Below are 64440 nucleotides of genomic sequence, written 5' to 3'. Positions count from 1 at the left end.
CCCCCAGAGACCCCCTGACCCCGACGGACCCTGACCCCGACCCCACAGCACCCACACCTGAAACTGGGGGGTCAGGTGAGTGGTGCTGGGGGGGGCCACGGTGACACGGACCTGTGGTTTCCTGGTTCCCACGGCAGCTTGGGGACGGCGTGAATCTTCCTTTCCGTGTTTCTTCATCCCTCAGGAATGTGCAGCATTTCACAAACGCTGAGGTGTGGCGCGCTCTGCTGCCACGGCAACCATGGCTGGCGCCGCCCTGCAGACCTGGGCTGCATCTACACCCACAGTCCTCACACCAGGTCCGAGGGCTCCTGAGGTTCTGTTGAAGGAGCGGGTTTGGTGAGCATTCCTCTGATAGCACCGCTCGCAGGAGCCCCTAGGCGGGGCGGACGGACCCGCTCACGTCACCCCGACCCGGTTCTGGCTGCTCGCCACGGCGCTGCATGCGTGGGGCGAGACGTACGGGCCCGTCAGGGACCGCAGCAAATCTCTGAACTGAAGTTATTGCAGAGTTTCTGGCCTGTTTTCCTCCTGGCTCCTTCAAAGAGCTCATTTTAATGTCGTTCATCAAGTAAAAGCAATAATTTTTCCATCAAACACACACACACACACACACACACACACACACATTCTCTGTGATTCAGGAGGGTTCAGGGACCTCCTCTTCTCTCCATCTGTCCTCCACTCCTCCACCACTCGGAGCTTCGCTCTCTCTTTTCCCACCTTCATCTTCCTGCAGCTGCCTGTTGAACCAAGGTACCTCTGTCCTCGTCCCCTCTGTCCTCGTCCCTCTGTCCTCGTCCCTCTGTCCTCGCCCCCTCCGTCCTCGTCCCCTCCGTCCTCGTCCCCTCTGTCCTCGTCCCTCTGTCCTCGCCCCCTCCGTCCTCGCCCCCTCCGTCCTCGTCCCCTCTGTCCTCGTCCCCTCTGTCCTCGTCCCCTCCGTCCTCGTCCCCTCCGTCCTCGCCCCCTCCGTCCTCATCCCCTCCGTCCTCGTCCTCTCCGTCCTCGCCCCCTCCGTCCTCGTCCCCTCCGTCCTCGTCCCCTCTGTCCTCACCCCCTCCGTCCTCGTCCCCTCCGTCCTCGTCCCCTCCATCCTCATCCCCTCCGTCCTCATCCCCTCCGTCCTCGCCCCCTCCGTCCTCGTCCCTCTGTCCTCGTCCCCTCCGTCCTCGCCCCCTCCGTCCTCGCCCCCTCTGTCCTCGTCCCCTCCGTCCTCGCCCCCTCCGTCCTCGTCCCCTCCGTCCTCGCTCCATGTGGCTGCTACACATCTGCTAGCCCCGCCACAGCTGAAGGCTTTGTCCCGCTGCTTCTGTGGACTCTGTTTTACACCTCGGCCTCATAGTGGCGGCAGAAGGGGAGCAAAGCGAAGCTGGAAGCCAGAGCGGGCGGAGCTGCCAAGGCCGGACGCGGAACAACCGGCCTCTGTGTGCTGGGACAACAGAGACAAGATTTAGCATCGCCGCTTCCTTTGGGCCAAACAGGCTCTGAATAGCCACAAATAATCTTTAACGAACTTCTTTTAATTGACTTGGAGGGCCACACGGGAGTGTTGTGGCTGCTTCAGGGGACCCGCGGACACACAATTGAACCGGCAGAACTTTTATGTTCCTCTTAAAAGCCGAAGCGTGCGTCCTTCAGCAGCGGTTCAGATGTAGCATGAGAACTGCTGCAGCAGGATAGACGCAGGGTAAAAGTGTGGCAGTAAGAGTTCCTGCTCACACCTGGAGAAGGCCTTCAACAGTTTATCTATAGGTTCCACGAGTCATTAGCAAGATATGCCGCCAATTTTCCAGCCGCGGTTATTTATTTGGGAGCAAAAGGCTCGTTTGTGCTTCATATTTTAATGTGCATCATTCAGCAGGAAGTGTTTCACATCCATCCAAGCCCTGGGAGCTCCGCGCAGCAAATAAGCAGCAGAAGCTAATGTTCCAAACAACTTCACCAAGCTTCTCAACTTTACTGACAAATGCAGAACTGGCACCGTGCACGGAGGCCCGCGAGGTCCAAACATTACCTCAATCCGTCTTCAGCTTAAATGGGTTCTGTGTGGCTGAGGTTTGCAGGTCACACTAACTGCACACAGTCAGTAGCCTCTTTGCTAACAGTTGTGCCGCGAGCCTGGTGAACACAGTGATCCGGTTCTTCGTGAGTGATTAAGAAGAGCAAACACTCAGGCGCTCCGAGTCGAGCTGTCAAACTTCCAACCCCCCCCCCCCGACCCCCCAGCAGAGAGGTAAACGCCAAGTGTGAAAATGACTCGGTGGTCTTTGAGAGAAGCGCAATGAGCGAGGGAGCCGAAAAGGTCATTTCCCATCCTCTCCTGGGCTCCTGTTACTGGAGCCGTGACTCCCGTTACTGGAGCCGTGACTCCCGTTACTGGAGCCGTGACTCCCGTTACTGGAGCCGTGACTCCCGGGCCACAAACACGACCCAGGCCCAGGAGACCAGAACCAATCGACCCCTTCATCTGTCTTGGAATTCACTTTAGACTCCCGAAAGATGGAATTTCAGGGTCAGAATGAGCAGAAAATGCAAAACTTGTTGTGTTTGTTGACTGGCCGTAAAAACGTCCAAGTCATCAAAGTCACCAACGTAATTAAACGCGCGGGCCTAAAAGTGCAGCCTCTGCCCTCCCCCTCTGACCTGCTGTGAAGTGCCCCCCCCCCCACCGGTGGGAACCACTGACCTACAGTATGTTTGCTTGTTGCAACCTGCGCCGTCACCGTGTGTTTGGGGCAGCGGCGCCCATCCTCCCCCGAGCTGCTCCTTTTTGTCCCCACGTAGATGATTAAACCTGGAGCTTTTGTCCACACACACACACACACACACACACACACACACACACACACACACACTGTACGAGCTGCTCGCCCCCACAGCCCCGCGGGGTTATCAGGGGGAAATATGCGGCGTGATAAGAACATTCCAGCCAAAATGATGACGAGGACACAAATTCAGGAGTTCTCAGACGTTCCTGTTTGGATCAGAGCTGCACAATAAACGTTCCCCAGCTTAATGTTTAACCCTGAAGTGAAAAGGCCGCACCTCTCATCCCTGAGGGTGTGTGTGTGTGTGTGTGTGTGTTCATTAGAAGTTGTGTTGCGGGGGTGCAGGGAGGAGTTTTGTTTTTCCTGCTAGCGTGTGTGTGTGTGTGTGTGTGTGTGTGTGCGTGTGTGTGTGTGTGTGTGTGTGTGTGGGGAGGTCATCTGGTCAGTTTGCCCATCAGTACTGGAGCTGTCTCTCTGAGTATTCTCACCATCTGTATGACCTCTCCTCCTGACCGGCTGGCTTTTGTTCCCGAGCTCGCCGCCCTCCCACCGGCGCTCCTCCCAGGGCGCCGCGGTCTGAGGGGTCACCGAGCCGGAGCCTTCATCATCAGCGCGTCTCTTTGTCTTCCTCGTCAGCAGCGCTGAGGCGGGATTGATGTTTCTCCATTTGGTTTTCCCATGAGGTTCTGTTAGCTTAGCTTAGCACAAGTTTACTCCACGTTAAAGCCACTTCCTGTAGTTTTACAGGTCATTTCCTTTATTCGCTGCTGCTGTGAATCGTTTATTCCGCGCGGAGGCTGAAACCCGTCAGGTTAAAGGAACTTTTCACAACTGTCTGATCGGTTAAAAGCAATTCCAATGAAACAAAACTCATTTTCAGAGTCACAACTAAGACATTGAGCCATAAAAAGCCAGGACAAACAGCGGCACACTCCGTCCGGCTTTATGGGCCCATAAAGCTGCCGTCTGAAAACAGGCGACAGTAATTCAGCTTCACGCAGCCCCGAGTGTTATCACCTCCATCCTGACGCCACCAATTAGCAAACAAGCTGCAGCTTATTGCAGATTAAACGGCTGGTTAACGCTAATTTACAGGCCTGCGACACGCGACCCACCTGATTTTATGAACTCTTTAACATGTTAATGAAGTGAAAAAGAGGTGAAACAACATTTTATTAATTAAGAAATAATTCTATGGTTTAGAGAATGGTAAAATCTGAGGTTATGTGTCTTTCAGTGAAGATTAAATGATCTGTAATCCCAGAGATGTCCCAGGCCGCTCGGGCCCCTCGGGCCCCTTCAGAGGTTTATCAGGTAGTGACGCCCCTGCTGATAACCTCTATGTGGGAATTCTTTCACTTTCTCTGCTTCATTCTCTGGTTCTTCTGACTCCTGAGCTGGTTTAAGAGGAGAACCGGAGGAGTTGCTTGGTGCAGCCATTGCCTCCAGCTGCTGCTGCTCTGCTGCTGCTGCTGCTGCTGCTGCTGCTCTGCTGCTGCTGCTGCTGCTGCTGCTGCTGCTGCTGCTGCTGTAGCTGCTGTAGCTGCTGCTGCTGCTGCTGTAGCTGCTGCTGTAGCTGCTGTAGCTGCTGCTGTAGCTGCTGCTGTAGCTGCTGTAGCTGCTGCTGCTGCTGCTGCTGTAGCTGCTGCTGCTGCTGCTGCTGCTGCTGCTGTAGCTGCTGTAGCTGCTGTAGCTGCTGCTGCTGCTGCTGCTGCTGCTGCTGCTGTAGCTGCTGCTGTAGCTGCTGCTGCTGTAGCTGCTGCTGCTGTAGCTGCTGCTGCTGTAGCTGCTGTAGCTGCTGCTGCTGCTGTAGCTGCTGCTGCTGTAGCTGCTGCTGCTGCTGTAGCTGCTGCTGCTGCTGCTGTAGCTGCTGCTGCTGCTACTACTACTACTATTACTGCTGCTGCTGCTGTAGCTGCTGCTGCTGCTGCTGCTGCTACTACTACTACTACTATTACTGCTGCTGCTGCTGCTGCTGCTGCTGCTGCTGCTGCTGCTGCTACTGCTACTACTACTATTACTGCTGCTGCTGCTGCTGCTGCTCTCAGCCCGGGAGAGTCATCCTGACCTGGACCGCATGGTTCCGGAGCGGGACCGAGGAGGAGAGAGAGTCCCGAATGCAACTGCTCCGCCTTCAGAATAAAAGCACCCGAGGGGAAAAGGATTTTTGATGGCTTAATTATGAGAAGACAAGGGAGGTGTGTAATTAAGATCTTATTTAGATGACATGCTGTACCACATGTATTACACATGTATTACACATGTATTACACATGTATTACACATGTCATTTCAAATGAGTGCTTATAATTCCAGACGTTTAGAGACGTTATTAGTTTTGTTTAAAAGGATTGTTGTCCATAAGAGTTTTTGGCAATAATTTAGTAGTAGTAGCAGCAGTAGTAGCACTAGTAGTAGCAGTAGCAGTACTAGTAGTAGTAGTAGTAGCAGTACTACTACTAGTAGTCGTAGTAGTAGTAGCAATAGCAATAGCAGTACTACTACTAGTAGTCGTAGTAGTAGTAGCAATAGCAGTACTACTAGTAGGAGTAGTAGTAGTAGTAGTAGCAGTACTACTAGTAGTAGTCGTAGTAGTAGTAGCAGTAGCAGTAATACTAGTAGGAGTAGTAGTAGTAGTAGTAGCAGTACTACTAGTAGTAGTCGTAGTAGTAGTAGCAGTAGCAGTACTAGTAGTAGTAGTAGTAAAAGCAGTACTAGCAGTAGTAGTAGCAGCAGCAGCAGTAGTAGTAGTAGCAGTAGTAGCAGTAGCAGTACTACTAGTAGTAGTCGTAGTAGTAGCAGCAGTACTAGTAGTAGTAGTAGTAAAAGCAGTACTAGCAGTTGTAGTAGCAGCAGCAGCAGTAGTAGTAGCAGCAGCAGCAGCAGCAGTAGTAGTAGCAGCAGCAGCAGCAGCAGTAGTAGTAGTACTAGTAGTAGCAGTAGTATTTGTATTTCTTTGCTCGGAATTGTGTGAAATGCCAACATCACTTGTACTCCTTATCTTCTTCTCATCAGTCCAGATAAAAGTATGTACTTCTTTAAAACGCGTGTACTTTTGTGGTTATGTGAGGTATTATCGCGCCAGGCTCGATTAGAGCTCTTGTTTTGAAGGTCCAGTCGGAAGCTCCTCCTGCTCCCTCAGCTCCGCAGCTCCGCTCCAGTACTTCACTGGCAGCCGGTGGATGAGAGCCGCCAGTCCGAGTTGGTCGGTCCAAGGCAGCGAAGCAGGAAAACGCAGCAGTCTGTCCGCAGCTCCGCGGGAGCCCCAACGTGAGGAGCCGCTTCCAGCCCGCCTGCGTCCCACCGCCGCCCCGCACGCACGCACGCCATGAGCGCGCCGCGGATGTTTGGAGACTCCGGAGCGCAGCGCGCCGCGGACGCCGGGATTTGCTGAAGTTTGGCCGCGCGGTGCGCGCAGCGGCGGACTCTGGCTGTCAGGCGCCGAGTCGGTGGGGGAGGATTCCCGACCTTCTCTTTTCACTCCGACGAGGACTTACGGAATTTAAAGAAGTTTTGTGGATGTTTAGGAAGTTTCCTGGAGAATTAAGGCGGTTTACGTGAATGTTTGGTGCCACCGGAACGACCCAGTAGTACCGACAGAAGTGGAACATTTAGGTAAGATAATAATAACAATATTATTAATATGCCAACATTAATAATAATAATGATAATAACGATGATAATAATAATAACGATAATAACGATAATAATAATAATAATAATAATAATCGTAATAATAACAACAATAATAATAATTTAATATTTTTTTATATATTTAATAACGGTGGTGGTCTGTATTGGAGACGTGGACATAATAATTGATGTTAGACAGATGTTAGGCAGGTACACAGCTCTCTGGCTCGCGTGTGTGTGTCCGGCGATCGTGCGTGTGCGTGCGTGCATGGCAGTCCTTGGGCCCTCGGGACCGCAGAGTCCCCGGCTCCTCCGGACTCTGTGCGCCCTCGGCGAGCCTGTGCCGCGCTGCGCGGAGGAGCGTGTGCGCGTGTGACCAGAGCGTGTGCGCGTCACTGAGCTCCTCGTCAGTGTATTAAAACTGGGTGGTGAAACACACCATGGATGAAAGCCTTCACTGTTTCCCGACTGGTCGTGGATCCATACCATGATCGGATCGATCAGATTGGTCCCCCCCGGTCCCCCCCGGTCCCTCCCGGTCCCCCCTGGTCCCCCCCCCCCCCCCCGTGACGGACTCTGCCGTCGCGGTGTCGCCAGGACGCGCAGCCCCGTATCTGCTCGGCAGCAGAATGCTCTGAAGTTCCTCCAGAATCTTCTCCCCCAGCAGCGCATCAGTCGTCGCGGCCTCAAACGCAGCTCTTCTGTCTCTCTCTTTGGACTCTTCCGTCCTTTTAAATCCACCAGCGGAGAAAACAAGAACGTCCCACAAGAGGGAAAAATATCTGCAACGAAGAATGAGCCTTTTTTTTCCCAATTAGCGCGTCGCGTTTCAGGAGTAATTGGTCTAATGGCGCAGACTAATTGCATCTATTGAGCCGAGAAATAACAGCGGTTTGTTTTGCATCTGCCTCCAAAACCCGAATCAGCCCCAGATCGCCTCCCTTCATGTTCCGGAACCGGCCCCAGATCGCCTCCCTTCATGTTCCGGAACCGGCCTCAGACGTCCTGAGAGCGCTCATCGACTCCCAAGTGTCAGAGTTGGAAGGAAAAGCGGATTAAAATCCGGATCAGTTCTGAGAATCCGAAGTTTGTCTGGCTGATTTGGGCCCGTTTCCTTCTAACTCTGCTTCTAAAATAAAGAAGAGTTGAGAATTAATATGTTGAAATATTTATGGGTTAAAAGGTCCAAACACCACAGATGAACCAGCTGTTAAGATCTGACAGGCTGGTTTAGCAGACTGTTCGGAGCAGGTCTGTGATTGACGTGTCGCAGCTGGAGGCCGAACCTCACCTGTTCCTCACCTTCTCCTCACCTTCTCCTCACCTGTTCCTCACCTGCTCCTCATCTGCTCCTCTCCTGCTCCTCACCTGCTCCTCACCTGCTCCTCACCTTCTCCTCACCTGCTCCTCACCTGTTCCTCACCTGCTCCTCATCTGCTCCTCTCCTGTTCCTCACCTTCTCCTCACCTTCTCCTCACCTGCTCCTCACCTGTTCCTCACCTTCTCCTCACCTGCTCCTCACCTGTTCCTCACCTTCTCCTCACCTGTTCCTCACCTGCTCCTCACCTGCTCCTCACCTTCTCCCCACCTTCTCCTCACCTTCTCCTCACCTTCTTCTCACCTGCTCCTCATCTGCTCCTCACCTGCTCCTCACCTGTTCCTCACCTGTTCCGCACCTGCTCCTCACCTGCTCCTCACCTTCTCCTCACCTTCTCCTCACCTGCTCCTCACCTGCTCCTCACCTTCTCCTCACCTGATCCTCACCTTCTCCTCATCTGCTCCTCACCTGCTCCTCACCTTCTCCTCACCTTCTCCTCACCTTCTCCTCATCTGCTCCTCACCTGCTCCTCACCTGTTCCTCACCTGTTCCTCACCTTCTCCTCATCTGCTCCTCACCTGCTCCTCACCTTCTCCTCACCTGCTCCTCACGAGGTGCTTCCAAGGTGCTGGAGCCTTTGAGAGGGTTTGGAACCCTCCTCCTCCTCCTTCACCAGGCGGTACCGGCGCAGTTGTCGTGGTCGTGGGCTCGTGCGAATGACTCATGTGACTGCCTGGCCTCGGAGGGGCTGACGGGGATTTGAACCCGCGGTTGAAGCGTCCGCCTGCCTATGAGCTGCTGCTACAATGAGACGATAGTTCTGCATGATTAATGTTCATGTTTTATTCACCACCCTGCTTGTTTCTCTTTCATGCTTAAAGAAAATATTAACATAAAAACACTTTGGAGGCTTTGAACTCATCAGCGGCTCTTTGGGCTCCGACACCGACACCCTCCTCCTCCTCCTCCTTCTCTGCTTCTTCAGGCTGTGAAGTGAAATCAAAGTGGTTTGAAGAGTTCTTTTCAGCTCTTGTGCGTCCACTCTGGGGTCAAAAGTTCCCCAGTTCCACTGCTCCGCATTTCACTTCTGTGTTTGCGTGAAAGTCGAGCTCACGGGAGGATTTGGAGTCTTCGGAGGGCTCCGATCAACCTGTGGAAGCAGCCAGATGTTCTTAAACTCACCGATTTGACGGTTGAGGAATATTAAAGCGCACTAAACATGGAAGAATTCGACGTGTTTCTGCCTAAACTCTGGGCCGAAGGTCATGGGTTCGCGACCCGTTCCTCTGTTTTTGTTTTTGTTCAGCTGGTTTTGCTTACTTGTGCAAAACGAGACGCTGAACGCATGAGACGGGAGTGAAAACCAGTCGGTAAAGGCTGTGTCGCAACTCTTGGCTGCCACAGTTTACCTGTCATCAGATCAAATCTGAGGACGCCTTGTTTTCGGGTTGCGTCCCGGCTGTCGCGCCGCCTGTCTAAACAGATCTGCACGTCCACGCAAACCAGCTCAGCAGCCTCGCGGACTCCTGTTCTCAGGTGAGAGGCGAGGATTGAAGCCTCAGGTGGGGGAGTGAAGCTCCAACCCTGCTGGGAGGCCGCGGCCGTCTGCGTGTCCCCGCCCCCCCCCGCCGCCACCATCACCGCCGTCCCTGTTGGCGTTTCCCGTGTGCAGTCACAGGTCGCCGCTGCGAGGACCCGAGACAACAGCACCTTTCTCCCAACGCCGTGTGTGTGCAGACAATGTTCCTCTGTGTGAGCACACGAAGCTCACGCCGACGACCGAGGGCCCCCGCCAGACCTGCGGGGGGGTGGACGACTCATAGCCAAGGCTCGACAGGCAGGACAGAGCTGCTAAAGTTTAAGCTAACGGCTGTGTGTGTGTGTGTGTGTGTGTGTGTGTGTGTGTGTGTGTGTGTGTGTGTGAGGGGGGTGGTTGCTTTTCTGGGCACCTCGCGCTGAGCTACATTCCAGTTTCTCCCTTCTTTAGCAAACAGAGAGACCAGACTTTCACCTCCCTCCGGCTCCTCTGAGCCGTCGGGCGCCGCCGTGGTCGTTGCCCACACGGGTCGGTGCCCTCAGAGGATTCTGGAGAGGTTCTTCTTCAGCAGGACCTTTACTGTGAAGAAGCTGGGGAAACAGAGGCCGAACGGAGAGCTGTGGTTCTCCGTCACGCCTGCGCTGTACCTGTGGAGGGGGCGGGGCCTCGCGCCTGCCCTGGAGTACAGCTGTCAATCATTACAGGCGGTGGAGGGAAGGAAGTGGTTCATTAGTGAAGGGAACGTATGTGATGGAGTGGTGAAGCCCTGCTGCCTTCATGGACCGGGTCTGACCCAAGGCGGTTGGGTCTGACCCAACCGCCTTGGGTCAGACCCAACTGCTTGGTCCCCTCTAACGTCTCCAGCTGCAGCCTTCATGGACCGGGCCAGACCCAACCGCCTTGGGTCAGACCCAACAGCTCGGTCCCCTCTAACGTCTCCTCCTTCTGCTCTTCTTCCAGCTCTGCTCTGCAGTCTTGTTGGGGACAGACGCTCCAGGCCTCCCAGGTGACTTCTGATGGACAGCATGCAAACGGAGGATGTTGTCTGAGTCGCGTCTCAGCTCGCCGTCCGGAGGAATGACGGTCCTGTGGTGCTCGCTCTGGTTCTTGGTCCTGCTGCCACCCTGCGTCTCCTCAGCCCGGCTGCCCACTGCTCAGCCCACAGGTACGAACATGTAGCAGACGTTAGCTGGATGTTTCCCGTCTGTCTGAAGGATCTGAGCTTCTGGGATGTCAAACTTTGCTGTTTTTCTTACTAAACTGATGATTTTCTGTCTTTAACTGAAGGTTTTGAGTTTCAAAAACATCTGGACTGTTTAAAGCTAAGTGAGATAGCGGCTCTCTGCTAAGACAGTTGTTCTGTGCTTAATGTTCTGCTCCGTGTGCTGGTCACACTAAACATTTACTGCTCTTATTGTCATTACAAGGAGGATTTAATTGGCCTCCTCTCGGTTCTCCGAGCTCAGCAACGTCTTTTTCCCCCTTTGTTCTGGAGGCAGAGACAAACCCGGAGATCAATCCAAAGTAAACGCTGCCTGTGTTTGCTTTAATCTCTGCATATTGCACAAAGGAAAAAACCAACACAGCAGAGTAATCTTCCTCTGAGGCGTTAGCCAAATGTTTTCTCTGCTCCCCCTTTAATTCGCTTTCATGTGCGAGTTTTTTTAAATGACACAGAAGGATCTTTCCCCTCTTCCACGTGTTGAACAACCAACCGTTTGAGACTAAACTGACGCTGTGGCCCGATCGGAGCCTGAAACGTGTTGATTTACTAAAGAAACAAATGTAAACTGCTGCAGTTTGGGAGATTTAGCTCATTGGAAACGTTCAAAAGCAACCCATGACATCATTTCCTGTTCTTGAAAAAGCATCTCGATCCAAACGTCTGTAGCATAAAGGGGTGGAGCTGAGGAGCTGACCTGCGTGACCTCTGCACCTTGAAGGTGTCTCCGCCCCGCTCCTCGCCCCCCAGCCCCCCAGCAGTGCTCCCCCAAGTCCACAGATGGACGAGCAGTAGGAATAAAACGACGGTGGTTCGCTGGCAGATGGCGCCGCTTCCTGTCTGCCTCTGCGGAGGTTTGTGGCTGGTGGTGGTGGGTGTCAGGGTCAGACGGTGGTGGACATCGAGGACAAAAGTGTCCTTGAAAGTTTGCAGGACGTCCATTAATGGAAGCGAAGGATTAAAATATCTTTCTTATCTGATTAATGTAGAACAGGAGCAGCAGTTATAACAGTGTGTTCTATACCGTAAGAATCACTGATGTGTGTGTGTGTGTGTGTGTGTGTGTGTGTGTGTGCGTGTGTGTGTGGGTGTGTGTGTGTGTGTGTGAGGTCTCTAACCCCCCACCCTCTCGCACTCTCCCCCCTGCAAGGCCTGTAAATGTCAGCAGGGTTTGTTTGGCTCGTTTGGAGGCTCGTTAAAGCCGCACCATTCCCAGATTTACGCCCAGGCTCTACAGTTCACACGTTCAAAACACACACACACACACACGCACACACACACACACACGCCGGGTAATCAGAACACACCTGAAACTGTTCCAGGGTCTGTTGTGGTCCCTCCGTGGCGTTGCCCAGGTACGCTTACAGGTTATTTCTGTCTTGTGGTGATGATGAGGTCATTTATTCACCCCAGTGTGTAGCAGCGATCTTGCTAGTGACGGCGATGCTAAATGCTCGCTATTAGCCTTTTGCTAACAGATCGTATTAGCCAACAAGTTTGAAACCTGTGAACTGTCTCAGTGGTGCATGATAGACAAATTTAAACTTGATAAAAGAAGTTTTGTGTGATGAAAAACTTTGTTTCCGAGACTTTTAAAGATCAATCGGCCTCTGGTCATGTGATCCAGGATCAGCAGATCAGGTGATTTGAACGGCAGAGATCTGCAGATGGTATTAACGTGTCAGTAATGGCCCCCAACGCCCCCTGGATGAGTACGGATGAAAACACACCTGAGTGTGTGTGTGACACGCTTCCTGCAGTAGTTTCAGCACACTCACACACACACGCACACACACAAATATGACAGCTACACTGACACAGCTGGAGTCATAAATCTCTCTGTATCTGGTATCTCCATCGGTTTCAGATTCTTCCCCGTTGGTAGAAGCTTCACACACACACACACACACACACACACACACCTGGACGTGTCCTCAGCTCCACCTCTGGAGCAGGTTCAGGGCCGCCGGCATACATTTGGCTTCTAATTCCAACGCTCCCCTTGAGGAAGTTGCGAGTCGAGATCCTCGCCAGATAAGGCCGACTGGGTCGGAACAAAGAGGCTCATTGTGCTCAGCAGGGGGCCGTTTCCAGGAGGGGGCGGAGTCAACTCCGACACTGTTATTGTGTCACGTCTGACACCTGCATCTGCAGTGGTGGTGACCTTTGGTGTAACCAGATTATCGTTATGATTGTATCCGAATGGAGCCCAAACACACACACACACACACACACACACACACAATCGGCAGATTTTGAGGCATTTTGGTTGCCAGTTTCTTGGCCTGACTAAAAATAAGTTTGTGCATCCGACTGTGCTGACAGAAACTCATCACCTCGAATGTCCCTGCAGTGTTTAACAAGCTCCCGGACTCGTGGATCCATTAGCTGAACCGGACCTCACGGACCTCATTTCATGCATCAACACACTCTTATTCTGGGGAAACTTCGAGCTGCAGCTGGGCTGGAAAACTGCGATTAATATTATCAAATTCCAGCTAATTGCTTATTATTTTTCATCGCCCTCCTCCTTTAACTCCTCCTGCAACGCCCCCCCTGGTCGCCCCCCCCCCCCCCCCCAGTCGCCCCCCCCTTCCCTTCAACCGGTAAGAAGAAGTGGAGCTGCCCGTCTGGCTCTGCTGCAGCACATTTACATTTCTGTGAATGGAAACAGGGAGCCAGCAGACACTTTTCAGGGTGTGTGTGTGTGTGTGTGTGTGTGTGTGTGTGTGTGTGTGTGTGTGTCTTCCTCTCCTTCATGCCCCCACCTCCTCTCTCCTTTCCTGGGCTCACATCTGCTCCATGCCTCCCTTCTCCCTCCTATTTTGCCTATTTCTTGGACTCTGCTGCCGATCTTCCGCGTTAGAACTTCCAAACCTTCTCCCGTATCTGCTGATGAGCTGCATTTTTTCCCCGTGCAGCAACTCCCTCCGCTCCGCTGGCAGGACTGGAAACCATGACGTGGGTCTGTCAGAGTTTATCGTGACATATTCTCCTTAAACGGTGACGTCGTGGCTTTTATCAGCTTCGCAGGGAACAGCAGCTTTATGGGCCAAATGAACTGAAACGGGAGGAATTCTGGCTTTTTCCCGGGGAAAAAGATCCGATTTATGAGGGAAAAAGTCAAATCAGAGTAAATTGGGATCCTCCCTCCCGCGAGCTCCCGTCTGCAGCCCGTTTGGGCTCTGAGTAAAGGCCGATCCTGGAGGAAGACGGGATTAGAGGCCTTCCTCGTCTCCTTCAACAGACCCCGGGAACGCCGTCGGCGCCGCCTTTTTTGTCACCTTCTTTCCTGACTGGCGAGCGCGTTACGGTTTTAGCTCCAGGACGCCGCTGCGGGGGCCAGAAAAGAGCTTCACCAGCAGAGCTGTGATCAGGTTAAAGCCCCACCGGCGCCGCTGTCACATCCAGGTCAGCTTTGACCCCCCAACTGGAGCCGGTACCTGTCGGGGGCGTGGCCTCACACACGCCATCACGAGCACCGTTCCACCTCAGCAGCGTGTCGTTTCTGGGGGCGGCTCATCCCAGCTGGGGAGCATCAAGAGGTGTCAGCGGGGGGATGAGGGTGCGGGTCAGGTCAGGGGTCACGGGCGGCGGAGGCCAAAGGTTAACATTTCAATTGAGCCGAGTCGGCGCGTTCTGGGACTGTTTCCATCAGCTGTTTTGCAAACTGGGTTTCAATTCTTAAAATGAGTTTTTTTCTGGATCCGTGGATCTTTTCTGAGTTTCCTCCCATCTTTTGTCTGGAATTAGAGTCCGCTCTCTCCAGAGCGTCTCTTCTCTCCTGCTCTTCCCAGATTTTACGCCCGTGTCCAGGTTCTGGTCCTGAGTCAGCGGGTTCCGGTCGTGCTGGCCGAGCAACGGTCCGGCTGCTCGTCGCGCCGCACAGATCCCGTCACCTCCCTCGGCGCGCAGCGCTCCGAGGACTTCCGCCTCCGGAGGGTCGGGCGTCCCGCTTGTCTGTTGAATTGAAACTAGGCCAGTTCGTTTCAGGAATGACAATTAAAGCCCGGCCCTGTCCCGGGGCAGGTGGGGGCCACCGCGTGGGTATGAAAGGAGCAAAGACGACGGGCGCTGCCAAGATGCTCAGGATGTACAGTTAGCTTCCGATGCTCATTAGCGAGCAGGAGCGGGGGAGGCTAGCTGGCAGCGGCGGGGCGGGATGCTTGAGGCGGCCTCCGCCCCTAACTCGATTTTAGAGGCTCTTTTGAAACAGCTCGGGGGAGAAAAGAGGCAACAAGCTGAGGGGGAGCCTCCCTCTTTTCACCCTCTTCTCTTCACTCCTCCTTGATCTCCGCGCAGCCATCCCTCCGTTCCCTCCACCTCCCCCTGGCAGGCTCCTCGGCATCGGTGTGAGGTTGTCAGGCCGGCCCAGATTAACCACATTGTCCAGAGGTATTTACATCCGGCCAAACCATATTAAACAGAGATTAGGGGGTTTCATTGCACAGGGTGGAAAAAAAGAGGGATAAAAATGAGGGGGGATTAAAAAAGAAGTGGGAGAATTTCCAGGATGAGCAGGATTTACAGCATAGCTGTGAAATGGAGGAGGAGAAATGTGTTTTTTAGGTGGAGGAGGGGGTGGAGGGGGTGGTCAGGGACCCCACAGATCCTGTTTGAAGGTCATGTGATGCCGTCACGACAGAGGGGGTGTCGGGCGAGCCAAACGGTTGGCACACAGTCCAGTTAGGGGGGGCAGGAGTGGTGGAAAGCTGGACACAATCGGACAGGACGGCCCCAGCCTCCCCCGAGGAGACAGGTCCAGGTTTGGGTCCAGGCTCAGGTTCAGGTCCAGGCTCAGGTTCAGGGCCAGGTTTGGGTCCAGGCTCAGGTTCAGGGCCAGGTTCAGGGTCAGGTTCGGGTCCAGGCTCTGGTTCAGGGCCAGGTTTGAGTCCAGGTTCAGGGCCAGGTTCGGGTCCAGGTTCAGGTCCAGGTTTTGGTTTTCCTTGTGTAACTTTGATGATCCTGTGTTGCATAAATTGAGCCTCTGTTATAATGACATCATTATTCGTCTGTGTTTATATAGAAGCTCTGTCTTTACTACGTAAACACACACGGATGATTCACCCACGTGCACTGTGCGTGCACGCTCTAACGACAGAAATGTGGAACAAATTTACGCTGCCTTTTCAGACTAAAAGCAGGGTTGAGCGGGAGAAGCAAACAGCTAATTACCTGCAATGAAAGCGGCCGTTTACGGCTGAATTGTTTGCTGCTGGTTGGGGCTCTCCGTGGCGAGGAGGCGGGGCCAAGCGGGGCCAAGCGGGGCCCATCCCCGGGCCCATCTGGAATCCATCACTTTCAGAAGTGGCTGAAATGCAGAAGCGTTTGAGGAAAAGCGAGTTCAGGTGTTCGTGGGGGGTTCTTCCTCAGGGCAGCTGTTAGCCGTAGCGGCAGGTATTAGCTTCCTCTGCTATCTGCACCAACGGGCGTTTTTAAACAAACATCGGAATCTTTAAACCGTCCACGTGCGCCGCGAAAAAGTACGAAAACTGGATATGCGACCATAACCATCATGCAAACGTAGCCATGGCAACGGTCCCTAAATCTGGCTGAAACTACTTCCTGTTCCCCGAGGATCCCTCACGCGGTCCCTGTGTGTTAGACCTGAAGGCCTGGAAATAAAGAGGCCTTTTTATCCCCGGGGCCAGAGCCCGTCTGCTGGCCCCTGGAGAAGTTTGTAGAGGATAAATAAACCTCTTCAGACTCACAGAAGAGACGGAGTCTGTTAGCGGCGCGCTAACGGACGCCGTATCTCAAAGGGAGACTTTATATTATTCTGAAGGGCTATTTGTTATGATATCGAGCCGAGAGGGTAGCGAGGGCCAGGAGGGCAGGGGCCTCTTGATTTATGGAGTGACCAATGGGCCTGCACTACAGCGCACACACACACACACACACACACACACACACACACACACACACAGTAATGATACACACACATCACAGCCCACATTTACACACAGTCAAACACTACATATCACACATTGCTTCCAGCTGGCTGGAGGTTATGGCAACAGTAACACACACACACACACACACACACACACACACTGCTCTGGATGAGGAAACAATGCTGGAATGATGCTGAGTTGAGGCACCACAATGGCGAGAACGCCATTTTTGGTCCATGTTGTCAGAGTCCCGTCAGCTCTGATTCGTGGTGGGACCGTCTTCTGCTTGACGTTCTGCAGAACCCGGACGACCCAAAGTCCTTCGAGTGGGGCTTTTAATGGCTGCCAGCAGCGTGAGTGTGAATGTTCAGTGATTCATACTGGCTCTGCTGGGATGAAGATGGGCCCGGGCCCTCCGCTTTGGCCCCACACCCCTCTGAATGTTCTAGTCCTCAACAGCTGGACACACAGCAGCTGGGACCATCCTCAAGAATTTAAAGTGCTCTCTCACTAATTAGGAATTTCCCTCTGTGGATATTCCTCCACGCCGCTCCTACGCCAGCGGATTTCAAAGCGCCGCTGCCGTCGAACCTCCGCCGGACCTTCACATCATCCGCGGCTACTCGATGGGTCCTGGAAGGCCGAGCTGCCTGAGAGAAAACCCGCTTTGACTCAAATTCTGCATTTCAAAGCGGGCGAGCTGAGGCAGCTCTTTCCCATTGGCTGAGGACGAACCCCCGTGTTCGGCGGGTTGCAGTTGTTCCGCCTGAACGGAACCAACATCTGAAATCCCTCTGGATGAATCAGATGTTTTGCTTTTGCGTCCAGTTTTGCTTGAACAGAAACTTCAACGGCTGTGCTGTCAGCCCACAGTGAGGAGGATCATTCTTTACTGGGTGAACTGGTGGGTTTTGGGGAACCCCCCCCCCCCCCCCCCCCCACCCTAAAGAGGCACACGTGTGCAGCACAAAGGGCCGGTTCTAGTCCGCTCCGGTGCTCCAGTGTTCGGCCTTCAGTGAGCTCCGGGTCTCTGGAGATGATTATGCTCCCCCATAAAGCCCGATCCTCCTGCTTTACGACATGAAGACACCTTCAGACCTACTTTTCTGCTCTTTCACGCAGCTCGTAAGTAATGCTTGAAGGCTGCGAGCCATTCACGGCGGGGCCGGGATTTATGCGCCGTCGCCACGGCGTTTTTCTTCCCCTCAATGAGCCTTTTGCTTTTAAAAAAGAAAAATCCCAAAATAAAGGGCAGTAAATAGTGCTGTCGGAGCGAGAGGCCGCGCTGGGAACGCGCGTTATTGACGGAACATCTCCGGCAGATTTATGGGCAGCAATAAAACAGAAAACAATTCACAACTTCAGCGCGTTGAAGGAGCCGTGGGAGAAAAAGCCGCCGCGGGTTCGGCGAGGGTTTGTGTCCGCGGCCCGGTGCCGCTACCCGGACCTTCCTGCACCGTCCCGCCTGCCCTCGCTCCTCGCCCCTGGCCCCGCTTGAAAGGGCCCATTTATAATTTACAGCGTTTATTATGTATTCCCTGTGAATTCTGGTCCGGACCTCTCCGGGCTCCAACCTTCCTCTCAGGTCCCGTTTTCTAATCACGGGTCAGGGCTGTTTCCAGGGCGCCGCCCTCACGTCTGCCCCGCCACAAGGCTGCGGCCCTCTCGACGCCGTCGTAAACCACGCGCGTCTTTCTGCTGTCTCCGCTGTCCTTGTCCTTCCTGAGCGACGCCTGGACCCGATGAGACGCGCCAGGGCGGGTTTGTTTGTCCAGACGTGTCCTGGGTAAACATGTTGATTTTTCCCCGACTCGCCGGGCTGGTGGAGGAGATGAGGTGATGTTTGACATTTGAGGGTTTGCGTCCCTGTCTTCAGGACAGAGGGACGCTCGCTGGGACACGTGACGATGTCTGAAACATTCGCGACCTTGATCTTTGCTAACGGTGAAACCTTGGGTGTGTTTTTCAGACTCTGTGTCCAGTGAGACGGCCTTCCTGGAGGACTATGTCCTGGGCGTGGGGGACACCCTGGAAATGACCTGTGACATGGAGGACCACGCCGAGCCCATCGTCTGGTTCAAAGACGGCGCCGTGTTGGCCTCCAGCAACCGCACGCGGGTGGGCCAGAGGATCCTGCGCATCATCAACGTGTCGTACGAGGACTCGGGCGTCTACTCGTGTCGGCTGGCTCGCAGCAACGTGCTGCTGAGTAACTACACCATCAGGGTGACAGGTGAGCCTGGCGTTGGACAGCGCGTCCTCCGGGGACCTTTCAGCAGATTTAACCACTCAGGTTGTCCTCGTCCTGCTTCTCTGGGGGACAGAAACTGAAAATCTGCCTCTAGAATATGGAAACATGTCAATCACAACTTGACCCGTATCAGAAGATGATGAAGACCAGAGGACACACTCCTGAGCCAGGGGACTGGGGGGTGGGGGTGGGGGTGTGTGAAAGTCTCCCAGCGCTTCCCCGTAAATCTCTCGCTCACCAGCCGAGTCCGTTATTGACAACTAATTAGAAACCAATTAGCTGGAAACATTTGATCATTGGAAACAGCTGGGGTGGCAAAAAACCCTCCTAATTCAGCCACACACACACACACGCGCGTTCCTCCTCCTGGACCTGCAGATCCTCCTATCACCTCCAGACTGGAGGGGTCTGCAGTCCCATCAGCTGGAACCAGCATCCATCCGAGTGCACGGTGCCGTCACCACGTGCACGAGCAGCTCACTTAGCACGTTTAGCTTCCCTGCTACATTTCGCAGCGGGGACGGCAGATTCTGCTCCCGCCGCAGTGCTGAAATATTCGGCGGAGGTGTCAGATATTGAGAAGCAGCATCAGATTCAACATCTGGACGTCATCCAGCCGGCGGAGAGGTCGGTTCACATCCCCCCCCCCCCCCCGTACACATGTCTGAGGCCGTGATGTGAGTGGATAAAAGGGGTTGTTTGCAATATGGAAGGTATAAAAGTTTTGTTTAAAGGATTTAGAAATGCTGGACAAACATCTGGAGGGTGTTCAGAGATTTGGCTGTGGGGGAAAAATGTGAAATATGCTGGACGTACCTGGTTCAAGCCAATGTCGGCTTGCTAAGGTAATTGTTCAGGGGCCGATGAAACTGTCTCATTTTTGGCGCCGGGCTCTTCTTTCTGGCTCTCTGATGACCTTTTCTATTTTACCAAACTCAAAAGGTCTGTTCTTATGAAGTCCAGCAGACGTAACAGTGCTAGCAACAATATAAAACCATCTCCACCAGTATTTGCATTCAAATGACACTATTATCGCCGCGCGTCGATGTTAGCAGAGGTTAGCTGTTAGCCTTTAGCTCAGGAGCGGCGTTTCTGCGTCGTGAGATGTTTAATTTTTACAGCGGCGGCGCTGAAACACGAGTCGGAGCAGCTTCTCTAGACGGTGGCGCTTCACAGAGCCTCAAACTTGGAGGTTTCGGGAGCAGTTTTAGTTCAGCAGGGTTGCCGAGGAAACAGCTGGCGCTCATTAGCCCGACCCACGGCGCCGAACCTGAAAACGCACAAGGTCACATCCAAAATAATTAGATCGTCTGTGCGAAAATGTGTGAGACAGCGAAAACAAAAACAGTGGTATCTGCCGGCGGGGAACAGTTTGACACGCTAAGCTTCAGCAGCGGCCTGCGCGCTGTAACACGAGTGGGTGTTTCCAGCCCGGAGCGTGGCGCACGGGTTCTAATGGACCCGCTCATTTTTAACACGTGTGGAAATGTTTGTTCTGTCTGAGCGAGAACTGTGGACTCATTCATGGCTCCTCGGCCACAGTGTGTGTGTGTGTGTGTGTGTGTGTGTGTGAGTGTGAGTGTGTGAGTGTGTGTGTGTGTGTAATCGCTTGTTTGTGGACACACACCATTTGAACCGCACGGTTCATAAATCCCTGCTTTGTGTCCCTCTCTCCTGCGTTTCCCAGATTAAACTTTTATCTGATGGTCAACACAGTTCGTGTCCCCTGAAGAACAAGGATGTTTGATTAAAGTGGAACTTTAGCGGATGAATGGACGCAGTTAAAGTGGCCGAACAAGACGTCTTTCACCAGATTAAATCCGCTTTGTTTGTCTTTGTCTTTTTTAAGATTCTCTGTCATCGGGTGACGACGAAGATTACGACGAAGATCTGGAAGATGCAGGTAATTGAAACCACGGTTCTCTTCGTGCCGCCCTAATCAAAGCAATATTTTGCCACATCGCTCAACCAATTTATGCAGATTTTTCGGACTCGTGGGCAAAGATTGCAGCTGTGTCGTCACCTAGCAACGGAGCTGGACATGTTAATGTGTTCTGGTGTCAAAAGCTCAACCTGAGCTCCATTAAAAGCGGCGTGAACCGCGGCGTTGAGGTTAACGTGCAGCACCTGCCGCCCCGTCCAGGGGGGGACGTGGGGGCGGGCGGAGCCGCACGTGGGTTGGAGCCCAGTTAGCAATGATGCGGCTCGCTCTTTGAGCCTCGTTCATCAGTTTGTGCTGATCTAATAATCCTGGATGTGATGTAATGAAGCCACAGGAGGACCTTTGAGACACTTCTAAGTCGCGAGGCATCTGAAACGGAGGGGTTCGAATGAAGTTTTAATGAGCCGGTTGTTTCGGATGACAACAGGCAAAAGCTCTGAAGGCTCTGAGGAACGACGTTAATGAGGCGTAAAGATCTAAAATGGCTTCCTAATTCATCCCCATCCTCTTATTGTGCAGCTGAAATGAAAAAGAAGGCCTGTTTTCCTTCGCTCGGCCTCGCCTGTTTTTATCTTGCTGCTATCACTTTCAACCTGAAATCCATTCATTCCGCTCCCTTTGTGAACGTTGGGAGATTAAAAACGTTATCCAGCTCCGTATTCATGCAGTGTTGCCCGTTAATGTTTCGCTGTCGTTATCCTGAGAGATTAACAGGGGAAAAGCAGAGGAATTAGCTGCTGGCTAACAATGCAGAAGCCTTTCTGCTGCTGCTGGATCAGATTAACACCTGCAATCAAAAACCCAAAGTTTTTGAGGCCACTAAAAGCTCCTGGAGTGCTTTCAAAACGGGCCAAAGTGGCAGCTTATTGGTGAATGCCGGTAAATAGCCTCAGACGGCCAACCTTAATCTCTGGATGCAAGTCTACCTCATGACATCTGAGGCTCTGCTTTCCTGGCAGAAAAGAGAGGGATTAGCCCAGAAATGCTAAACCCCTTTCCCTGCTTAATGTCCACTAAGCCACCGCTAATTAGCCGACGGCGGCAGGAAGAAGTCATGTGACCGGCCCCGCAGGTCGGGCCGTGAATACGACAGCAGGAGGGAAGGTGGTGATCAGAAAGTGCTGATATTTGAGAGGTTCTCGCCCAAACGCCGCAGCTGACTGTTCTCAGCGGAGAGAGGAAGAGGAGACAGACGGCTGCTCCGGCCATGAGCTCATTCCTCACCAGCCTCCAGAACTCGCTCAGCTGTCTCCCAAAGCCTTCTGGGAAAGGCAGAGAAGACGAATGTCTGCCCAGAGGCCTCGGTCGTTACCGAGGAGACGCCTCCGCGCGTTCTTACTGGGCAGCTTCACACGTCGCTTTTGAGACCTCTGCAGCTTCCTGCCGGCTCCAAATATGGACCTGAGGAAACGGAGAACGAGGCACAATCAACCAAAATAAGTGTGTTTGCGTGTGTGTGTGTCGGGGAGGAGGAATGTTCACCAGTCTTTGCTCCTGAGCCTCCTTGTTTACCCTGGCAGGAGAGGAGAGGGCCGCCGCTCCGGCTCTGTTTGCCTTGAGTCCCTGCAGGCGCTTCGGGGCAGCCGGCCTTCAAAGAGCCCCAGTGTGATCTGGGATCTGCTCGCAGGCGTCAGAGAGGGGAAATTATACAATTACACAATTACTACCCCCCCTCCCTCTGGCCGGGACGGGTGTCTGAGCGCCTCGGCCCCGCCACCGCCGCCGATCGTCCCGCTACCGCTAATCGCTTTTACGGAGGACTTTCTGCTGATTCAGCCGCGCTGGGCTGGGACTCGGAGGGAAGCCGAGCGCGGGGCTGCGTCTGCGAGTCCAAACACAAAGAGAATGTGATCCCAGTCAGCAGGCAGACGCAGCGTAGCCGCTGCCAAGGTTGTCGGCTCCTCTAAACGTGTTGATTTAGTAACAGAAAACTATTTTAATCTGCGTCTGGATCAGAATAGTTGCTGCATGAGAAAAGCTCGAAAATCTGGTCTGCGCTGTAAATCAGCAGAAAAACCCCCCCTGGAGCCAAACCAGAAAGTTGCCAAGTTGAGTGAAATTATCTCAGATGTTGAGACAACAAGCAAACAAGCGGCGAAACTGAAAACATCCCAGCTGGGGCAGAAAGTGCACATTCCAGATGCAGATGCTGTCTTAAGTCGCAGCAGGTGCTGCAAAGTGTGCAGGACCTTTTGTATCAGCTGCTAAACTGAAGCGGGTGAGGCTGCGGACGCCCCCCCCTATGGCAAAGGAACCCACTATCCAGTGTAAACCAAACAAACAGCAGGTGTATTTTTAGGATCCTTGAGAGATTCCCCTCCTCACGTAACAGCTGAACAGGTGGAGCTGAGAGTCGCAGTTACGCTAAACCTGTTTCCACGAGCACCGCTGCACATGCACGCAGGGCCTGTCCCTGCTGGGCCCCGTCCCTGCTGGGCCCCGTCCCTGCTGGGCCCCGTCCCTGCTGGGCCCCGTCCCTGCTGGGCCGCAGAGTCCCGCTCCCCCTCTGCTGAGGAAATACCATCCAGGCAATTAGACACGGGACGGATTCCTATAGAGCAAAAACAAGCCGAGTACGAATCTGCCCGTCTCATTAGCATCTAGCTTTTATCCATCGAAACAAATAAAATCCGTTTTTACGCGTCTTTATTTAGTCGTCTGATTCAGTGTGATTGAACGTTTGACCCACCTTTGACCCCGTGTAACCGGGAAGCAGCGGCCTCGGCCTCTGCTTGCTAGCATCCATCCCATTTTTGGTAGAGAAGTCTGCACGAGTGGAGCTGCAGACAGAAGCCCGAAACCCCGGAGTCTGCTGAACCCTCGTCTATTTTGGGTTTTTAAAAATCAGCAGCAGGAAAAAGCTCTTTTTTTTCCAGCCCCGATGAGTTCAGGAGCAGCAGCGGGAGCGAGGACCACACATCAGGAACGACGAGGTTCGAAACTTCAACAGTGTGTGCGGCTGATGGCGATGCCAAGAAAACAATGTGTTCCGACTCCTCGGAGGGGTTGTCCCAAGCTGTGCTGAGTGTCGCTCCAAATACGCCGAGACGGGGGAGGCACACGGGGGGAGAAGCAATGAAATCTAACAGACGTTTCCCTTTTAAGGTGGAGGAGGTTTGTGTGTGGCTGCAGGAGCGCGGGAGGGAGAACCTCCGTCGTCCCTCTGGTCTCCAGCAGCCAGTTATTCTTTGAATGTCACACATGTTCAACCGCTCTTACACCTGCTCGCATTTTTTGTAGGAAAAACATTCTTAGGCGCGGGAAGAATAGCACAAACAGATTATTTTGTTGTTAGCGCTCATCCTATTGGAGCTCCCACACCAGCGTAGTCATTGAGATGCTAATTAGCTTGCTGTCTCCTCCAGCATGTAGAGAGTAAAAGAGACATCTGATGACCGGTCAGCCACCTCCCCGGCTTTTGTCCGAGGCATCGCACAAACAGCCCCACAAAGAGAGCGAATGAGCCACTCCACGCCCGAGTAGCAGCAACAATGCGTGGCTCTGACTCTCTACGCTCTCTTTGTCCGCCGTCTTCTCAATACAACTCAATAAATCGCCCTGACAGGTTTCCAAACTCTCCGGATCGGAGGATTCACGTGAGCTCCTGCATTGTTCTCAGGTGAAGAAGACGGCGATGAGCATTGTTCGGGCCTGGTGATGCTTCATTTCGGGCTCTTTCAGCCTCTGTCAAACTGTGTTTTACACTGTTGGACTTGGCTGTATCTGTGCGGACGGCGAGTTGCGCAATGATGGACTCAGGTTGTCAGAGTTTGGGGGGGTTCGAGTGGATTTACAGCTTCACATCTGTGCTGGCAACTCAAACAAGGTGGGAGACTCGAAAGCTTGTGCAGAGAAGCTAGCTTTCCCTGCTGCGCCCTCTTTTAGCAACCAGATAAAAGAATAAACAGCTTTTTGTTGTTCCCCCAAAAAATGCTTTGATCTCAGGATGAACCAGGAGACCCGTTGGAATAAATCTGGACACGGCGAGACAATAAAGGCGGTGCCGTGTTCAGACCCGAACGGGACTTTTGGACCGCATAAGCACCATCCTGTTCTGTGTCTCACCCACAGGAGCGCCGTACTGGACCCGGCCCGATCGGATGGACAAGAAACTCTTGGCCATCCCGGCTGCCAACACCGTCAAGTTCCGCTGTGCTGCGTCGGGCAACCCAACGCCAACCATCCACTGGCTGAAGAACGGCAAAGAGTTCAAGGGGGAGCAGCGGATGGGCGGCATCAAGGTAAGAGGATTCTCCGGCTGAAGGTTAGAGGTGGGCGGCCGTGATTTACAGGTTCAGAACCACCATAAAATCTCCCTGGAGGCGGACACACCCCCCCATCTTGAGCCACCATCAAAGTGCCTTTTAGCCAGGCATGTTAATCCCCGACTAGTTGAGTGAGCTGCTACGTGTCAGTCAGTAGATCATCGTGGGTGTTGCGATACCCCCTGCTGAGACCTGCTATAACTGGACGGGCGCGGAGAAGAGTGTTGAAAGCCGCTCATGCTGGAAGGATCTTCCCACGGTAAATAAAGGTCAGCGCACCGGACGCCTCCGCCACCGCAATCTGAACCTACTGAAATAAACCCGGTGGGGTCGAGCCGCGGCGCTGAAGAGCGGTGCACGGATACGTGCGTGCTCGCGCCAACAGCTGCGGTGCTCAGTTTTGTCATCAGATTCGCTCTCCTGCGAACAGCGGCGCTTAAAGCGACAGCGCTTCGCCTTCTTCCAGTTCCGACGAGAACTGGACCAATTTGGCGAAGGTTGGTGGTTCCTGTTACAGGCCCCGCCCCCTTTCCTCAGCATTGGGGATTCAAGCTTGAGATTTTAGAGGTATAACACGATAACAAGCGTCCGTAGATGCAGGACGAAGTGAGCCAAACTGATATTAGCTGTTTCCTTTGGCTCCATTCGTTCGCCAGGTCGGCGAGATCCCCCCCCCCCCCCCACCCGTGCAGGTTTGGAATTTAAAGAGTTAAACGTAAAGAGATCCGGCAACTATTAACAGCTTATAGAGATCTCCAACATCTGCTCCCAGCAGACCATCAGCAACTGCCTCCCTCCCTCCCTCCCTCTCTCCTCGCCACACACACCTGTCACCAGCCCTCAGGGTTCGCCCGGGCCGCTCGCTGGCGGCGGGGAGGTCTTCCCGACGACGCCGGGGTGCATTTTTCTAAAGCAACAAATCTGGAGGAAGCACGGAGATGTTTGTTCCATCTGTTCGTCAGATTCCGTCCCTAAATGTCGACCACAAGCGGCGACGTGGGAGCGGAGACGCGGAACCTGGGCCGAGCCAGAACAAACACGCTCTGATGGGATATTAAATGTTTCATTAGAGGCAGATATGAATAGCCGGGGAGCCATAATTAGCCTTTTACACAGCTTGTGCTGTGTGTCAGTGAGAGTCGTGACACTGTAAGCTGTCAACGCGTCACCAGGAAAGATTCCTGTAGGTTTTCCGCTCCGTATAGCTCAGCGGGACGCACTTGGCACCGGGGGCTGACGTGGGCGTCAATCTCGCCACGGCCACCCAGGTTTGGGCCCTCCTGCTTCCAATCCTTCTGCGTTCTGCTAAAAATACAAAGTTATGTTAATAGACTAGTTATTACATGTAATAAAGCGACTCTGTTTGGCCATTTGCAGGCTTGTGCAGCAGGTTTAGCCTTAAGCTAGCTCGTGATGATTGAGACGTTCTATTCTGGGCGTCCGTCCACTCACGCTCGCGCCCCTCCCCCGACCCACCCCACCATTTCCCAAAGGTTTTCTTTTTAAAATCCAATTATCTGGTCACAATGTGGCCGCTGTTGGCCGCGAGGGGGACGAGGTCACCCTGCATGGAGCAAGGGTCCGGGGTGACGGACAGGTCCGCATCCAGAGGGGTCAAAGGTACCGGCTGACCGTCTCAGGCAGGACAGAAACGTCTGCTGTGTTTGCACTTCCCAGCAGTTCCATTCCTCTAATGTTGATGCGGAGGTCACGTTTGTTCTTGTCCCTTCAGAGGGCAGAGCTAAGCATGCTAACTGTTAGCATCTGCCCTGGAGACCATTCTAGGAGTCACCCAGAAGCTTTGGGTTTGCTAAATTGATGAATGCTAAAGCTGTGGTGAGTGACGTCTTTTGTGAGGACGGACGTGGTTTTGACCACGTCAGCACACTCGTCACCTCCCGCCTCCTCAGCCAGGGATGAGTTCATCTGCAGGGTCAGGACCAGATGGAGGGCTCGCTCTGACTCCTGACAGCCTGACAATGGAGGCCTAAAGACCGCCTTCCTTCCACGGGGTCCACGGGGTGACGGCGTTCTCCCCCTCTTTGACAGCCATGCTTAATTCTGGCTGAATGAGTCGTGTCCATCTTTTCACGTTGGTGCGAGCGATGGGAGGTCTTCGTCACCAACAGCTGTCATTCACGTCTCCTCCGTGCCCCTAACCCTGGCCTGAGGTCTCGCCGCTGGCCGACCACGAGGGTCTGGCACCTGTGAGGATCATGACTGGATCGGATATTTGTGATCGACTGAAAAGCAACGAGCAAATTAAAGATTAAAATATCAAGGCCTCCCAGACAACAGTGGTGCTCCTCTGTTCAGCGGGGGCAGGTCCCAGAGGTCAAGGGTCAGCTCTCTATTGAGCCATCACCTCCAGAAGTGGGCGTGGCGCCCGCCTATTGAGCCCCCCCCCCCGTCGGGGGCCCCCGACAGCCGAGGTGGCTGCGTGTTATTGTGCTGCGTTGGCACAAATGAGACAGAAGTTGACAATTTAATTATTGTGCCCGATTCCGTTCAGGTCACCCTGCGCTCATCCGAGCCCTCAATCCGTGTTTTGACAGGTTGCCAGGGCCGGGCTCCTAAACGGGCTCCGCACGGTTACTTTTTAAGACTTTAAGCACTTTAATTCCTTGTTTTTCCACTCCAGATTTGAACACAGGCTGGATTGTGAGTCTCCTTTGGCCACGTAGGAATTTTTACACTTTGCGAGGTTATTGTTGGACGGCTTCACGTCGAGGACCTGCTGTAGTCCCGGACAGGCCAAAGAACTGATCTGGAAGCAGTTTATCCCTCCTGCCTCTGATTTTAGAGTCTTCTCCTCTGATGCATGTCGGGCCAAAAACCACGAGCTTTAATAACAGGCCCTGAGGACTGTTTCTATATGCTGCCGCGCTCTCGACGGGTCAAATTAGACGGTAGCGCTCGTCTGGGCCGCTGGGCCACTCTGACACGGTCATAAATTCCAGTAAATGGCCCCGCTGGTTCTGACAGGGCTATTTTGTGAGGTGAAGATGGAGGCCTTGGACTATAAAGGGAGACCGGCTTCATGTGTTTGCGACGCTGCAAAAAATGCCCGGACCTTTATGGGCTGTTTAGGATGAAATCGGGACTCCTGATGATGATTAATGAAGGAGGATGAAGCAGCAGTGCAGGTTTCCCCTTCCAGGAATTCAAAAATAAGCACAGAATTCTTTAGAAAGTGGGCAGGACGGTCTGCTCGGACGGGACGCCACGCTCACTTTTTGCAGCGGCCCATTCCCAGGGCTTGTTCACTTTTGTGGGTCCGCAGCCAAAACCCTAAAACCTTTAAAGCCTCGTATGACTCTGGCATAAGCTCCTTAATAAATTAATTCTGTTTGGAATCTGGCATGATTGGAATGGACGGGATTATCACGTTTGGGGACTAAGTCTGCAGGTTCAACAGGAGTTAGCCAGTGTAACATGGTAATAAAACGCAAGCGGCGTGGACGGGCGAGATAATTAAATGCGCTAAAGGAAAGACGGAGCCGGTTTAGAGCTGAAATGCCACTCAAAGGTAATTATGACCGCACATTATTAACTGTGAGTGATTAAGCAGCTGGAGCTGGTGGCAGCAGTTGAGGCCCGGATTAAATCATTTAAAGTGAAACTGGGCTAAGACCGTTCTTACAGAGCGTAATTATGTGACAGCCGTTAATCGCCGCGTTATGAGAAAACACAATGAGAAAATGGTCCCAACCCACATCCTGGGAACTTGGAGTCACGCTGCTGTCGAGCCAGAGCAGTTTGGGTCACCTCTGGCGGCCATTTTGGGGGAATTAAACACCACAAACGCAAACTCCAGGAATCTGACGGGCGTCCTCACGTGACCACGGAGGTCCGGACGCGTCGGTTCTGTCTCGACCCATCGATGCTGTGTTTGACTGGCGAAATTCGGGTGATTGACGCGGGATCGTTGTTCTCGCTCTAATGTGGCAACCAAGACTTTTTATTGGTTTAAACACTTTGGCGAGCAGGCGGGTTAGAACCCTGCCGCTCCGAACGGGCCTGAAGGCCTCGTGATTGGACAGAAAACCCGGCGAGTTTGAGCATCACGTGTGTCACACGAAGGGGAAACGCGCCTGGTTTATTGCCTCGAAGGTCCATTTGGTGGTGTTGGTGGTGGCCGAGCGTCCACGCCAGCTCATATTCCTCCGCTCCTGAGAGCAGCCGCTGACTCCGGCTTGACTCCGGCTCCGAGGGTGTAGACGGGGTGGAGCTGAGGAATCTGCCAGTGTGGAGCGGGCTGCCCGCTCCACGTTACCACGCAACTGCCGAAGCACACAGGCATAATATTTACACTGCTGCATTATTTTCCGTGTGCGCGTCCAAGCCAGCGAGAGGGAATGTGGGGAGGAGGAGGAGGAGCCGCGGGAGGATCCGGGGGTTCAAAGTTTCTCAAAGCTAATGTTAGAAACGCATTTTTCCATCTTCTCGCCAAAAGATTCCCTCGTTCTTTTGAGGTCTGGGTGTCACTTCAAGAAGGTTATCGACATGGCGTCCGTGCCACCTCAGATGGTTCTAAATTAGTTCAAAGGTTTGTTTTTTTATCTCCGTCTCCAAGGACGGTTCCTCTTTATCGCCGCCCGTGGAGGCATCGCAGGTTCTGACCTCGCCGCTGCCTCCAGGCTTCTGCTGCTGTCGGTCTGTTGCTCCAACTGCTTCCAATTATTAGTTTAGCCCTCGACTCTGTGGTTGATCTTAACCAGTGGGGGGGTGCGGGTCCTGACTGAGCTCTGTCTAATGAAAAACCCTCATGAGATTGTCCGTGTTGGCATTTTCTCATCGATCTTAAAACCTCGTCTTCATCCAAAACCAGGCTCGTCCGTTGGCGTCTGTCGTGCAGAAAACAGGTGGACGACCGTCTTAACTCTTGTGTGCACCTCTGTAAACGTGCTCTGCAGCCAGCATGCTCCTCTCTGATGTTCTCCACCAAGGATATCAAAGGCTGAGGGAGGCTGCACGGGCTTGTTTTAAATGTTTCTGGGGTTTTTTCCTGAAACAGGCAGCAGCCTAAAAACCTCTGGAACGCGTTCGCCGCCTGAACCTTTCTGTCCTCTCTCCAGTTGCGGCACCAGCAGTGGAGCCTGGTGATGGAGAGCGCCGTCCCGTCCGACCGGGGGAACTACACCTGCGTGGTGCAGAACAAGTACGGCTCCATCTCCCACACCTACCAGCTGGACGTCCTGGGTACGTGAGGTCACATGACCAGTAGGACACCGTTTTGTGGCTTCAGCTCAGGTCTGCAACCTTCCCCCCCGCAGAGCGTTCCCCCCACAGGCCCATCCTCCAGGCGGGGCTGCCGGCCAATCAGACGGTTGAGGTGGGCAGTAATGTGGAGTTCCATTGTAAGGTTTACAGCGACGCGCAGCCGCACATCCAGTGGCTGAAACACATGGAGGTGAACGGCAGCCGCTACGGGCCCGACGGCGCCCCCTACGTCCACATCCTGAAGGTGCGTCAACAGCCCAGATTGGCGGTTTGATTGTTCAATTAACCCAGATGGTTTGATCCAGATGTGTTGCTGCGTCTTACAGCTGTTAAAACATTCATTTCTCAATCACAAGCGCTCCACGACAGCAGGGACGGCGCCATTCTCCGGACCAGAAGCCTCCTGAGGGTTCTGAACCAGGAGGGTGGCGTCCTGACACACTTTAGGTCTTTTATTGGGAGTAAACAGACGGGCGCCAACAAAAAAAAAAACAGCAAGAGGGGCTTTGCTTTTTTGTCTGCCTGTGAGAGAACGAGGGAATAAAACAAACATCTGGTTTGGACTAAGTTAACTGCCGCGGTGGTGGCGACGCAGGGATACAGAGAGAGAGAGAGAGAGAGACAGACGGGGTCTGTTAACCGCCGCTGCCGTCAGATGTGCAACGTCGCGTGGTTTTAGGAGGAGGAGGAGGAGGAGGAGAGGCACCGAGCCACGGAAAAAATGAGTGGAGGAGCTCAAGGAAGGGCAAAGTCAGCAGGGAGGGAGAGAAAGTGTGACGGCGTGGTGGGCAAAGATGAAGGGCGAGAGACTCTGAGAGGGAGTGAGAGAAAAAAGAGATGACAAACACTCACAAACAGCATATTTAACGTGACTGAAATAGCTTCATTTCATGTGGCACCAGGAGAATTTACCCACTTCTCGTTTAATAAGAGAAAATCTCCAGAGCCGAGGAGATGCGTAAGCTGGTGTAGCTAGCTTAGCTTGTGTTGAAGTGTCAAACCTTTCATCTCCCCGATAAAATGCTGGACTGCTCCTTTAAAAGGAGCTGCTCCAAAGATTTCACGCTCCGTTAACCAAGAGAAACAGCTGTTAGATTTTATTTTCTCCGCGTGCAAGCAGATATGATTCAAATGCAACATTGGTCGCCGCGTCGAGGCTACGCCCGTTTAACGTCTCGCTCTGTTTGTGTAACCTTCTGCCTCAAGATGAGCTTTGGATTCAGCTGTTAGCAGAACGTTAGCGATATCTGAAACTTCCAGCGTATTTTGGCGCCGTCTATAAGAAGGGGACGGACGGCGAGAAGCTCGGGGGGGGGGGGGGACACTCAGAGAAACAGAGGGATGAAGGAGGGGGGCTGTCAGCCGAGACCGCGGCTCCATGCTCTATTTTCGACTACCACATAATTGAAACAGTATTTACCGCAGTTCATTCAGACTCTCCACATCTGATGTGTGGTCGACTGTACAGCAGGAGTTAAATACAGCTGTGGGGGGGGCTCAAGATGTTTTTTTTAGTTTTTAAAGAAATGCTTGAATTGCGCTTTTGATGCCTGGAAAAAGAGTTGAGTGTGAGCGACGTGCGGCGGCGTGGGGGAGGCGTCTGGAGCCGAGCTGTGGATGTTCATTAAGCAGCCATAAAACATGATATGTTTTCTCCTTTATGAGCTTTGCCTGTTTAATTATTCATCAGCCACACACACACACACACACACGGCATCCGTGTGTGATTATACACACACATCGGAGAGTTCTTCAGCAGCGGAGATACTTCGGTTACACGAGTTAGCATGAGAGGGTTTGTTTTGAGGGTCACATGTTCATGTCTTCTGTCAGGTATACACGTTAAACACCTTTCTGTGCTTCTCGATTTTCCCTCTGCAGACTTTTGTCAGTAAACAATCTGAGTCCTACACTAAGTTGAAACTGTCCAACGTGACAGAGAAAGACGCCGGCAAGTACTGGTGTCGCGCCTCAAACTTTGTAGGCAAGTCGGAAAAGGTGTTCTGGCTTAAGATACACAACGAAGGTAAATCCCGAGAGCCATCCGCCATCGCTAAACTCCTCTGCTGCTGCTCCTCCTCTCTGCTCTGGGTGTGATTGGCTCAACAATGGGGCGCACACACACTTCCTGTCCTCACGTACTGTTAGCTGCTGGCTACATATCCGTCCAACCTTGATTTAGATCAATAGCAAACAGTATTACAACGTTAATTACTGCAGTGCCAATGAAGGATTCGCCCTCACTGTCCCACCTTTACACACATACACACCCCTCTAACCAAATCACTCCCAAACACACACACACACACACAGTCAGACACATATTGATTTTCCTGGGAGTGCCTTCTCCGGCTGCATAAATATGCTTTTATATGAAAGCATGCGGCAGGACTTTGATTCATAACAGGGTCTGGGTGTCACTGTTCATTACCAGAGCCTGGGGAACAAGCCCACCACCACCTCCTCACAAATACACTCCCCTCCCACACACACACACACACGCACGCTAGGCCACATCAGAAAGTGCATGGGAAATGCATTTCCCAAGCAACCATCAGAAGAGCCATTAGTCAAAGGCAAAAACCTGCAAATGTTGGATCCTTTGAGTAAAAACAATGCTGATGTTGTTTTTTGATCTAATCTGGGAATCTTGGAAAGTTTTTTAATGCTTGCTATTATTATACTGAGCCAATCAGAATTTGTCTGGCTTTAATTACATAAATCCTTTAACTTTTGGACAGAAACACACACGCACACGCACACACACACACACACAGAATGGAGTCCTTAAAGAAATGAGTTTTCAGGAGAATTGAAGCAGCTACCAGGAAAAGAAAGCTTCGCCCCATTAATCCACAGCAGGTTGGTTTTTTTTTTAAAAAAAAAAGAAAGTGCAACCGTGATGGACCCCTGAGGCACCCCTAGAGGAAAAGTCTTTTCCCGCTCGGGAAAGGTCAGGGTGGGTAGTGAGGTGCTGTCCTTTCTGCTGGGTGAAGGCATCTGCTCTGCTTTGGTGTCAGGCCAACATACTCCTGGTCTCATTTAACCTCTCTGCTGTATTTAGTGACAAACTAATGGAAACCGTCGAGTCCTCGGAATATTCCAGAGTTCCCTGTCTGTCTTTAATGAGCTTTAGGATTTGATGAGACCCTCCCAGCTGGAGCTCTACCTTGCAGGTGCTGCTTTGGGTGTTCTCAGGTGCTGGTGCTGCTGCCGTCAGCAGAAACCAGCACTTCCTGTCCTCTCCCCTGGGGTGTGCGGTGTTTCTTTTCACAGGCTGTGGGCTCACCATATCTCCTCTTCTTCATATCCCTCTCTCATCCTCCACAGACAGCTGATATTAACACCACAGATAAGGAGCTTGAGGTTCTCCTCTTGCCCAATGTGTCTTTTGAGGATGCGGGCGAGTACACTTGCCTGGCGGGGAACTCTATCGGCTATGCTTTCCACTCTGCCTGGCTGACGGTGCTTCCAGGTATACGTTTCTGCGGGGCGATGGGCTCTTGATTTCTCCTGAAATTATTACATCAATCTGTTTTTGTTTTAAGTTTGGACCTAATTACCAAGCTTTTTGATTGCTATAGTGTTGCACACTCCTCCCCTTAAACCAGGTTACCCTAAAGCCAGTCCACCGAACAGGTGTGGTGTTGGCAGCGATGTCTGTAGGAAACCGCTTCTGATGCTAAATCCACCAAGGCTAATATGTATTAAAGGCTAATTTTTGTGGTGCGAGGAGACCCATCATTTTGTTTTGGTCTTCTACCGTCATTTTAGTGTTTAATCTCTCTAAATCAGAACGATCGTCAGTTTAAACGTCTCAGGGCTACGAGGTTAAAGACATTTCTGTGTTTGGGGTTCAGCGCCATGATTGCGTCACCATGGCGATTACCTTCTGCGTGCAAAACACAGAAAACGGCTTCCTGTAAACTGTTTGGGTGGAATGTGCAACTATTAACGTAATTTACTGCTTTAAATGTTATTTTTTTAATAGTTTAAAGGTGTTAAAAAGGTGATAATTACGTGACTTTCCTGTGCCGGGACAGAAGTGAGCCCGGAGAAGGACGACTTCTATGCCGACATCCTGATTTATGTGACGGGCTGCGTGCTCTTCATCCTCGCCGTTGTCATCATCGTACTCTGCCGCATGAGGATGACCACGCAGAAGACGTTGCCCACGCCGCCCGTGCAAAAGCTGTCCAAGTTTCCCCTCAAGAGACAGGTAACAGAAAGTAGATACAAGATTTGCACAGACTTTCCCCTCTTCCTCTCTTTGCCTTCGGCTCGGTGGGTCTGAGATGAAAATCATTTCAACGGATTCACCAGCAACGCTTTTATTGACGTTCAAATTGAGATTCTGTTCACATAACTGGCTGCATACGGAGACCTGGAACCAGCGCTGCCTGCTGGAGTTCCTGGAATTCCTGGGAAACCTTTTCATTTCTACAGTCTATCGGTTGAATATCAGCCACAGACAGACTGGATCCCTGAGCTCCAGCAGCCACATTTAATAATTTGCCACAAAAATCAGCTTAAACTAGATTCAGGAACGAATCATCCAAAGCTGGAAGGAGCAGAACTGTCTGGACCAGATTGTGGCACGTCTCCCAAACTTTACGCTGTTTTGATGACGCTGTGCGGACGTTGGGGGGGGGGGGGGGGGGGCCGTCGGTGACATGTGTTCACATTTATCTTGGAGCAGGTTCAGCACAGAGATATTTATGCCCCCCTGTGACTGTCAGTGTTAGTCTCAGATTTCACTCTCACACTCGCCCCCATCAACTGTCGGGGAGAAACATGAAGAAGAGCAGCTGCGGCGACGATGACCAAAGCAGCACCGAAACCTCTGCTCATCCAGGAAGTCACAGTCCAGGTTTTAGCCTCCAGGTTCTGGTGAAAATGGGAAGACGGTGGTGAAACGTGCACTCCTCAGTGATCCCCTTTACGTCCTGGTTTGGGCTGAAGCAGAATATTCTGGAGGTTTGCTGAAAGCAGCCAGGTACAGGAAGCTCCTTCTGTGAGAGATGCTCTAATTGTTGCTGTAAATCTGGGCTCGTCTTCATCCTTCATATGAATGTTCTTATAAGGCAGCGCTCTCAGAGCTCTTATTGCATTTCTCTGTAATCTTTGCTTAGTTTTTGTAAAGCTAATCTTCTGGTTCGCTCCTTCTTTTTCATAACTCTGACTCAATCCCCCATAAACCCCTGGCATGTTCTATCAGATATTACTTTTCAGGCCTCAGAAACTGTGGTCGGAGCGTTTTTGTGTTTTTGGGGGGGTTTTAACGCTTCACGGTGTCTCTGCCTGTTAGCTGCGGTGGAGGAGCTGAGGGTTGTAAGTGGGCATGTTTGTTCCTGCAGACAAACAGATTCATCAAACGCAGGGTCACGGCCATCAGCCGCCCTCCCCCAGCAGACAGATAAATGGTGGGAGGACACTCGGGCCTGTAGGACAGTGTGCTGATGGATTGAGTATCCAGCCCACCTTGGCGAGCGCCGGCCTCCTCAGCGTCCATCATTTGTCTTCGTTAGCGCCTGGTTCCTCCCGCAGACGGGCTGGGGGGTCTTCTCTGTGAAAACTCCCCAGAAGTTGTTCCTCAGATGTCCCCCCCCCCCCCCCCCCCCCACCGCCGGGGCTTTGGTTCTTCCTGTCTTCCTCCTGTCCACCTGCTCACTCGAGCTTCATGGCGCCCTTTTTCCGAAACGACAACAGTTTTCTTTTTGCACCCAAGCAGGTGTCCTTGGATTCCAACTCTTCCATGAACTCCAACACGCCGCTGGTGAGAATCGCCCGCCTGTCGTCGAGTGACGGGCCAATGCTCGCCAACGTCTCTGAGCTGGAACTGCCACCTGACCCCAAATGGGAGTTTCCTCGTACACGGTGAGAAAAGCTGATGAGCAATACTGAGAAGCTGCCGAGACGGTTTGGTCCAACTGCTGGTTTCACTCTTGCTTCAGGCTGACTCTGGGTAAACCTCTGGGTGAGGGCTGCTTCGGCCAGGTGGTCATGGCCGACGCCGTCGGGATTGACAAGGAGAAGCCCAACAAGCCGCTGACCGTCGCTGTGAAGATGCTCAAAGGTTCGTGGTGTTTCTGATGGAGATGTTTTACTGGTCGTCTTGGCTCCGCCTGTAAACCTTTTCGTTTCCTCTCAGACGACGCCACAGACAAAGACCTGTCGGACTTGGTGTCAGAAATGGAGATGATGAAGATGATTGGAAAGCACAAAAACATCATCAACCTGCTGGGAGCGTGCACGCAGGACGGTGAGGCCCCAGCACCCACATCCGAATGGGCTCCTGTCCCTGTGGAAGACTCTCTGACAGTCAGCATGTGTCTCCTGCAGGTCCTCTGTATGTCCTGGTGGAATACGCCTCCAAGGGTAACCTGAGGGAGTACCTGCGAGCCCGCCGGCCGCCCGGCATGGATTACTCCTTCGACACGTGCAAGATCCCAGACGAGCAGCTCACGTTCAAAGACCTGGTGTCGTGTGCCTACCAGGTGGCCCGGGGGATGGAGTACCTGGCCTCGCAGAAGGTCAGTCAGAGCTGGTCTCTAGACGCTCCAGCTCGTCCTTCGCCTCCTCGGCGGTCCTGACGTGTCCCCGTTTCCTCCCACAGTGTATCCACAGAGACCTGGCGGCCAGAAATGTTCTGGTGACGGACGACAACGTTATGAAGATCGCCGACTTCGGCCTGGCCAGAGACGTGCACAACATAGACTACTACAAGAAGACCACCAACGTGAGTTTCTCCACCGTCTGACCTGAGGTCAGAGCTGCGGGATCCGTCCTCGGACGTTTTAAAAGATGTTTGTGAGAACGGTGTCGGCATCCGAGGCTAACGGACTCTCATGGCACCGATCAGAACAGTCTGTGTTGTGTGTCCCCATCTCGGTTGGGCTGATCCCTGTGGTTCTGTTGTTGCAGGGTCGTCTGCCCGTGAAATGGATGGCCCCGGAGGCTCTGTTTGACCGGGTCTACACACACCAGAGCGACGTGTGAGTTTGCACAAACGGGATGCTGCGTTCCGACTGTCCGCTCATGGAATCCCATGTGTTGAAAAGTGGTGACTGAGCGCGTTAGCGTCAAAATGTTGAGCTTTTGAGTGTGGAGCCTTGGGCGAATCGTCCCCGCCCGCTCCCGCTCCGCTAAATCCCGAGCTTTTCTCACATTCCTTCCCCGCGTTTCTTCTTTTATCTTCGACATCGCTGCGGTTTTACGCACGCAAATCCAACTTACGGCCGAGCTCGAGGAGACGAGGAGCCCGACGGCGCTCCCCTCGGGGGGCGTCTCTACACCAAACGCAGCCTTCCTGACCCCTAATTGCTCCTGCTCAGCAGAAGAAAGGCCAGTTTACGTGAGGGGGTCACAAAGTCAATCTGTTATTGCGGGAGCTGAATGCCCCCCTCGCCCAGACAGAGTGTCCCCAGCGCCGCCGTCCAAGCCAAACACGGGCTCCTTTCAACACTGGCTTGCCGTATGATTACATCGGACTGGGAACCGGCCCGCGAGGAGAATCGGCCCGCTCTGTTATTTCAGCAGGTCTGGATTACACAGTCGATCCCGCCGCCAAACACCGCCTCCCTCCATTTATACAGTAGTTGCTCTGCAGCCAGTTTACCCTCACACACCCCCCAGACGCCAACTTATGACCCAGGAGGGCTTTTAGTGAAATATGTTTTTAATTTGTCAAACACTCAGAGTCAATCAGCGAGCAACACACACGCGGGACAGTTTGGGGGTCTCGGTGAGGGAACCCGATCTATCGGGCACCATCCAACACAGTCAGACAGATCAAACAGGTGCGTTTACGCTCTGCAGCTTCAGAGGTGTCAGGATGCAAACGCTGAGAGATCGTTTCACAGGAAAACCATTTATACCTTTTTTGAATCCAAACATTATCTTTGGTGATGCAGATGATGGACGGACAGGTTTGCATTGATGCCAAGTCCATCCGATAACCGACCAGATTATGAGCCTCTGCTGGCATCTGGACTGGCCTCTAGGTGGCGCTTCCACCAGTGATTCCAAACAGCGTCTCCTTTGATCCTGGATCATCTGAGCTGACCCAGAAACAGTGAATTCCTTCGCATCGTGAAGCTCCGGGAGAGTCTCTTCTCCTTTTGAATATAGATGTTTATCTGTTCTGGGGTCCTGGAGCTTCTGGTCTGGAGCGTGGCTAATCAGATTAAGAGCGCCACAGTGGGAGGAGGATGTGATTGTGACTGACTGGTAGAACCAGTCCAACAATAGACCTCTGGTTTAATAGACCTCTGTTATCTGATGGTCAGGAACACGGCGCCGGTCTCTGGCGAAGGTCTGAAAATGCAGTAAAACTTTCAGGGTTTTTTCTCCCACTGATAATCGGGTCAAGATGAGATCCGATTCTGATCAATGGTCGACCGACAACAGATAAATATGGAAAAGTTCTGCTACAGCTCAGCAGACAGTATCAACCTAAAGAAACAAGGTTCTGGGTCTTGGAAGGTGCTGAAATTTATGAGGGTTCATGAGAGAAAATCTAATAGAACCAAGTGAAAACATTCGTTCTGGCCTGGAAGTTATTAAAACGATGACTCTCCTGCGTGGCTCCCGTTCGACCCCCCAGGGTGCAGAAGTCAAATGACTTCTCTCTTCATCACCTCCGCTGTCGTCTTTTACGACTATTGACCGACTCTCCCGGAGTCCCATCGATCTGTAAACGTACGCAGCCATCCACGTTCCCCCGGAGCAGCTCTGTTTGTGTATCTGCCATCTTCTCCACACCCGGTGGACCTCACATCTGCTTCCATCTGTGTGTCCAGGTGGTCCTACGGGGTCCTGATGTGGGAGATCTTCACGCTGGGAGGGTCTCCGTACCCAGGGATCCCGGTGGAGGAGCTCTTCAAGCTGCTGAAGGAGGGACACCGAATGGACAAACCCACCAACTGCACACATGAACTGTACGTGTCTCTGTCACGAAGCCTTGTTTAGACGTTATACTGTAGACCCTCTGAGGGGGCAGGCAAAGATCTCCCAGCACCCCCTGCTGTGAACTCCAGGTTGATCACGAGCCTCCGATCAGTCTCTCGTTATTCCTGAGGCTTCCTTTTCTGTAAAGTGCTGAATTCTGTCAGAAGCTACACAGCGATGAGCGGCTTCCTAGCCTGAAGGCCAGGCCGCCGCCGCCTCGCACGTGTGGCTGCTCGCCGTTAGTGCTCCAGGTTGACCGCGTGCTGCTGTGGCGTTTGCAGGTACATGATCATGAGGGAGTGCTGGCACGCCGTGCCGTCGCAGAGGCCCACCTTCCGACAGCTGGTGGAGGATCACGACCGGGTGCTGTCCATGACTTCCACAGATGTGAGTCTCCCCGCACAGCTGCCGCTCACACACAATTACCCACAATTCAACAGTTGCTTCAGGCGAAACGCATGACTCGGGTTGGGGCCTCGACCCCCTGATCTAACCTCCCGCCCCCCCTCTGACAGGAGTACCTGGACCTGGCCGTGCCCTTTGAGCAGTACTCCCCCACCTGTCAGGACTCCAACAGCACCTGCTCCTCAGGAGACGACTCGGTCTTCGCCCACGACTCGCTGCCCGACGAGCCCTGTCTTCCCAAGCAGCCCCCCAGTAACGGGGTGATTCGGACATAACGGCGGCGCCGCCCCAGACGCCGACCTGGAAACCTCTGCATGCTTCCACGCCTTCTGGGTTCGTCTTAAACTCTCGCTAAAGCGTTTCCCCCCCCCCCCTCTCAGACTCCTGAAGGATTTACCGGGTTTTTTCTGTTCTAAAATGAAATTATATTTTTCTACTTGGGCCAGTTTTCTTTTTTAACGGACAAACCTGCATGGTGAAACCATTCCGTGCCTCCGCCGTGGAAACCTCCCGAGACTGATGGATGCACGAGGGTGGGGGGGGGTCCGTGACTGGATGGTGATCAGACGGGCGAGGACTTCGCAGTTTAACCCGGAGGTCACGGGGTCGCAATAAAAGTCAAGGAGACGCGGATGAAGGCTGGGATGGACTCGTTCTTCCGATGACTCTTTTTTCATGAATTTCTACATCAACTTCCCGTTTTTCATACGTTTTGTGATATTTGGGGGGGGGGGGGCAGCCTCAGAGGTGAAGTTTCAGGGCCATGATTGAATCGCACAGGTCCTGGAGGGTTTTTAAGGATTTCAGAGAAAAACTTTACTGTAAATATATAAACGCAGATAAAGAACAGCAAAGTTCTGTTTGGAGGTTCCGAAGACACTGTCGTCAGCGTGTAAAGCATTTAATCATTTAAGTGATACAGGAAAGTTTATCTGATTATTAACATGTATATTTGTAAAGATATTTATAGATTTAACAGGTGGTTCTTAGGGCCTAGTTTAGTACTGTACGCAAAGATTTTAGTTTGTTTTTTTAACTTATTTTACGACAGAACTGCGACGTTTTCCTCATAGCCGGCAGACTCATTTTTTTCAGTTTTACAGAAGAATGTGGGACCGAAGGACTCGTCCCGGTCAGGGTGGACGTTTGCACCGACGGTCTCTCGCCGGGCGAGAAGGGGCGGAGCTAGGAGACACAATACCTCCGTTTCCTCCGGGAACTGAAGTACTCACGGGAATGTGGACATAAACCGCAGCGAGCTGCGAACCGTAAAACGCCTTCAGAGAGCTTCGACAGCCCGTTAGCGGAAAAATGCCCCATTAATCATCGTGAAAGGTCACCAGCCGCCGCAGAACCTGGACTACATTTCCCAGAATCGACTGCAGAAACTTACTCGGCATTTTTCACTGATGCGTTTGGGAACTTTGAATTGAGTTAGAATCCTTTCACATTCTCATACGTCAGTTTAAGATGTTTGAAAAGGTCCTGCAGAAAACTTCAAATCCCACAATCCCCTGCGTCTAAGTCGTATGTTCTTCCTGAAAGCCAGCAAAGAGGCTTTTGAAGGCCCCAACCAGCCGAAATAAAGTTAAAAAAAAAACCTTAAATTTAAACATTTAGGGTCAAGACATACTAACGTACGGCTGTTTCACGTTCTCGCTGCTCTATAGTGTTAATGAAATGAAGGAAGATTAAAGAAAAGGTATCTATAATGTGTACATATAACTATATTTGTTAAAGAAGACTCTGAAGTCTGTGGTGGATCCTTCCTCCAGCTTAGTGCTAGCAAAAGTGCCAAATTGGTCTTAAAAGTCTGTTTCAGCAAGTTCACAAGCAATTGCTGCACTGTGGAATGTTAGCGTGCACGAGAGGGGAAATGTTTACAGAATCTGCTCGTAGCAACGGGACGTTCGGGCGGCATCGAAGGGTCGAGAGACTGAATTTGCTCGCTGCTAAACGGTGGAAACAGTCGCAACACTTTGCTGTGCAACGGCCTTGAGCTGAAAGTCACCAACAAGGCTGAACTTCCTGCATCTCCCCTATATTTAAAGTACTTAAGTGTGTAAATTTGTGCTGAATTGTGCTACACTGGGAGATTTGTGTGTGTTTGTGCGCACCAGAATACTTACTCTGCGCTGGTTTATGCACAGAAACGGGGTCTTTGTAAAGTCGCGGGTGTCGTTTTGCGGTTGTGGCCAAAATCTACGAAGTGCCTGGAATCATCAAAGAGAATCAGCTGATTTTGATCATGTTTGAATGTATAAAAAAAGAAAAAAGAGGGGAAAATGTAAAGAGAAAGGCCAGATTTATTTCCTTTCGTGCAAACAAAAGAGAGAAAAAGGCACTTGTGTAAAGGTTTGGATGATCTAATGAAACAGAGGCTGTCTTGTTTTATTTATTCCTCCATGCTGGGTAAAAGCTTTCCCTATGGCGAGAGTATTTTTATTCATAACTGTCTGCTTTTCAGTGTTCATTAAAGAGCCCGATGATGAAGATGATGTAATGACGGTGTAGCTCGTCAGGCTTAATTTATGCTTGATTTTATTCCGACCACCCTTCCCCTCTCCCTGCGCTCACTTTTAAAACGCCGCTGTTGTTTTTAACACGCGTCATGTTTGTGTCTGAGCCTCCTGCTCGTCTGCACAGCGAGCAGCGATCTGAAAGCAATTAAGAGACTTTAAACTCCGACCTCGCTCGCACCTCATCTCAACACACACAAAGTGCGTTTACTGACGCCGTCTTAAATCTGAGGGACACGTCTGTCCACACGCTTGTCTTAGAATAAGATTTTGGTTTTTTATGTTGACGAACGAGCAGCTAATTTTGTCCAGTTTGACCCATTTTCACTGATCCGTTTGCTAACTCATAAACAAGCAGCAATGAAAGAGGTTCATGGCTGTTTCCTGCTGTTGATGCTAATGATTAGCAGGCCATTGACAACATATCTGATCTGATGCACTTTTAAGAGCATTAAGACCATTGTTCCAGTACACTGAATGCCAATTAGCCTGACGTATTCATGGGAATTTATAAAATCGTGTGGCAGCAACAGCTCAACACACGCCTGAATATTTTTTCAGGAGAATCATACGTTTAGGTTTTTTTGTGAGAAAACCTTGGTGTTTTAGCCGCTAGCATCAGATGCTATTTCTGTCACTGCAGTTTGTTCGATTTAGGCCAACGTTTTTGAAGCAATAACGGATGATTAGCTGAGACGAGCAGCAGACAGATGTTAAAAACAACAGCTCCTTTTAGGAGTGACATATTTTCTATTTACTGGTGGATGCATAAGCAGCCTGAGCAGGGAGGGATTATTACTGTATGTACAGTCACACATCGGCCTTTAACCACACGTCTTATTTATTCTCACTTCTGCTCCAACCAGAAATGAAAGCCAGGTTCGAGCGCCTCCTCATTTTCTTCCTTTTCTAACCTTAATTTATAGTTTGATCTACGCTTCCACGTTGCTGATGTACAGGGGTAGATTTTTACGTAGCAGTGTGAGCTAATTTGTTAGAATCTGAGAGAGGGATCGATCTTCACACACAGTTTCATTCCAGGTTTTCCAAACAAAAGAGAAACAAACCCCCCACAGGAATTCTTCCTCCTCCCTCTGGATCCATGTTGCTACCATAGAAAAAGTGGAACTAACCGTTTATTTTGATTTTGTTTGTGTACCTGTCTGATCACCGTGAACCATGTGTAACATTCCACCACAGCTTCCCCTCCGGGCAGAAACTATTCACAACTTTGTGTTTCTCTCTCTGTGCCTGACAAACTTTACTGTCAAAAAAAAAAAGGTTTTCAATAAACATGTTATAATAGCGCTGGCTGTCCCGGCTCCCTCTGTGCCAGGAATATTTATCTGGGTGGAAACAAAGACACAAAAAAAGAAAAGGATGAAACAATGACCCAGACTGAGCTGGTGATTCATGCAGAACGCAAGTTGAGAAGGTTGTTTCAGCGAAACCACAAGGCTGCAGAAGACGCAGCGTTTATTCGGTCTGAGCCAAGTCTGACTAAACAAGACTAGATGAACCACAACCATGTACAAACTGCATGTATAAACAGGAGTTATAGCAGGTTTTTCAGCTTCTAACACATTTTGTTAGCATAAGATTCCCACTGAGCCATCAAACGTCCCGCTGATGTTGAACTGGTAACGCGTCGCTGAGCTAGCACGAGCTAGCATCTATGTTGTTACCATTCACATGATTTCAAACTCATCGTCTCATAGCTTAGCTTAGCTTAGCAACCCAGAGGCGTCGACGTTGGGACGCAGTGACGTACAAGTGTGAGCAAAGTGGTGCGCACGTCACGTGTGCGCTTTGGCCACTTCACAGTGATGCAGTGTAGAGACGTCTTCCAGTGGAAAAATGCTAACGGGTGTTTGAACAAACCAGGTGTGAAAGCATTAATTTGTGACGCAGTGAGGGAAAAGTCAACAGGATGCTGACGTGAACAAAGTAATCAGTTATCCAAATAAAAGCAGCGTCTCCTGAACAAATCAGCCGATCGGAGCATCTGAAGTGAAATTTAAAGCCTTTGTGTGTCCAGTCGAGCTCCACGAGGCAGAGGGAGGACTGGCTCGGGAGGGGGGGGCTCAGCCTGGGTGGGAGGGCAGAGCTGGACAGGGACGGGGGGGTCTATGTATTCAAGCTTTTGGACCTCGGCCCGTCTCAAGTGTGTCCTGAGGGGAACATCCTGGCCCTGGTTGGAACTTCCTCAGCTGACTGAAGTGGCCCATTCATGGAGGTCTTGTGAGGGGGGCTTGTTTTTGCTGCTAAATGGGTGTTTCTGTTTCAGAGGTGTTTGTGCTGGTGGACCTTTTCCATTCCTACCCCTCCCCTCTCTGACATCCCAGTCAGAGGAGGAGGTCTGGGAGGGACCGTTTCACCTCGCCGATATGCAGACGACACCCGAGTGTTTCTGCCTGTGAGAAAGATTGAAACCGATGAAATGGAAGCTAATGTGTCAGCCTAAAAGCTTCTTAAACCTTGGATTGAGGCATAAAAGCCACCAGTTGAACCTTGAGGAGCATCTTTTTTACCACACAGTGAAAATGTTTCAGTTGTCAGAGACAATAATCAGAGAAAATAATCGTCTCTGCTTCGTGTCCTGGGGCCATTTTGGGAGCTACGAATCAAAGATGGCTGCTGAGCAGAGTCAGTTTCTTATAATTAGATATTATAATTAGTGTTTGTCCAGCGTGTGCATTATTTGGTGAGTTTATTCCCGGTTCCTCGTGCCTCGGTGTGTTTGTGGGTATAAGTGAGTCCCTGAAACTGGACCTCGGTATGTTGTCAGTGTAAGTGCGCCAAATCAGCGATTAACTGCGCTTCTTGGAGACAGGCATGCAGCCGAGTGACGTTCAGGAACAGGTGTGTGTAAAACAATCTGGTTTTCAGCTCTCTGTGGAAAGCTGCGGTCCCAGCGAGCCGCAGGAAATAGACCCGATGATAGTTCGGCGACCAGCACCAGTTTGCTTGCTGCTTGTGATTGTGGAGGGAAAACTCGTGACAATCAGACGTGGGAACACCGAGGAAATCTAGTACGTGTCCCCCATGTAGGTATGATAAACACACACACGCACACACACGAGAAGGAGACGACGATCCTGGTGAGATGATGTAGAGCCAAACTCTTCACATCTGGCAAATTAAGAAGCCTCAAAGTTCTTTTCATGAGTTATTACTCCAGTGCTGTGTGTGTGTGTGTGTGTGTGAGTGTGTGTGTGCGTGTGTGTGTGTGTGTGTGTGTGTCCTCTCAGAGATTAGGAATACGGTGCTCGGCCAGGACTCCCTGTGCTGTTCCCATTTATGGAGCCCGTGTTCCGTCTCCCTGGCCGGTGCTCTGATTGCTGGATTAGAGGGCGACAGGAAGCCCTGGTCTGGTCGTCCGGGCTCATCTCTGAGCTACTCCGACATGCGAGACCTTCACGGGGAGGAAAACCCACGGAGGTCGCAGCATCTTCGGCGTTTAGCGGGATGAGTTTGCGACGATCCTCCAGGGACCACAAAGAATCTGCTCTGAAAGTGTTTGTTGATGTTCCAGCTCCAGTAACTGGACCTCCCCCTCTGCTCCAACACTGACTAAAATCACCAGCAGATACTCAAAATATTCTGTTGGAATAAACACAATAATGTAACCTTTTAGAGCGCTTCCTTTAAATTTTGCTCACGCTACAGCGGCCGCTCATCCACCGCTCTGGAGAACGTTGTAGAACTTCTCAGAAGAGTGAAAACTCAGCTGATGTTTGGACAACATTTTTAAAAATGGTAGTTGTGGTTGTTAGCGAGCGAGGATAGTTGCTATACTATCACCTGCCTGGACAACACGACTGTAGGCAGTTTGTTTTTCGTGCGATGTCCTTGTCCTCCTCTCCTGTAGGGGGCGACGTTGCCACAGCGAGCCACCCTTGTCGTAGAACCTCTGTTAAAGTGTCTCTATCGCCCCCTGATGGTGCAGCAGCGCCTGTAACCCCGGCAATCAGATGAATCTGTTAAAAATGGGCGACGGGGTTTAAACCGTCGAGACAGCGAAGTCCAGACTCCAGACGGAGGGCAGACCTGCATCGATCTATCGATAAGAAACGTTTACGCTGCAGTTTATCTGGAACCCATTGTGATTGAGCCTCAAAGCAGCGCCTCTCAAATGGAGCGGGACTCCAGGGCATCGTCGTTTCCTTCATTTGCCATGAAATGAGGAGTCATTAAGGCTGAGGAACGGTTCCACGTGCACGACCGTCTTCAAGGTGAAAAACAGACATTTTCCCCTCGTTGTCGCTACTTTTTCTCGCTGGGAACCTCAAGCCGGCTGCAGGCCGCCCCGCTGAGAGCACAAGTCTCCTTTTCGACCTAGAAAGCGGCATCAGCGACAAGCGTCGTCCTCCTCAGCCTGGCTTCGCTTCTTCTTTGGCCTCCTTCCTCTTGCTGTCAGCCACAAATGAACATGACTGATGACATGCGGCCAACGCAAATAGCACTCCGGCGTTAAAGTGGGTCTGTGAATCCGGGCTGGAACGGCGCGACCTGGAGGATGGCGGCAGCCTTAGAGAAGCTTCCAGAGGATGACAGATCAAGGCCGTCGGGCAGCTTTATAATAAAAGAGCCATTAGAGCCTTTTAAAACAACATAGTGCTCAGCTATAAACGCTGGAACCATCCAGGATGGATGAAAACAGACGCAGCTTCCTGCTGCTGGTCGTAGCCACATCAACCCTTCATGAGTTCCAGCCTATGGTTTGCAGGGAGGGGATGGTGAGTTCATCCTCTTTTCCGAGGAAAGAGAAGAATATTCCCGTCTGCTCCAAGTCTCTGCTCCTCTGAAAGCCTGCGGGGGGGTAAATGGTGATTCCCACGGCAGCAGTAATGGAGCCGAAGCTCTTTGCTGGTTTATTGACACTCAGATCTGAGCCATAATTACCAGCGAGCTCCTGACATTAATAACCACGGATCGCAGCCAGGTTCCACCTCCGTGTGTGTGTTTGGAGACATTTTCTCAGGGTGTTTCGTTTACCCGTCACTGTGGGGACAGTTTGACACGGCGGCGCCGTCCTCGTCCTCCACACTCATCGATGGACAACGGTGGAGGAAGCAGGTCAGAACGGCGAGCATGTGACCTGGTGACGAAGGTTCAACACTCGTCCGCCGTCCGTCTATACTGAGACACAGGATGACCTTAATGATAGTGAGATTACCGTAATTTCCGGACTATAAAACGCTACTTTTTTCTACACTTTAAACACTGCGGCTTATTCCACGGTGCGGCTTATTTATGGGTTTTTTCGTGGTGCACTATCACAACTATTGTGAATCAGTCATTTTTACTAACCCTCATCAACGTGGAAAATACTAGAAGAAAAGCATATGATGCGGCTTTTAAGTTAAAAGCGATCACTCTGGCGGCTGAAGAAGGAAATCGAGCTGGCGCGCGTAATCTTGGCATTACGGTAATCAATGGCGAGAAGGTGGAGACGCCCGCCTGAAGACCTGGTCCAAAGCAAAAAGACGACAAAAGCTTTTAGACGTCAACATCGCAGGTGGCCCGAGCTTGAGAAGGTTCTGGAAGACTGGGTCAACGAGCTTGAGAAGGTTCTGGAAGACTGGGTCAACACACAGAGAGCTGATACAAACGTATATTTCACGGTAGCTGCATTACAGACACCGTTAGAAAAAAAAAAAACATTTACCGGTACAATATATTTATGTTGCTAAACGGATTAAATTAAAAGAAAAGTTGAAAAATCCTGATGTGATAAAAATTGGATTTAAGTGAAAAGAGTGGCTGTTGTTTCTTACCTGTCTGTTGCTCGTCAGTGACTCGTCTCTTACAGTAATAAAAACATCGACCTGAATGTTTTCGATCTAATTTTTCATGTTACTACGTGGGATACCTGTGGCTTAAAATCCGGTGCGGCTTGTATAAGTACAAAATTGATTTTCTTTCTAAAATTAGATTATGCGGCTTTTAATCAGGTGCGCTCTGTACTCCAGAAATTACGGTAATTAACTGTACGAAGAGACCCGTAGCCTCCACAAACGTATGGGGACGTTTAAAAACATCTTTTCTGCTCCCGGTTCACAGCAGTTGGCTGCAGGGATTTGCTGCGTCCTCGCGGCTGGACGGTCCGATAACGCCGGTCCCCAGCGGTCCGACCCCAGGCTGATCCCTGGCGGGCCTGATCTATTAGGGTCACGACCTCATTTATACAACGGACTTAAGTGGGACTTCAGCAGAGAAGTGGTCCTTCCTAAAAACTCAATTTGATTTTGAAGTGATGTCATGTGAAGGAAACGTCCAGATATGATGACGTCACCCCCCCCCCCCCCACACACACACACACACACACACACACACACACACACACACACACATACAGTAGTGTGTGTGTGTGTGTGTGTGTGTGTGTGTGATGGGAGAGCAGCGGGAGGACCACCAGCTCCAGCAGCTGATGTTTCTTCTCCACGACAACGGGTTCCAGGCCAGAGAGGCCCAGCCGGGTCAGAACCAGGCTCGCTCAATAGACCCTATTGACGAGGAACTTCCTGTGGAAGACCGAGGGGAGGAAGAGGAGGATGGGAAGAGGATGTGACAGAAGAAAAAGAAAGTTCAGATGTGATGCAAATATTAAACTGAGGAACGACCGAAAGAAGGGTCTCTGCAGAACTCAAAGGTTCCTCCTGCACACTGGGAACAACTGGCACATCTGGAACCTTCGTCCCGACCTCGTCATTCCCGTGACAACAAACCGGTTCCACCTCTCATCTGAGGGGCCGTTATCGGCCCATCTGGGACGTTCACCCTCATCTGATGGGGAAAAGACTTCAGGATGTGGAAAGTTTGGGCTCCTTTTCTCTTTCTTTGTCCCTCACCTTGTTACACACACACATGCACACACACACACACACACACACGCACACCCACACACGCACACACACACACACACAGGCGTTTCATGTTTCAATTTCTCGGTGCCACAGACATCACGATGATGTCATCGGGCCAAGAATTTCCACTTCAAACCTTCAGCAGTTGATATTTTATGACTCAGGTGACTTTGGGTGTTTTCAGGTGTGACATCATCGGCTTCGACCGTCACGATTACGCGGACGCGCTGGTGTTTCACCTCCGCGTGCGGTGTGATCACCTGAGCAGAGCGGCCGTCTCACGGCGGCGTCACGTTTAACATCAAAAGCTGCGAGTTAAGGCTGAAGTTCAGAGAATTTTAATGAGCCTTTAATGGTGCTAATTGTGCAGTAAGAGTGTTCAGGCCTGTTGGGGGGGGTCAGGAGATGGGTGCTCTAGTGTGCCGCTCTATATCTGCCCCGCTGTTCCAACTGAATTGCTTTTTGAATAATTCCACGCCTGATTTCTTATGGCTGTTAGCGCCTCGCTGTTCATCTCAATAGAAGGAAACCACAACGGGGAGAAATGCACCGGCCCCAAAACCCAGTTAGCTTCAGCGCTAAACCTGCTCACAGATTGGTGGGAAAAGGATCCTCCAGGCAATAAAAACCACTCCGCCACGCAGAGCGCCAGGCTATCAGACTAACGCAAGGCGGAGAAGTGAGGGTGCTGTTGCCTAGCAACCGTCCGGGATGACATATGATTTGCAGGGAGGGGATGGTGAGTTCATCCAGTTGTTAGCCCTCCCACCCGCCTTAACGCATCCCTCGCCACTACACATAGAGGCATCTGACACTGACTCAAATATCATTTTATTTAATTACATTTATTTCCATCCAGCCAAAACAGGAAACAGCTGTTTCAACACACTATATGACCAACACCGTTTTATAAATATAGCTGGTGTGGATATAGATAAGCCCCTCCCACTGACGTCTCTCACCTGTGTGCACACAGAACCCCTCCCGCTGACGTCTCTCACCTGTGCACACTGAGCCCCTCCCACTGACGTCTCTCACCTGTGTGCACACAGAACCCCTCCCGCTGACGTCTCTCACCTGTGCACACTGAGCCCCTCCCGCTGACGTCTCTCACCTGTGCACACTGAGCCCCTCCCACTGACGTCTCTCACCTGTGTGCACACTGAGCCCCTCCCACTGACGTCTCTCACCTGTGCACACTGAGCCCCTCCCACTGACGTCTCTCACCTGTGTGCACACAGAACCCCTCCCGCTGACGTCTCTCACCTGTGCACACTGAGCCCCTCCCGCTGACGTCTCTCACCTGTGCACACTGAGCCCCTCCCGCTGACGTCTCTCACCTATGCACACAGAGCCCCTCCCACTGACGTCTCTCACCTGTGCACACAGAGCCCCCCTCCCCACCCTGACGTTCTCTCACCTGTGCACACTGAGCCCCTCCCACTGACGTCTCTCACCTGTGCACACAGAGCCCCTCCCACTGACGTCTTTCACCTGTGCACACTGAGCCCCTCCCACTGACATCTCTCACCTGTGCACACTGAGCCCCTCCCACTGACGTCTTTCACCTGTGCACACTGAGCCCCTCCCACTGACATCTCTCACCTGTGCACACTGAGCCCCTCCCACTGACGTCTTTCACCTGTGCACACTGCGCCCTCCCACTGACATCTCTCACCTGTGCACACTGAGCCCCTCCCACTGACGTCTTTCACCTGTGCACACTGAGCCCCTCCCACTGACATCTCTCACCTGTGCACACTGAGCCCCTCCCACTGACGTCTTCACCTGTGCACACTGAGCCCCTCCCACTGACGTCTCTCACCTGTGCACACTGAGCCCCTCCACATGACGTCTCTCACCTGTGCACACTGAGCCCCTCCCACTGACGTCTCTCACCTGTGCACACTGAGCCCCTCCCACTGACGTCTCTCACCTGTGCACACTGAGCCCCTCCCGTTAATTGAGTTTTGTCTCTATGAAGCATCGTCTTGTTGACGTTCACACCATCCACTTCCTGTCCGAGGTGTCCCCCTCACATCAGCAGGTCTACATAATCCCCCCCCCCCCACACACACACACACACACACACACTTCACAGCCCTGTCTTTATCAGAGCAGGTTTACAGGCACCTGAACAGCCGAAACACTTTAGCGTTCCCTTGGCGACTGACAAAATTGTATGTTTCAAACTGAAAGCTGGCCATTAGCCAGCCTGCAGATGTTTGAGGCCCTCCCTCCGGTGCAGGAACAGGAAATAACGAGCTGAGCTTTAATCGCTCTTCATCAGCCTCTGTGCTCCGCCCCCAGGTCCAGACGGGAGGTTCGGGGTCGTCTGTGAGGTGATGCAGGAGGAGAAAAGCCTGAAGGTCAACTCCACTGGCGAGATGCTTCCTTTTATGCTCACTTGATCCCTCTTTCATCTGTGGCTCCTACCTCAGGAGGTGGGGGGTGGGGGGGTGGGGGGTGAACTGGACCTCCAGGGTAACGTGAGAGTGACAGAAGATCGAAATTAATGCCAAACTTTCTTGCTTTCAGATGCATTTTCCTTCGTTTTTTCTGAATAATTTGCATCACACTCAGGTCTTCCTACACACGTCCTACAGCTGTGAGAAGGTCTCAAAGGCAGCAACAGCTGCTGCTGCTGCTGCTGCTGCTGCTGCTGTAGCTGCTGCTGCTGCTGCTGTAGCTGCTGCTGCTGCTGCTGCTGCTGTAGCTGCTGCTGTAGCTGCTGCTGCTGTAGCTGCTGCTGTAGCTGCTGCTGCTGCTGCTGCTGCTGTAGCTGCTGCTGCTGTAGCTGCTGCTGCTGCTGCTGCTGCTGCTGTAGCTGCTGCTGCTGCTGCTGCTGCTGCTGCTGTAGCTGCTGCTGTAGCTGCTGCTGTAGCTGCTGCTGTAGCTGCTGCTGCTGCTGTAGCTGCTGCTGTAGCTGCTGCTGCTGCTGTAGCTGCTGCTGTAGCTGCTGCTGTAGCTGCTGCTGCTGCTGCTGTAGCTGCTGCTGTAGCTGCTGCTGCTGTAGCTGCTGCTGCTGCTGTAGCTGCTGCTGTAGCTGCTGCTGCTGCTGCTGTAGCTGCTGCTGTAGCTGCTGCTGCTGTAGCTGCTGTTGCTGCTGCTGCTGTAGCTGCTGCTGCTGCTGCTGCTGCTGTAGCTGCTGCTGCTGCTGCTGCTGCTGTAGCTGCTGCTGCTGCTGCTGCTGCTGTAGCTGCTGCTGCTGCTGCTGCTGCTGCTGCTGCTGTAGCTGCTGTAAAGCTCCCCCAGGTCCTCTTTTAATGGGGCTGTTTCAACACCCACTCCAAACACTCAAAGATTGGTGGGGGGCCCTGAAGGGCCCCGCCCATGTTGGTGCCGCCCATGGAGCTCCTGCTGGTTCTTCTGTGAACATCAACCACATTTAAAAGTAACCAAATGTAAACATTTAGACCGAGTGGCGACTGGCTCACGCCGCCATCGCTGTCACCACCTGGGACGCTCCCAACAGCGGTTTGGGACGGCGGCCGCGTGACCTCCGCAGGGTGGAGCATGACATCATCGCAGCACGCGCCGCTCATGACACACGCGCACGAGCCGTGCACGTTACCCTGCCGGGCACCGCGTGGCGTCGGCAGCAGCCTGAACTGGTGACACCGGACGCATCAACGCGTCGTCCACCTTCACTTTTCCCATTTTTCCAGCAACTTTGTGGTAAAAACGATGAGTTCTGAAGGGTTCGGGCACCGGGGCGGCCCAGTAAAGCTGGTGCTGGAGGGAAAACAAACAAGCAGCAACTGCTGGACAACAGCTGTGTAAGCACAGATGTGTGAATCCACATCCACGATGTGGAATCTGCAGGAGACAGCAGGGGGGGGGGGCATCCAGCGAGGCCAGGACGCCATGACAACCGTGGAGGGATGAGTAGGTGAACGCGGAGGAAGCGGATATGGTGTTGGCGGAGCGCCCTGGTGCTGTAACCTTATCGGCCCACATCACGTTCACGCCGCTCTCGGGAATCTCTCAGGGGCTCGTCGGGAGGAAAACGGCGTCCATTGTGTTTGGGGTTTGCCAGCTGTCGCCCCGCCCGACGCTGCGGTCGCCGACCGCCGCGGCCCCGTTGAGGCGCGACATTGTCGATGGAGCACGAGTGCAGCAGAATGCAACACCCCAAGAATGTACCCCCCCACCCCACCAGCCCTGTGCTGTCCCTCTCATGCTCATCACTCCCGTTGGTGCCTGTTCATCCCAAACTACCAACCCTCCGTCTCCCATAAACACCAGTAATTTACCTCCACCTGTGTTTGATTGGACTGGTAATTGTGCGTTTCACTGGGTGGAACTGGGAACCCTGGACGTTCCTCTTCAGCTAATGTGCTTTTAACGTTTCAGGAGCTCCGTTCATCAGGCTGCAGCTGAGATTAATGGAAATCCGTCATTTGAACGAGCAAAACACGGCCCGAGCTCGTCCGGCCGGTTTAGTGGAGCCGCTTCTCTTCGGGTATCGCATGAAAAACCACATTATGGTGCAAATGAATCATCCGAAAGCCGCTCCGCTGTGGGCTGTTGCGTCAGTAACTTCCCCACCAGGCTGCAGAAAGAAAGTCAAACCTATAATTTAGTGATCCATGAGTCAGTGAAACGCGCTTTCATGCTCGCAGCCTTTGTGAAAGAGAAGAAGCCCGAGCAGAACCGCTGCGGATGGTTTATGGGGTCGTGCTTTCATACGTGCTGACCTCAGCCCCGAGCACGCGTTATCTTTGATGTCAGCCGTCAGCGTCATGTTACACCCGCGAAGCAGGAAGGCTCGTTCAACCCCCAAGAACATCTCAAGCTCCTCAAGGGAAGCTTCCCGGGAACCCGCCGGTTCCCCTGGTGCTATAGAACCGGGCCGACAGCTGATCTCAGGTTTAGCGAGGAGCTTCCACGTGAGCCCGCCACCATGGCAGCGGCCTCTGGAGGACGTCCAGCTGTTTGTTCTGGAGCAGAAGGTGCAGATTTAGAGGTTTGGATGGTCCTGCAGGAGGTTCTGAGAGGCCGTTTGCATCCTGGGGGGAGAAGGTTGAGCAGCACATGAGATGGGAGCGTATCCCGCCACCAATCCAGAACCCTCCCCAAAAAGTCCCAGCTAATCCAGCCCCCGCAGGCCCGTGTCAGCTGTCTGCACCCCCTTCCAGCTGTCTCCCTAATGATATACCTAATGAGACATCTGGGGGGTCTCTCTCACACTGAGACTCTGTGAGCTAATCGACTTTCCCACGTGTCCCAGTATAGCACCGGGGCTAACTCCTCACCGCTCCTCTGCCAGAATTCATCAAGGGCCGGCTGCGGTTCGTGACCCGTAGTAGACCCACGAGGAGCGAGTGTGTGTGTGTGTGTGTGTGTGTGTGTGGGGGGGGGGGGGTTATCCATGAAATCCACCAATATTTGATATTCATAAGTGGCCGCGCACCCGAAAAGACGAGTCTGGCTCAGACAATCACATTAGTGCTGCATAATGTTGCGGAGAATAAGGAGAGTCTGAGGATCTCAGAGGAGATCTCAGGCTGGTGCGAGAATATTCAAATGGCCCAGGAGAGCAGATCCAGCAGATCCAGGGGGGGTGGAAATATCCAGATTCTACTGTAAAAGGCTTTAATCATGTTGAATCAACAACAATGTAAATGTCAGAATCACAAATGTTCTCACGAGTTGTAGCTTCACAGCTCCAAACATAAAGAAACCACGTGTTCTTGGTCGCCCCCTGGCGGCCCATTACAGAACTTCGGCTCTGGAGAACCGTCGCTGTGGGAGAATCTCCTCCTCCTCCTCCTTCAGGTGGCACCTGGACACTCTGCATGTTAAGAAGAGTCATTTTCAAACTGAAATGAAGACAAGTGGACCTTCTAGTGACCTTCTAGTGACCTTCTGGTGACCTCTGGCCCACTGGGACAGCAGCTCAGACTGTCGTCCTGGTTCTCTCTGGAGACGCTCTTGCTGGTGCTGCTGGGCCGATTCCAGTCCTGCTCCCCTCGATCTCTCTGGTCCTCGTGGCTCCTCCAGATCTTCCAAAGGTGCTGAGACAGGGGGGGGACCTGCCTGCACGCTCTGGGTGTCCCCACCTAACCAAGCCTGCTGTGCTAATGGGGGGGCACCTGTAGGCTGGGGGCTGTGAGCAGTTCGGTAAGATCAACTGGGCCGACGTGGTTCTGATATTACACGATAAAGAGCGTTTACACCGCAGCCTCCTGCCAGCAGGGGGCAGCACCGAGTCGCACAAACGGTCCAATTTAGAACCCAAGATGATCTGAATGTGGTCTGGTCTGATCCACTGTGGAGGAACAGGCGTCGCTGGTGTTCAGGCATCTTTGAGGGGAACCCGTCCACACAAAGAGAACCGGTTTACGGGCTCATCGGGGGGCCTGGTGCTGGTGGAGGGGCCCGGTCCGGGAGGATCAGCGCCGACTCGGCTCGTGTTGGTTTTCACGCCTGGAGAAGATTCTGACAGGTGTGCGGGTTCCTGGGATGCAGCACAGCGGCTCAGGCGATGGTTCACCTCCTGGGCTCTACCTGTCAGCTTGACCTTTGACCCCGTCTAGCCTGATATCGTCGGCCCCCAGCCTGAGGACTGGTTCATGTCTCCTCAGGCTTAAGAGGCTCCACAAGAGAACACCTTCAGGTCCAGTGTTTGCCCCCCCCCCCCCCCCCCCCATTGATGGACCAGCAGGAGGACGTTGTGTTGAGATGTTTATTGCACATTGTAGAGAGCAGATCACAACTTTTAACCACTCAGATGTTCTCAGATCTCCACCAGGGTTCTTTGACATCAGACATTCGTCGGTGCTGTTTGAAGGAATCCTTAAATCTCAAACACACGCCTCAACAGACGAGGCTGCAGCTGAGGCCGCTCAGATGTAACACAAATGGTAATAACACGTCTTATTCACACGAGCCACCGTTCCTTCAGAGGGCAAAGCTACGCTAAGCTAATGATGACGCAACTGGCGCACAGCAGAGAAAAGGCATCATCATCATCATCATCATCATCATCATGTTGCTGCATTCAATGAGCTTGTAAGATGTTTACGTTTCCGTAGCATTAGCAGTTAGCACCAAAGTATTTCGTTCATTTTCTGCTTTTTTTTTTTTTTTTTACAGAAAATTAAGAATAAATAGAGTAAATGTAAATCTGATGTGATTTAATGAGGGAGTAACAGCGAGCTGTGCAGAAGTTAGCTTGTAGCAGATGTTCACGAGTCATGCAGATGTTAAATACAGCAAATGTGCTAATTTTATTTGTTTACACACGTAAATCCAACTGCCTCCTAAATTCATGCTATTTTGTTCACAGCAAAGGTGAAAATATCAGCAAAGCGAAGCTTTTAAGTGTCGGCGGTGAGTTTATGTGCGAGAGAACTTTACAGATCCACACAGAGACAACGTGTCAGCGGGAACATCTGGAGCCAGATGTTTTCTATCTGCTTCCACAGAACTCGTCAGGATATTTACATGAGAAGTGAAGGAGCCAAGGCAGTTAGTGGAGTCTAAAATCAGCCGTTTAAGTGGCCACTTAGGCAGAAACTCACTTTCACCATCGTCAGAGCTCAACACCAAACAGAAAAAGAACCCAAAAGATCCGAGTGATGTTTGCTGTTCCACCACAGATCATCAAATCCTTCCCTTAATGGGAGAACCGACCTCTAGAAACGGCGCCTTTCGAGCTCGTTTTCATTCATCACGAAGGAGGATCGATTCTCTCTTTCATCTCCTGCGTTACATTGAAATGTTTAAGTTGGCGGTTCTACATTAAAATTTTGGAATAAGTGGCGTCAGCTCTCAGCACATTATCTGAGGCCGCTTCCTCCGTTCTAAAAGAACCACATGGGAACAGCGCCACCCTCTGGTCGGGCGATGGTACTACGCGTTTAAATCAAGCCAAATAGAAAATTTCATTTCACATCCAAATAAACAAGAAATCAAGACATTTGCATGAGTCTTATCAAACAGGAACAGTTTGTTCTTTTGCTGTTTCATTTTGAACAATAAAAACATTGTTTTGAAAGGGGAAGATGTGAATAAATCAGCTCGGTTCCTCCTGATTTAAGGAAAAACGTTCCGTTGTTCCGTGGACGTCCGTCTCTTTGACTGGCGCATTGTTGCAGCCTTGTTTCAGTGGCTTAAGAGACATTTTATTTACCTTAATGAGTCCAGGACTACATCCAGGAGAAGAATGGACAGAAGATGATGAAAGAATGATGGAAGAAATCAAAAATGACTGATGATGGAAACAATGAGAACAGAAGACAGCAGCTTCAGTTGTGATTTATTGAACAGAAAGATTATTTTTATCACGGTGGCAAAACAAAACTCCAGTTCTGATCGCACATTTGATCGAATAATATTTAAAAAAAGGAAAAATCTGATCAAATAAATAAATAAATAACCATAATTCCCATCTTTCTAAGCTGATTTGATCATGATTATAAAGATTTCCTGATTTGTTTTTTCTTCTAAAGCCTGAAAACTTGAACGTTCTCGTTCATCTTTCGTCTTTTTCTCGTCTTTTTTTTTGTTTGTTTTCAGCTTCCAGACGCGGCTGCAGGACTCAAAACTCTTTGAACTCTCTTTGTTCTCTGCTGCTCCGCTACATCCTTCCGCCTCAACAGGAAACTACAAAAATAACATTCTTCTAGTGGTAATTGCTAGTGCAACAACAATGCCATCATTAAAAATCAAAGGTTACATCAGTCTTGAAGGTCTGTACAATCATCAAGCAGGTGAGGATTTGGAGCAAAATCGTCCCTTTGTTCTCGTCTCATAATCTGAAAAAATCAAACGGGATCTAGAGACGATTCGCTAGCTGCTGGCCTCGTCCACCAGATCCAGTTACTCATCGTTCAGGACGGTTTGGTGGGAAACGCCGACACCCTGAGAGGAAACGGCGGCGGTCAGACGTGACCAGTGCGAACTCACGCCGACGGACGGAAACAACGGACAGTAAAGACGGACCCGAATCAGCGGTGCCGCAGATTCGGGTCCACCAGGGGGCGACGCAAACGACACAAAACCTCAACAGCAACTAAAGTGGCCTTTGGGGGTTTCTGGGGAGAAGGCGAGGGCCGATGGCGAGGACCTGATCACGCCAGGTGTCACTGACCCCTGTGACCTCTGACCCGCTGAGCGGCAGATACAGGCAGATGGGGGGGGGGGGGGGTTATAAAGTCAAGTGTAACTGAGACGCTGTCACAACTCTGTGGCGGCGTGTTTACACCGAGCGCTGATTTATGCGGCGGCGAGTGCGTCACGTCCACGCCGGCTGGCTTCTAAGCTAAACACGAGCCTGCGGCAGAGCGGAGAGGTGCCCGTGTAAGGAGCCAGTGTTTACCCAGCTCCCATCACTCTGACTGGACCTGAACTGGGACTGAGACCGTTTACTCATCTGGGATCTGGTTTAAGCCGAGTGTCGCCCGTCTCCAGAGCTGGTCTATGCTTACGGATGGATCACTACAAGAGCAAATTAGCAATAAATCAATCAGATAAAAAAAAAGGTCCTGGCGTCATCATATGAGGCTGCCAGTCATGATTATTTCAGTTCTTTGCTGCATAAAAACACAGAATAGGCTGGGAAAAATAGCAAATATGAAGAAAGCTGAGCGGTTGAGGGTGGTGACCATGATTGGCCCACAGCATCAGGTGTCTCGTTATCATTTACATAAATCTGCCGCCACTGGATTCAGCTGGATTCCTCAGAGATTCGGAACGCCGGCGTGAACGAAAAGGCCACTTTCAGTTTGAGCTACACAAACTACACACAACCAAAGCGACGCTCAGGACACGCTGGGGTCGCTTTTCTACTGCGGACATATTTACATCTGCCATCGACCCTGTCGTCGACAGTTTAGCATTTTTTTGGTTCATGATCGTGTCTTAAACATTCCGTTTTCATCAACTTTGGATTAGAACTAGAATCGTAATCATAAATTGAGGAGTAATTCCAGCCTTTAAATCAGTTTTAGGATTTCGAACTCCATATTTTAGGATGAATGTTGAGCGCTGGGAATGATGAACACACCTGGCTGGTTGGAGCTGGCTCCCCTGGCTCCCCTGGCTCCCCTGGCTCCCCTGGCTACCCTGGCTCCCCTGGCTACCCTGGCTACCCTGGCTCCCCTGGCTACCCTGGCTACCCTGGCTACCCTGGCTACCCTGGCTCCCCTGGCTACCCTGGCTACCCTGGCTACCCTGGCTCCCCTGGCTACCCTGGCTACCCTGGCTCCCCTGGCTACCCTGTCTGACCACAACATGAGAGGAAGGAGGAATAAAAACAAATGATTTCTACTGTGCAAATTCCAGAAAGGACGTCTCACTTCTGAGATGAGGATGGGGATGAAATGAAAAGGCCAGACGGCTGCTTTAGCTGCAACCCAAAAGGAAACCTGGAATGAGGTTTGGACGCGCGTTGGACAAAGTGGTAAAATATGTGCGTTCCTTCTGCGTTCCCTTGACAACCATCTCTCAGAGGATCCATTTGTGCTGTGAGGAATAAGCAGCCGTTACCTGCCGAGTCTCTTCCAGTCACAGACTGGCCACAGGTCTGTTCGTGCAGACGAGGTTCCGCGGGGGAGCAGTTAGCTGCCCGCCTTGGCGGCCTTTTCCTTCTCCGCCTTCTCTTTGGCCTTCTCCTTCTCCATCAGCTTCTCCTCCTTCTGCAGCATCACCATGATGTCGGCCACCTGAGAGGTGGAGATGTCCACGTCCTCCTTGTCGATCAGCTCCACCACCTGGGGCGAGAGCAGACAAAGGTGAAATTCTAGGAGGAGTCCGGCGGTGGCCCGCAGCCCCCCCCCCCCCCCAACACCGACCTTGATGACGTCGTCGATGTCGATCTTGCCGTCCTTGTTGTCGTCGAGCGCCTCGGCGATCCGCTGCAGCTTGTCTTCGGGAATGTTCTGGATCTGCCGCATGATGGCGATGAGCTCGTCGATGCTGATCAGGTTTTCCCTGAAGGTGTAGAACAGACTGCATACAGGAAACAGCGTGTAACCAGATGGGATGGACATGAGGTGACAACGGACGGCGACAACATGCTGCAACAGGCGCCCAGATGGCACCCATCACTCACGCACAGGTTAGAAGCTGAACAAAACCGCCTCAAACTTGATTCAGCGTGAAAAATCAGTCGTTGATTAGTTTCCACACAGATCAAAGTCAACTTTAGTGATCAGAATTCAACACTTCTGACTCTTCGGTGTCTTTGAAACAGAAGAAAAGCCAGTTTTCTCTTCCCGAAACCCTCCAAACAAACAAGTTTGAGAGTATTTCATCTGATGGAAGGGAAGATGGAAGCGAGTCGATGCTCTGGTGTACAATCATCACACCTTTTTCCACAACAACCATGCAAATGGCGGCTTGGCTCATCTTACCTTGAGGCATCGCTACGTTTAGTAAAAAATAATCTGTAAAATTTGGAATCAATTAGGATTTTCCTCTCTGTTGGAAATGAACTAGCATGAGTTTTCTCAGTTCTGGAGACCCTTTAATTGCGTTTTAGCTTGATGGACGTAATGGAGATGACAATGATGTTGATAAAAATGTCGAGCATAAACTTTCAGACACATTTTAAAAGCTGGAATAAAATGATGTGATCGTTGAGGAGACGTGTCAGTTGAGAGTAAAAACTAGCACGAGCCATCTAGAGAACGGCTCTTACCCGATGGGAGGGCTGGTGCCGCTGTCCATCTGTCCGTCCAGGATGACCTTGTCCTTCTCCAGCTCCAGGATGATCTTGTCGATGCGTCCGATCATGCGGTTGACTCGCTTGGACAGACGCTTGCTGGCCTTGGACTCCTCCAGCGCCCTCTCCTGGCCAGTCTTAGACAGCTCCTTCTTTATCTCCTCCAGATCCTGAAAGTCACAGATAAGAACTGTGAGCTGAGATGTTCTACTCATGGAACTCATCATCCTCTATAAGAACCCTCAGATCTATCATAATATTCTGCTGCAAAATGGATCCACTTGGGCTCCGATCTGATGTGTAAAGCTGGTTATTTCTGCGGCACCTCGTTGTATTCCTGGACGTCGTCCTTCAGCTCCTCCAGCTCTTCTTTCTCCAGAGTCAGAAGTTTCTTCTGCTCCTTCAGTTTTGTGCAGGCGTCGCTCAGCAGGTCGATCTCCTCTTTGGTGATCTCCTCACTCTGAAACACAGAGAGCACAGGTGAGGACCTTGAACGCAGCACGTCCAGGGACGTAGACCTCACAGAAGGGTTTCAGAGGCTGCCCGTCAAAAAGGTGAACAGAGGGAACAAAGAGGGAAGCTGAGGAGCACGCTCAGGCATTCTCATGTGACCACCTGATAAAGAGTTACGGGAGAGGTTCAGCCTGGAAGGATTGATGTGGGGAAAAGGGTTTTCCAGATGTGAGCCAGGACAGGCCAACAATAAGAATAATCACACACTCTGAAATGGTCAAAACAACTAAAGTATATGGAAGGAGTGTTTAAGCTTCATCTGGGTCTGCATAGAGAAACCACCAGAAACAGTGAGAGGAGAGGAGAGGTGAGGGAGGGACATTTGGAGGGGGGGGGTGCAGTCAGTCATCAGTAACGCTAACCTGGAAGTGCAGGAATGTCTGCCAATGTCCAAACTGTTCAATCAAGAGAAGCGATCAGAGAAAAAAGGGTCACACTGGTGAAACTGGTCAAGTGGCGACAATGTAGCGAGAGTCAACTTTAATATGTTGTATCGTAAGAAACAAGGTGGCAAACTTCAGGATGTGTGTTAAATACGTGGGGAAGTTGTGGGTTTTTTGTTGTTTTTTAACCTTAAGTGGCCTCACAGCATCTCAAAAACCACAGCGAGCCTCAGCGACGTTACCTTGTTGGCGTCGAGGACGGGGGCCGTGTCCCTCAGCGTCTCTGCATCAGCAGCCTGCTCAGCTTTAGCTGAAGCAGCTTCCAGCTCCAGTTCCTCCTCCTGCATTGAGGAAGAAGCACAAGACAAATGGATTAGAAGCTGCTGAAGAGGCTGCTGGAACAACCAATGGGGAGGGGCCGTTACCCTGGCCGCCTTCTCCGCGGCGTCGGCCAGCCGCTCCATCTCCCGGTCTTTGTTGTCCTGCTGTATGGCCGCCTCCTCCTGCAGCGTCGTCTCCAGTTTGGTCTTATTGTCCACTTTGGACAGTTCCATCTCCGCCACCATCATCTGGGCCCCCTTTGTCTGAGGAGGAGGGAGAAACACCTGAATGTGCGGCCGATCTGTGCGGGCGTGACCCCTGCAGTGGAGACCAGAGCTGTTAGCGTACCACCATCTCGGGCAGCGTCTGCAGCGTGGTCTTCAGCTGGTCGGCGGGGGACAGCGTGTCCGGGAGGTACATGGCCCGAGACAGCAGGAGCAGGGAGGTGGGGATCTGCTGGTTCAGGTGGAGCTCCAGCCACTACCAGATACACAGAGACACGTTCAACCATCCAAGGGACGCAAAACGCAAGGAGTCCAATGTGGAAAACAGCCTCTGGTTGCCGTGGTTACCTGGCTGAGCTGCTCTCTCAGTCGTTCCTCCGTGACGCCCAGCGCTCTCATCCCTCGGACCCGACAGGCTGCCTGAATCTCGTTCACGTTCAGACTCTCCACACCTTCCTCTGCAATCAGCTGAACACAGAGCCTCCAGGTCATGAAGGGTCACAAAGGTCAGCGGCACCGTGGACGCCAGTGATCGCCAAGATTCGCACCTTGTCGTCTGCTCGGATGGCCCTCAGCTTCATGATGAGCTGGAAGCGCAGGAAGTTGTTGGTGCCGATGGACTGGAGCTCCAGGAGGCGGCAGAGGGCCACCAGCTGAGGCCGGGTGAGGTTGTCCAGCGTCAGCTCGTCCTCGAACAGCTTGGAGAATTTGATGATCTGCTCATTGCTGGGACGTTCACCAGAGTCCCGGATCTAAAGAAAAATGAAGGTGTAAAATCACTGTGGGCGACCGAGAATCTCGCACATTGGCAGTGATGTACAGAGACAATATAAATAAACCAGGAGTGCTCTTTTTCTTACAACGTAAAAAGAAAATAACGAAATGAACGGAGACAATTCAGCCATTTAACCACCAGGGGGCAGTATGGCGACGAGTCCTTTTCCTCCATAGACACAAACCTTCTGGAAGAAGGTGGAGAACTCTTCTGTGGCGTTACTCTGCGCGGCCTTGTTTCGCAGTGCGATCTCCTCAATGGTGTCCTGCAAGAACTTGGCCATCTCCAGTTTGACTCTCAGCTCTGCTTTCAACCGCTCCTCCTGGAAGATCAAACATACGGCAGTTATTCTGCTCACTGCCTTGCGTTGGCGCCACAAAAGATAAAAATCCTCATCTTTAATTTGTCTTATCTTTTAGTGTCAGTTCTACCTTCTTTGACTGCGTCTCGAAGGTGGACGGCAGCATGTTGGGGAAGAGTTTCAGCGCCACAGGAAGCAGGAACTCCATGAAGGGGACGATGATGAACACCAGGAAGGGCAGAAGTCTGAAGACATCGGCACACGTTCTGAGAAACTGGGAAAGAAAGACGGTTTAATCAAAGCATCACTCACACATGCACACTTGTGTAACCTTTCATTTTAAATGTTAATCACAAGTGACACAGGTGTACATAATACAGGTGTATTACTCCCGTTGGCCAGCAGGGAGCATCAGTGGGAGCTAATGCCGACAGGATCGTGTATGTTTACATCGACTTCCTTTGTTTCCTTGTACAATCGGCCTGCACAACCCTGTCACAACAGTTTCAACAGTCAGCACTTCTCACCCTGTGTCACCATTTGCATGGAAACTCAAACCAAAGTGAACGTACGAGGCTCAAAACTCACCAACTTGAGTCAACAACAAGCACATTTGTTCAACACAGACCCAAACACTGCTGGACCGTAGTGGTACTGGTTTGACACCAGTTAGCGCCATTGTGTAGGTGTCCAGCTTTGGCTTACCTCCGTCCCTGGACACAATCCCTCCATCCACAAAACCAGTCAAAAACACCAGCCCTGGTTTCTTGGCCCTCTCCACCTGTGGAGTCACTGGGTGATGGAATTAGGCCAGCATGGGTGAAAGAGCCTTTGTCCGCTGGCCCATTGACATGTATATCATCACCCATGGTTCCACATCAAAAGGGCACGAGGAGGAGGGGGGGCAACCCATTTTAAAAAAGAGAGGAAGCCCTAAATGAGGGTCTTGGCATTCTCAGTTAATATGAAAGGGAAAGCTTAGGGAGGCCAAACCAGTGCAGGTCAAACTGAAAGGACAGGAGATGGGCTCAGGGAGTCAGCTGCATCTGAAAGGAGGTGTGGGCTCAGAATGGGGGGGGTGACCAGCCAATCTTCACACCAGTTAGCATGATCACGCTATGGGGCTCAGTGTGTGCCGAATGGAAAAAGGTTTTCAAGCACACAACACTGGATACAACACAAAACGCTAATCTCATGTTACACTAATGTCGTCGCTAATTTGTGCCGGAACCGAGCCGGACAAGGTCGGGAAATTTCCCTCGACATTATGAGGTGATGTAAAAGGTGACGAGTTCCATCCTGCTTCACGTCTCTACGAAGAGGCTCCAGAACCATCGCCAGCCTGACCCGTCGGGCTGCATTGCAGAAATGCCAGCAGCTCCGTCTAAAGTTCTGGCATCAAATTACACCTGAGCAGGAATCTGTTGGGTTCTCTGGTGGGAAAGCTTTGGTCCG

General features: G+C 51.9%; 2 protein-coding genes across 10 annotated transcripts in view; one reads left to right on the top strand and one right to left on the bottom strand.

Moving 5' to 3' along the window:
* Nucleotides 1-5951: 5951 nt before the first annotated feature.
* fgfr3 (fibroblast growth factor receptor 3) lies at nucleotides 5952-43233 on the top strand. Of its 3 annotated transcripts, none has more exons than XM_011620155.2 (18): nucleotides 5952-6382; nucleotides 10216-10420; nucleotides 18341-18604; nucleotides 20472-20525; nucleotides 24636-24805; nucleotides 29908-30031; nucleotides 30106-30296; nucleotides 33383-33527; nucleotides 34096-34271; nucleotides 35784-35929; nucleotides 36007-36128; nucleotides 36204-36314; nucleotides 36395-36585; nucleotides 36669-36791; nucleotides 36977-37047; nucleotides 38854-38991; nucleotides 39283-39388; nucleotides 39517-43233. In XM_011620155.2, exons 2-18 carry the CDS (start codon nucleotides 10294-10296, stop codon nucleotides 39679-39681), a joined length of 2424 nt encoding a protein of 807 aa, XP_011618457.2. In that variant the 5' UTR covers nucleotides 5952-6382; nucleotides 10216-10293; the 3' UTR covers nucleotides 39682-43233. The 3 variants fall into 3 exon arrangements, with proteins under 3 accessions (XP_011618457.2, XP_029683987.1, XP_029683980.1); XM_029828127.1 differs by having other exon boundaries at nucleotides 35781-35929; XM_029828120.1 differs by having other exon boundaries at nucleotides 34096-34277.
* Nucleotides 43234-57043: 13810 nt separating this feature from the next.
* The window catches only part of letm1 (leucine zipper-EF-hand containing transmembrane protein 1), an 11501-nt gene continuing 4104 nt past the window's right edge, over nucleotides 57044-64440 (bottom strand). Inside the window, exons 4-17 of one of the 7 annotated variants that reach the window (XR_003886270.1) lie at nucleotides 63116-63259; nucleotides 62869-63006; nucleotides 62458-62661; nucleotides 62258-62377; nucleotides 62034-62165; nucleotides 61790-61948; nucleotides 61607-61705; nucleotides 61344-61376; nucleotides 60794-60928; nucleotides 60445-60638; nucleotides 60158-60190; nucleotides 59597-59753; nucleotides 59292-59515; nucleotides 57044-58940 (exon numbers count right to left, since the gene is read on the bottom strand). Coding sequence is in view for 5 of the 7 variants with exons in the window: in XM_029828143.1 (XP_029684003.1) it covers nucleotides 59363-59515; nucleotides 59597-59753; nucleotides 60158-60190; nucleotides 60445-60638; nucleotides 60794-60928; nucleotides 61344-61376; nucleotides 61607-61705; nucleotides 61790-61948; nucleotides 62034-62165; nucleotides 62258-62377; nucleotides 62458-62661; nucleotides 62869-63006; nucleotides 63116-63259 (1701 nt within the window). In the remaining 2 variants the exon portion in view is untranslated. The other 6 variants (XR_003886269.1, XM_029828143.1, XM_029828156.1 and 3 more) reach the window with 6 other exon arrangements.

This window comes from Takifugu rubripes, chromosome 2 (assembly GCF_901000725.2).
Source record: "Takifugu rubripes chromosome 2, fTakRub1.2, whole genome shotgun sequence".
Classification (NCBI taxonomy): Eukaryota; Metazoa; Chordata; class Actinopteri; order Tetraodontiformes; family Tetraodontidae; genus Takifugu; species Takifugu rubripes.
The sequence above is the reverse complement of the archived record's forward strand: the minus strand, read 5'-3'. Positions and strand labels throughout refer to the sequence as shown.

Bases quoted from the DNA above. Each gene is read 5' to 3' on its own strand.
- fgfr3 (XM_029828120.1), top strand. From the start codon at position 10,294: ATGTTGTCTGAGTCGCGTCTCAGCTCGCCGTCCGGAGGAATGACGGTC. The intron at 33,528-34,095 runs GTATACGTTTCT...GTGCCGGGACAG, and splicing joins CTGGCTGACGGTGCTTCCAG to AAGTGAGCCCGGAGAAGGAC. The intron at 37,048-38,853 runs GTGAGTTTGCAC...CTGTGTGTCCAG, and splicing joins TACACACACCAGAGCGACGT to GTGGTCCTACGGGGTCCTGA.